The sequence below is a fragment of the Anarrhichthys ocellatus genome, unplaced genomic scaffold (genome assembly GCF_004355925.1).
Source record: "Anarrhichthys ocellatus isolate YVR2014 unplaced genomic scaffold, GSC_Weel_1.0 scaffold16, whole genome shotgun sequence".
NCBI lineage: Eukaryota > Metazoa > Chordata > Actinopteri > Perciformes > Anarhichadidae > Anarrhichthys > Anarrhichthys ocellatus.
In genome coordinates, this window is record NW_022280046.1 from 3,135,779 (window position 1) to 3,207,183 (window position 71,405).

The 71,405-nt window shown below is 42.2% G+C and overlaps 4 protein-coding genes across 8 annotated transcripts; 2 read left to right on the forward strand and 2 right to left on the reverse strand.

Annotated features, from left to right (window-relative positions):
• Positions 1-24,381: 24,381 nt before the first annotated feature.
• On the forward strand, positions 24,382-29,686 carry LOC116388330 (syntaxin-2-like). 5 transcript variants are annotated; one of them, XM_031856061.1, is made up of 9 exons: positions 24,382-24,425; positions 26,266-26,336; positions 26,416-26,515; positions 26,953-27,027; positions 27,433-27,506; positions 27,702-27,810; positions 28,356-28,429; positions 28,601-28,738; positions 28,838-29,686. In XM_031856061.1, the coding sequence occupies exons 2-9, from the start codon at positions 26,283-26,285 to the stop codon at positions 28,994-28,996; spliced, it is 783 nt and encodes a 260-aa protein (XP_031711921.1). In that variant the 5' UTR covers positions 24,382-24,425; positions 26,266-26,282; the 3' UTR covers positions 28,997-29,686. The 5 variants fall into 5 exon arrangements, with proteins under 5 accessions (XP_031711921.1, XP_031711919.1, XP_031711917.1 ...); XM_031856059.1 differs by having other exon boundaries at positions 24,386-24,425; positions 26,263-26,336; XM_031856057.1 differs by lacking the exon at positions 24,382-24,425 and adding an exon at positions 25,709-25,887 and having other exon boundaries at positions 26,263-26,336.
• A 484-nt stretch (positions 29,687-30,170) lies between these two features.
• Positions 30,171-32,211, reverse strand: pgam2 (phosphoglycerate mutase 2 (muscle)). The gene is made up of 3 exons (XM_031856063.1): positions 31,715-32,211; positions 31,350-31,530; positions 30,171-30,666 (listed from the first exon to the last, which is right to left on the reverse strand). The coding sequence occupies exons 1-3, from the start codon at positions 32,129-32,131 to the stop codon at positions 30,497-30,499; spliced, it is 768 nt and encodes a 255-aa protein (XP_031711923.1). The 5' UTR covers positions 32,132-32,211; the 3' UTR covers positions 30,171-30,496.
• A 4,914-nt stretch (positions 32,212-37,125) lies between these two features.
• On the forward strand, positions 37,126-40,110 carry nefla (neurofilament light chain a). Its single transcript, XM_031855713.1, has 4 exons — positions 37,126-38,346; positions 38,495-38,619; positions 38,929-39,389; positions 39,489-40,110. The coding sequence occupies exons 1-4, from the start codon at positions 37,303-37,305 to the stop codon at positions 39,833-39,835; spliced, it is 1,977 nt and encodes a 658-aa protein (XP_031711573.1). The 5' UTR covers positions 37,126-37,302; the 3' UTR covers positions 39,836-40,110.
• A 3,387-nt stretch (positions 40,111-43,497) lies between these two features.
• Positions 43,498-48,716, reverse strand: nefma (neurofilament medium chain a). Its single transcript, XM_031855945.1, has 3 exons — positions 47,467-48,716; positions 46,426-46,550; positions 43,498-46,301 (listed from the first exon to the last, which is right to left on the reverse strand). Exons 1-3 carry the CDS (start codon positions 48,523-48,525, stop codon positions 44,411-44,413), a joined length of 3,075 nt encoding a protein of 1,024 aa, XP_031711805.1. The 5' UTR covers positions 48,526-48,716; the 3' UTR covers positions 43,498-44,410.
• Positions 48,717-71,405: the final 22,689 nt, after the last annotated feature.

Consider the following 71,405-nt stretch of genomic DNA (forward strand, 5'->3'; position numbering starts at 1 on the left):
TGAGACTAAAGAGGGCTTTTAAAAGAGTGCAGTGGCACACAGGGCCCGTGTGTTGCCAGTGTTGCTGATGAGCTCAGGTGTTTCCACTCTGCTGTTGACCCTCTGCCACTCCCACCTCCAATACCTGCGGGGAGAGCAGCCACACAAACAGAGTAACAGGCAGACAGGGCAGAGAGGGTCGTCACATCATACGTAACTAAAAGGATTCTCCGTTTCCCATCACCTCCTAGACCGAGAACAGGATAAATATATACGTGAAACATGATGTGGATCTGTGACTTAAAATTCATTCAGGGAGAACTTTTCCTTTCTGTCACAGGCACAGTTTCAGTTCCATAAATCAGCTTCTAATGTATGGCAGTTCGATCTCTTTCCCTGGTGCATCTATCATTGAGACAAATAACAGCCTTTGCTGATGTTTTCTTTCTTTTTCTTTTCCTACAAACATTCCAATCACCAAGAAAGTGAGAAGAAGACTCCGACTTTAGGCGGAGCAGTAAATAAATGCTACAACAATGATGAATGAGCTTGCCAGTTAGACATCTGACATTTTGCCGTGAAGAAACTAATGGTGTTGGTGGAAGACAAAGTTTTGTGTAACTGTGTCAAAGCTTATATCACATCATATTTCTTCCAGATCATGAGCAGGAGAGTGTGCATACAAATTAGCGCTGCTCGGAGTACTGCAGGACTAACTGATGTTAATTGTGATGAATGGTGTGCATGGGGTCATTAAATAATCCATCCTGAAAGTAAACTCACAGATGGCTTATGGCATGCTTTACGCCCTACGGCCTCCTGAACTTGCTCATTAGTTACTGAGATTGACGCCTGAGATTACCTCAGTGTTGTTATCATGTATTAAATACTATGGCGCATGTCAATGATTAAAGTCAAGTACAGCAAGCAAACAAAAGTTTGCAAGATTGCATCCGAGGTCCAGACCCAGGTGCACATGACAGATGGGCTCGCTCAAGGTGTCCACTTGAACTTGAACGTTTCAAGTGCAAAATTGTCTTTTCTGTGGCTGTATGCCGCCACTTCATGAATGTGATTGAGTTTCCACACACATTTCCACACTCGGCATTCACATGGCTTGTGTTGTTTGGAAGATATAAAAAAAAGTTGTGTGACAGAGATGAGCCTGATCTTTTGAAAGTTGTCCTCTCATTAATCATAGAATCTGTACAAATGTGTATTTTTTTTTCCCCATGCCCATTTCAGTATCCTTCTAATCCTTCTCTAAATTTAACCACGTGTTTAGTTGCCTAACTTTGGAGTTCTAATCTTTACAATTTGTATCATCTTTTAAGGAATTTAGCTTTAATTACCATTGAATATATTTGCTTTCAGTAATAATAATATGTTAATAATTATTATCATTTTTATCATCGCGCTGGATTCAAATTGGCTACTGCACAAGAGATTCCCAGGAAAATGACGCACGGATGGGAACACAGGGTGACTTTTATTTTGATGCAGCTACAAAAGAATTGCAAATTTTTCTCAAAGCAGTTATTAAAAATTGCTTGGCTTTTTTTTGTTTGTTTTTTTGTTAAATGGATAATTTTCAATTTTTGCCAGAAAGTAAAGGAGCCATGGTGAGCTGTTAGATAAAGAGCTGCAGGCGACAAGCTGTGCATCTCCAACCCTCCTAAAAAGGGGACACTTTACACGGTGCTCTGTTATTGTGTGGAAAACTACTCACGTCTTGTGCAAAATGAAATCAGATCTGAGTTGCAATTATTTCTCACAGATTTATTTACCAAAACAACATGAGATTGTCTGGTTGCGCTGTCAACAGACACACAAACTGCTCTTCTCTTGTATCTCTCACAAAGAAGCTGCTGATGTTTTGTTTTGCTGTAGTACCAAACCTCACTTGCTGTTGCCAATATGGCCAAGCAAGCATGGCCAGCTACCTTGTTTCCAAGTTGCAGTTGAAGTGTTGCTCAAGAGCTCACTGACGCAGTTATGTTGCGGAACTGGTTGAAACAGAAACACATGCTTGGGGTCGATGCTTCGCCGCGTCATTGAGACCAGCTCAACTTTGTTTAGCATCGCGCCTGTCATGTAGCTTCATGTCTCCAGCTTCCATTGTAAATGACTTGTGGCCGATGGCTGTGTTCGCTCGTTGAGAGAACGCAGTGTAAGGCATGTGTGGTGAAAGGGTAACTTTTTTAAACTGGTATTAAAGGAGAGAGAGTCAGAGGGCAGCAGTAAAAAAAAAAAAAGTCATCACGGTAGCCTACTGATGCGTAAAGGCTAAATAATGTTTGGCCTCTTGGTACTCTATATTTGTGTGGATTCTTTTTTTTTTTGCTGCAAAGCGTAGCGCTGTTTGGTTCACTTAAAGGCAATTTAAAACAATCCTGCCACTGTCAAGGATGTCAAAGGATAGTAATGGAAATATAACAGCATTTTCCATCTCACTATGTACACACTGTGGGGGATGCTGATAACCGTGATAGTTTGACTAACTGCTTCTCCTTTTTTTCATTCTCTTTCTCGGCGAACAAACAGGTGAATAACGAAGAAAGAGACACATTTTTTCTGTATTTAACCTAAAGATATACTTTTCAAGAGATGCCATATTGAGTCCTCCAGAGTTTTTTTTATTTTTTAAGGGAGCACAGCAAATGAATGAATCTCCATTGCAACTCCTCAGCACACAACAAGCAGACTGAAGTAACAAAAGGTGTCGGCCAGCATTCAGCAAATCCGTCCATGTTAGGGAGAGAGCAGTGGGAGGGATGCAGTCAGTTTGGTCTTTGTCTACCTGCTAGTTATTCTGCTTGTTCACGTATATTCTCACTAATGATGAGGGATGCGTTTGTGTGTGCAGGAATCAGGAATGTCTGGATTTCAACAAGGGCAGTTAAAGACTGAGCCTGGACATGATCCTTTGATTCAATTTGTCACATGTTTTCAGCTAATTGCTGGAGTTTCAAACTTGACATTATTGTTTGTTGTGCATACATTGAATTACAAAGAACAAAGTCTAACAACGCGTGGTGTACGTGTTCCTCCTGGTATATCTCCTTGTATTTATAGTTCAAAGGTGAGGTTTGCAAATCAATATGGAAAGAAACACACAGCAACTTATCGTTGATATTACTTATATCACCGTCAATGTGGGTAAAGCTTCACTACGGCTACTTTGCTAAAGTATTTTTATTTACCTTTTGATGGGAATATGAAAGAATATCTACATTTGTTGTAGAATCACTGGCCAGGTTTCCATCCGAATGTAGGGCATATTTGAACCAAATGTTCCAACAGAAAATGACAAGATAGAGGAACAGTAGGTGGTGCTAATTCTCTAGTCACATGTCGTTAGAAAGGCCATTAAAAGAAGGGGTGAGGTTATTAAATGAGTCATTATTTAATCTTTCATTCATCTTTACACTAATGTTTCATTGCTTCGGTGGTGTGGAAGCTTCAGTGGACGTATAGGTCGCATGTTTCATGTAATTCATGACGCATTCGAGCATTTTTTATTTTAGTGATACACAAACTATTCCAACTCTGCCAAGCACCAAAAAGTTTGTATGAGAATTTTTTGTGCACAAATTGAAAATATGCACAAAAACATGTCGTCTGGAAAACGTCTATTCAGAACCCAAGGCCTAACATTTTGTAATTTTAGCCAGTCCACTTTAACAAAGGTTTGCTCTTGCATATTGCATCATGGCACCAATACTTTGCCCCACAGCAACCTTCCTTTTTTTTTTGTGATTCTGTGATTCAATTTTACTTCATCCTGATCTTGATAAATTATAAAATTAAGTTTTTTCCAGGACTGAAAAAAACCCTGGATTGCAGTAATTTGCAATGCCATGCCCATATAACTATTTTGCATTGTAAAAATATATGTTTTGCAGATCGTATTATGCTGTATTGTTTTGTTTAGTTATTTGCATCATATTTAACTGGGCTCTCATTTTGCATGTCTCAACAAAAGGTGGCCTGCAAATTTTGGTTATTCTTACCCCATCCGATTGTCCCGGCTTCCAAAACGTCAACCTCACACTGTAGGTGAACGTCACACTACTTACTACTAACTGTAGGATATTTGTTACTCATTATTTTCGGAGACAGGTTGCGTAAACAGTCTTTTAATGCTGCTGGGCTTTTGGAAACCATTGTATACAATGTACGACAGAGAGAGAGTAGAATTATCGATATTTACACTGTTTTACTGTTTTCCCCCTAAGCAACAGAGCTGTGCTGCAGTCTGTCTTCATGTGTTGTTTTAGTCATCCTCTCCCCTCTCTGTTTAACTCGATGTTTCTGTGTTTGTTGTTTATCTGCTCATTCTCTCCCTCTGCGCATAATACCGGGTTGTAGGGTCATATGTCTTCATCCACCCCTCCCCTTTCCTCCTTGATAATGTTAATGGTTGTACCTTATTGCATTCTCTGTGGGTCCCAACCAACCAACCCACCCCTTCCTCACCAACAGCTCTCTTGACAAAATGAGAAGATAATGAGATATGCTGTGCCAGGGTTGGACACTGTGTCACCTTCATCTTCCTCTCTACTCAGCGTTCGGTATTACGTGTAATGCTGCCTCCAAGTCCGCTACACGCATACACACGCACACACACACAGTACAAACAATAATCAGTGTAGCTCTTGAAAATGCCATCATATCCTCATATTGACAAGACAAGCGTCAGCAGTGAATGACATTTCTACAGACAAATCGTATCGATTGAGTTTCAGTGAGCAACACAGTATGTGTCTCTCCTGAAAACCCCCAAAAAAGCTCAATACTGAGAATGAAAAGCTGACCTGGCAGAAGCCGGAGTGTTTGTTTGCTGAAAGTACATTCCCCCTGTGTGGGTCTCTGATGTCAACAGTCATGCTCTCATGGGGGTCACTAATGCAATAGTTGGAGCTGCTCTCTTTTCTCACAAGGCAAGTATTTACACAGTGTTTACAACCCTTTCCCACCTTCACTCTCTGTCTCACCCTTTTTTGTTCTCTGTCTTTCACTGTTTCACCAATAATGGAAGAGCCGTCAGGCGCGGTTCGCCTCTCATTATCAGCGTCAGCTCTCCATATTCAAGTGTGGAAATTCCTGTCAACACACTTAGAACAGACACAAACACACAGGAAGAAGATGATAATATCATTTGGAAAGCACCGACTATATACTGCTTCATCTCATAGCTTTCAGCTTATGTGCCTGTCAACTTGAAGCTCGATGAGAATTTCTCCATCTCCTGGGACCCTCCCCTCCTGTTATTCTTTATCTCTGTCTCTATGTCTATTTATCGTATTTATTCCTATCAATTTTCAAATACATCCCCTATTCTCACTCCACTGCTCACCAGTCACAAGGGAACTGGGGAAATCATTTCTTATCCAGGCCAAGAGTACAGAAACAGTCTCTCTCCACTCCTACACACAGCGATGGGATAAGGAGCCTTTCCAAAGGTATTATCATACATTCACACATCGACTGCTGGGCTATAAAGATGAAACTGTTTCACCCCAATGGTCATACATGGAGGGATGGATGGATAGAGATAGAGATATCGTATATAGTTGAATTCGTTTTAGCTTTTTATTTGTGGGTGTTGTTTAAAGTGTAACTCTTTCACTTCATTCAATATCTTGAAATGGGAGGGGAGGGGTGTTTTACTTCCATTTGTCTATAATATGTGTGGTATTAAAGCGTTCCTTATTGATTGAAGCAACAACTCTGTTTGAAACAGCCACTCTATTGATCCCAGCACAGGGCCTTTTGTTTGAGTTCAACTATATCAGGCAGGAAATAAATCAATGAGACCATACTGTATAGCCAAATGCTTTGTCTCTCACATAATCACAAATATTTACTACATTTTTATCGGTATTTAAATCAAATGTGGATTTGAAAGAATACTGCAGTGTATATTGTTTGTTCTAACAATGATCTGTTCACAACATGCTGCCCAGTCAATCATTAAGTGTGATGTATTATAATATATTTTAAACAGTTCAGTGTAGATTATATATATTTCCTTCTCTAAAATCATGATCTAAAAAACTGAAACGAATGGAAAATCGCGAATCAACAAATTTAAAAGGATTCATCTTCTGGGAACCACAAATGTTGGGGGAGATTTTGTGTAAAGCCATCCAGTAGCTGTGAAGATTTTTCACTCTGAACCAAAGTGATGGATAAATTGCGATACCTAGAGACATTATTCAGTTAGCAAGGCTTAAAAGACACTGGTTTGAATCCTATATTTGAAGGAAAGGGATTACTTTGTGTCGATCTGCCATTACACATCTTGGTAAGTTAAGTTGCTAGTTAAGTTCGTTGTGTAACTTAAGTTATGCACCTACCTAAGTTGAAATAAATCGATGTGTTGACTTTTGGTTTCACACAGGACACATATAGTAGCCTCCTGGTTGACTTTCTCTTTTGCTCACATTATAACTACTATGGCCACTAGGGGCTCGCCGCATAACCATTTAGACAATGGATGAGCAAAGGGGGCAAGGGGCTATATTTCTGGGGTTCCTGTGCACTCAGCAGCTTGAGATGCAAGACCGGAGTTGGAGATGAGAGACGACATCTATGACCGGATTGTTTCACTCGTAGCCAGTTTACAAGATCATTTAAAACCAATGAAAAGCGAAATCATCATCAGATAATAGCTGGTGGGTTCTGAGATTGCATTTTGGCCACTGTGTTCCGCCTCTTTTGCTTTCCACACGGACTGTTGCATTCACATGATGTTGTGAACATGATCGGTCAATACTACTCAGACTACAAATGGAAAACACTTCTGATACCAAAATCTTGTTGGATATTATCTCTTGCATGTTTCCCGAAATGCAAAACTCTGCACGTTCACAATAAAGTTTTGTGAAGAGGTATTTCTTAAACACAGTCCTAAAAGTTGCCTGGAAATGACAATGTGTTATCTTGACAGCTCAACGCGACAGTAGTTATGGTAGCCTGTGAACTATGCTCACCAGACACACAAGTTCACACATATACGCACACTTTACATGCACACACCGTTGAGAAGCACATGCACCGAGGTAGTAAATTGGCAGGAATGTGAGGGGTTTGTTCTGATATGATCTATGAGATGAAGCAGTGAAGCTTGTCACTCCATATAATTTAACATGACAGCACCGTTTCTAACCATCTCCGATCCATTAATCACACAAAAACACTGTCACACATACACACATTGGTATACACCCAAACATGCACTTCCACATAATCACACATAAAGTTACCCAAATAACACGTCATATGAATGAAACTTTTGCCATTAACTGATACAATTGTAGCTTTACCTGAAAATAATTTAAATCATTTAATCATAAGGATAGTATAATCAATCTGAACTGTTAATAATTAATAATTGTCACATACAATCTCTGCTCTATCCAAAGGCCATTACCCTACTCACTGATGCCATTGGTTTTGTTCACAGCTCAGTTTAAATACGTATGTATGACATTATTGCGTAATTAATCTCAATCCTTTTACCAGTACAACCCTACAGTTATACTAAATTATGCAAACATCTAACTTCCAATTCCCAATCAGCATTTTTATGCTAAAAGGAACCAGAGGTGTGCTCAGACTGAATGGAAGACATATTGCAAAGGTGGCATGGCTGCATACAAACTCGCACAAAAAGACCCAGATTAACTCCAGAAACTGAGGCGAAGATGCGTCCCTTTTAATCAGAGTGAGCAATAAATGTGAATTCACCCTGAGCCGTGCTCCATTTCATGAAATTGAATAGATAAAATGGGAAGAATGGAGGTAGAACCAGCCTTAAACAGCTCCCGTAAAAAGGGCCAGCACAGGTGAAGATTGATGGCTGTTTGCATCACTCGCCAAACAGATGCAAAAATATGCTTCATAAGCCCTGTCTGGAGCCAGTGCACTATTGACATCACAACCACATCTAAAAATATCTGGCATCTAAGTTTCTCCTTTCAGCTTCCAGACAGAGAGTTGTTGACCCTTGTTTTTTTTACTTTGCTGAAAAGGTGGGACTGTAACTCAGACTCTGTCCTCAATAACACGGTGGCAAGAGACAAGAGAGCTGACGGTACAGAGGTAGCATTTCATTCTGCAGCAATGGAAGAACTGTGACCTGCTGAGTGTAGAGTTTGCACGGTTTTGATCACACACATGGCAGCATATTAAATACAGATTCTGTAAAAGAAATAGGAAGTTTGCTGGTAAGACAACAGTAGTAGGGCTCTTTTGTTAAAGACTCGGCACTCATGTGTGGCGGTCAAATGGGAGATAGGGAAAGAGGTGGAGAGAGGGAACAGTTCTCCACCTTTCCGAAATAAGACGACAGCTTCACCTTCAAAAAAATGCAGGTTTGATAAGGATAGTGCATTTCTATAGAGTCGCTTACCTTTTCAATTACGGCTGGGGTTTGGCAACTCCAATGCTCAACAGAGGAAGCAGCTGGTTAGAAATGTGCACTCAGCTCCATAAAATCATGACTGCGAGCTGGCTATCATCTCTGGCTCCCATGAAACCTCCATTTAACAAAAAGGACATGAAGATACCAGCAGAAATACGGCAAAATCTTCCATCCATTCTCTCTCTCTCTCCCACTTCCAAGGAAAAATCTCAGGGCAATCAAAACAAAAACCTCCAATTTTCACAATAGCATTTACCACATGACATGACTACTAAACAGCTACTCAACAAATGCATCAGCACAACATAATTCAAATGTCAGGAAATCTTCTCATATCAGTTCTTTCAGTATTTAAAGGTGCTGTATACGAGATTGGGAGCATTTCTATTGCCTCTCAACGGCTCTCAACGTGACGACAGCTGAGTCGGTGGCTTGCAGTTAACAGTGCTAACAGTGCAAACTATGGCAAAAGGGCTGACAGAGTTACAGTGTTTACCTGAGGGGGAACCGGAGGGTGGCTAATACGTCATCGGTCGGGATGGCGTTATCAGCTGGATCCATCAGAGCTCCCACAACCCCAAACAGCAACGGCTGAATCCAAATGTGCAAACTCTGGACTGGCAGACTGAGCCCTCATGGACGATGAGGACTACTTTATGCATTCTGATGTTGACTGGAGTGCTCAGAATGGCACTGTGTGAGCTTACGAGGGCACAGGACTGTGAGACTGCATTCAGAATGTGACAGGCTTTTCAACACAATTCCTTCATTGGCAACGGCAACCCAACATATGGGAAAGTGAGTAGTCAGCAAACAGGTGCAGAGTCACCATAAAAACATGAGCATATCTTGTTTTGCATTAATGCAGGAATCAGTCACCATCATGAGGAAATTATGAAGAAATATGTAATGCCTGCTATGTTGATGTATGAGTGTGACATCAATGGCATTATAGAATAAAATATATTTCCATTTATCAGTGATGTGATACTGAAAACCAATTTTTTTTTTCTCACCGGAGAACAGCAGAGTTGGACTCTAAGCTCCGGTATGGAACTTGAACTTTTCAAACTTACTTGGCATACAACATGATTGGGATAGGCTTATCAGTAATTGTGGTCTGACCTGTGAAATATGGTCACGCACAGATAGCATCCCAGCCTTATCTCTGTGGAGCTGTGAACGTGTATGTGTCTGTTTGTCTGGATGCTTCAGCCTCCATTTTCACCACAGCTTAGTCTGGGCTAGTGGATGCTTTTTGGACATTTTGGATTTGGGATGAGAGAAACTGTCCAGTCAATAACTGGAAACACACAGCAATCTGTCCAGTCTTCAACAGCTAACAGAAGTCTCGTAATTCACAGTCTGCAGTGTGTGAGAGAGTGTGGCTCGGAGTGCTACAGTTATTGACATAAATATATAACTACCAGCTGCACAGCTAACAATGGCTGCACCGACTCTGAGTGTGTGTGTGTGGTTTCGATCTCAGAACTCATCAAGAAATCAAGGTTTTTCTGTTCAAGCCTATCTCTCCCTAGTCCTCTCCTCTGTGTACATTTATGAACTTTTTCAACTTGACTTTGCAATAACGACACCTCTGAAAAGTTACTGGTGTTTTATCCAAACACACAATAGTAGTGGGGCTGGGTATTTATTTTGTTTCACCCTTTGGAATCATATTGTGTTGATATGATCATATTGTGTTTATTTTATGAGATTTCCTACAACTCTGTTGTTCAACAGTTGAGCTGATTGTAATTAAAACTAACAATTAGTTATCGAAGATTTGATTTCAACCTTCAACCTTATTGCCCAGTCCTAATAACATGCTACATTATCATTATCATTACCAGGATCAGTCACCCCATTAAGCTGCTAATTAAGGCTTAGCTGCTCTTCAACAGTTAGAGACCCACATAGACTCAACTTTCAATCAGAAATGAAAAATAATTGAATTAGAATAAATGGTGAGTGTTTTTAAATGCTTTGGACATCGTGGGGGAAGTAATGATGGCCAACCCCATGATGTCTCCTAAGGTGTTGCAGCATTTTTTGGGGGTTGATACCATTTGTTACACAGGTTTGGTTCCTGACTCCTGTCCCCGGGCGCCTGTCATTGGCAGCCCACTGCTCCCTATATACAGGGATGGGTCAAATGCAGAGACAAATTTCCCCTTAAAGGGATCAAGATAGTATAACAAAAATTAAATTAAACAAATTAAATATGGCCATTTCAGTTATTTACTCGCCAAAATTCGTGGCGTTATTTTGCCCCCTTCCCGACACGTTTGGTTACCAATGCCGTCTCGTTTCATTTGATATGAATATCTTAACCTCAGCTTTCTATCTGAGCCTGTTACAGCTTCTTAAAGACGCTAATGTCAGCGAGGATCGCTGGCGGTCTCAGTTGATCAGCTGATTATCAGAGCTGTATAAGAGTGGGAACATTCCAAACACAATATTCATTTTGCATCTATCACTGCTTGTTTCTGTTATGTGTCACATCTTCTCTCTTTTTATTTGTTCTATATACAGTATACTGTATCTGTTCTATTTCTTTGTCCCAACCCACCTTTCATTGTTTTCTCATCTCTTACCCTTTGACTGACATGTAAGACTTAAGGCTTAAGGGTTCAGGTCAGTTTACAACCGCCCGTTAGACTAGTCATCCTCTGTTCCACATGACATGATTGATTTCACTTTGCACTTCTTACTGAAGTCAGGAGGTTGGGGGCATATGGCCTCTCATTGTGGTGCCGGGCGAGGTCCTAATGATTGTAGTTGTTCTTCTATTTCTGCAGGCAATGTCAGAAATGACTCTCACGTAAAGAGTGTTACAAAGTTCAAGACGTGACAAGAGAAAAGCCTCCTCAAGCCTCCCCTAAATGGAAGAAAATATTTAGACGTGGAACACAAGTGTGAGTGTCAATTTTGTGTCCAAATTGAAGATGAAGCATGTCACGTGTGTGTGCGGTTGTCTGTTTTACTTTCTGTTGTATCTGGCTTTTATCAGATGGCTGAAAAGAAATCAAGGAAGGCTGTCATCATTGAGGGTGAGTTGCATGTCAATCAAACTGCGCACACGTGGGTCGCCATCTTTGCTACACTACAGCCAGCAGGGAAAGTCCCCTCAGAGTCGGAGTACAACACAACATACAGCGACAAAATACATCTCCCGAGGACTAAGCATCGAGCTAATGGGCTGAATAGAAATGTTGATGTTTTTAAGTTAGATAGACATTAAATCCAACCCGTTCTTATTCCCAACTCATCACATACTGTCAAGACCCCTTGGCGACTCTTTCTATAGGGCACTGGATAGCCCTACGCATCAAACTATGAGGCTGCACTATGGTCGAACCGGTTAGGTTCAGGAAAAGATTGACATTTGGGATAAAATAAGTTATGTAACGTAGCTTAAAATAACTCTACATTGAGGTATTAGTTTTAGATTATTAACTGGATCCCCATTACCTGACGGCTCAGCCGTCGCTCATCTTCCTGGGTGTCCACAGGTCTCCTGAGTATACTGTCCGTCCTGTGTTTGTTTGACCCGTCCATCCTCCCTTCTCACACTTCTCACCCATCTCACACTTGACTCAGCAGAGAGATACTGGCAACCCAGAGAGGCTGATGCTGCCGGAGTATTTGCAGCTCTCTGGTTAAAGAACGTAGAATAAAACTCAAGACCCCATAGCTGCAGGAAATTTCTAATTCTCCCTTTTGATATCTCCAGAGTGTCATGCAATTTGAACAAGTTTGGGTTAGTTATTTTCCAATCAAGTCTTCATTTCCACCTATTAGCAGATTTCTGGAGAGTTAAGAGGCTAAAGATATGCTTGTCAGGATCTATCCTCTTGAGTGATACGGTGTGTGCATGTGTGTGTGTGTGTGTGCAGGCGGTTGTGACTGTACATGTGCATGTGTGTACTCAGGCATACTGTATAATCCTTCAATAAACGTTTTGTGCTTCTGACTGACGTCTCCCCCTCGGTGCTGCAATAATAGCCTCTGCTTGTTTCTCTCCTTGTGCGACCCCTCTTCTGGCTCGCTCTGTTCAGAGGCCGTTGGTTACGGGCAACAGCGTTGGTGCCCATTTCGATTTACTCAAGGGAAATTCAGAACAACGTCTGGGCAACCACAACCACATCGGCAGAACTGAATCGTTGCAGCCATCCGTATAGGTTACAAAGCAGTATTGTAAAAAAACACAGTGCACTCCAAGGGCAGAAATATCATGTGTCATCATGTTGGCTTGTATCTTATTTTTGTAGATGGATCAGACATTCATCTCTGACTGCACATGTGCAAGTGGGATTTATCAAATCTGATCCATTATTCAATCTGCTTATCAAATCCTACATGAATATGTATACTTGACAGTTGAGTAATTAGTAACAGATTTATGTCATACTGTCTTCTGGCACCTAGGGGGTAAAGACTCAGTTACATTCATTTGAGTGCTTGTGCCACATTACTAATATCCTGCTGAGAATTCACACACGCATGCACCGTAGACAGAGTTAACTTTCTCTCCCTTTACCGTCTATATTTGAATTCTGCTGACACTTTCTCTGACTCAGAAAGAGAGACTACAGGCAAATTAGATTGTAAACATGTTCAAAGTCTTGTCACTCCACAGTGCCGCTTTCTCTGAAGTGAGCGAAGAGTCTCGCAGGCTTAGATTCTGCTTTACTCCACCTCCCAATATTACAGGTTTGATGTTTGGCCTTTCCAACAAATACAAAGTTTTAAAACTTAAATCCAGTGTTTCTGCTCACTAAAGCCCCCAATATGCAAGTACAACACAGGCAACGCAGCATTAGCTTCAGAGCACTAGAATAAACATCACTTTTTATGAATAAACATTCTCTGTTGGATGTTAAACCACAATTTGCTGCGCTTGTGTGAACTGTGAGTTACACTCAAAAAGTTTGGAGGTCAAATATAAATGGACTTAGGTGAGAACGTTGTTGATTATAAAGCAAAAACATTTACGTAACATGTTTTTCTTGCAGCTTGCAGATTCTACTTTTTTTGAAATTCCTCTCCCACAACCTCTTGCTGCAGATACACAGTACTGTATGTTAACGTTTTTGTTTTCAAATCAAAATCTTTTGGTTGTGTGTCAATTAAATAAATTAAAATTTATTTGTATATCTCAAATCACAAATTTGCCTCAGAGGGCTTTACAATATGTACAGCATACGACAACGTCTGTCCCGGGACCCTCACATCAAAGGCGTTGATCTATCGGTTTCAAATCTGATGAATTATAATAAGGTCACGGTACTAAGGTAAAAAGAAAATTAGTTTTTAAGTTTTAAATCTAGGCGTGTGTCACTGCTTTCACTCACCTGTGATGTTCCCTCACCAGTTAATTGCTTTTCCGATGCTTTGTGCGCCAATTTGTGGCTCACACAGAGTTGTTTTTAATCTCTGTCACAGTCTGGACAATCTGCATATGCAGGGGTTTTTTTCACATTCAGTCTCACAGACTCCTCTGGGTAAAGTAGATGATGATATAAACCAGAAAAAAAACGTTGGCATTCGTTTCTGCAAACCACATGATAGGCTGAATGTCCATGTTTCTGAATCAAAAATATGTTTCATAAATACATTTCATATCAGCCTCAGATCACCCTTCCGCATTGGCTTCACTTTTCAGAAGCGAAGGTTTCCGCCTGTATGAAATACAAAGAAAAAGAGCATGTGTACTACAAATGTTTATTAGGAACAAATTGCCTGCTCATTTTTAAGTGTGATTTTTCCTTTTTTTCATTTTGTATTGCCTCAAAGCACATATTCAATACACAAATCTTTAAAAACACAAAAAAACATTAGCATGGTCATCTAGAACATGAGTTGATGCAAAGCTAAGTTTAAGCTTCTCTCGACTGCATACTGAGGTTAATAGGATGATGGCATTGTTATGGATTAGAATGTCGTCAGCAGCCAAGGAGTCACCAATTTCAAATTGTGTTTACTCAGTGTTTTAATTTAGAGTGAGGTACATTACTTAATTATCATCTTGTACACATTTTCCTCTGCTCTTGGGCTGGTAACAGCTGCAGGCCATTAGGCATGGACAGTAGTATGGCTCTTTCTGTTAAGTGAGCTAGACTGTTCAAGTTAGTCCTCAGTTATTGATTCTTCCAGTAGTTTAAAACTAAAGTTTAAGCTCTCATAAATAGAAGAGATCCACAGTGACCAATATTTTCCCGTGTTTGCTTTTGTCCTGTTCCAAAGGCCTCAAAGGCTGATATTTTTTTAATTGAATTATTCTTCAAACTTGCCGACATTTCTCTGGTGTTTCAAAGCAACGGCTCCAGTATGCTCCGCTACATACCAAAAGTAAGAGGTTTTTCTTTTTTTTAATTCTCTATAGGAAATGCATTTTTGGATGAATGGAATACAAATGAGTATTGTATGATTTATCTTCACTAACCCTCTTTCCTGCTCATACCACTTATCAAGAGGACATGTGTGGTGAAGAATGACAAATGTAGGAGGACCCGCATCTGCACAAGACCTTGGAGGTGTGCCACAAGTGGGTGGGAGAACAATGACACATTCCAGCGAGATTCTTCTGCATGCCCTCAGCTGTGTTGTGTTAAGGAGATTCATTGAAATACCTTATCTTCTGTCTTGCTATCCCTTCCTCCACTAAATCACTAAATTAATTCCCTTTGTCCATTTTCTATTTATTTCTGCCTTTGCCTCTGTCATTTTGCCAAAGGCAAAATGAATAAAAGATGGGAGACAGGTGAAAGGACGAGCAGAAATGATTTAACAGGCAGGTGATAATGGTGCAGGAATAAGGGGCAATACCAACGAGGAATACATGTGATCAACAGGGTCACTTGGGATCTTGAGAAGAGATCCTATTTCCTTTGAGAAGAAGTATTGTAGGGCAGATATATCATCTAATATTAGCTTGTTGCAGATTTATATTTCCACAACAAGTAATAAGCAATTGTGGTACAGAAATGTATTCTTATGTTTTTATTTATTTCATGTCATTTTGAAATAATGTTGCCATATCTGTAGTTCGTCCAGACTAAAATGTTACAACATCTCCCCCATGGATCGGCAAACATGTTGTACAAACATTTATCATTCCCAGACTCTGTATCCTAAAGACGTTGGTGATGCCCTGACTTTCCCTCAAGCGCCACCATGAGCTTGACAGCTTTGAAATGTTTCAACGACTGTATGGATTGCCATGATATTTGGCGCAGACAGTCACATCCCCTCAAAATGAATCAAAGTAACGCTGGTAATCCCCCGACTTTGTCTTCAGTGTTAATGTGGTGGGAAATGTAGCGTGCTAACATGCTAAAATGAGATGGTGAACATGGTAAATATTATAACAATTTGACGTTAGCAGATTAGCTTGGTCATTATGTGCATGTTAGCATGCTGAGGTTAGCATTTAGCTCAGAGCGTCACTGTGCTTAAGTGCAGCCTCATAGAGTCTTGTTCATCTCTGCTAAGTACATATCAAGGTCACAATTGTATAAAACAACACATTTAGTATTAATGTGTTTTATGTTATGTGAAAATATAAAAAAGTAAGTTTATTTTGTATCAGACTTTTTTTCTCAAATAATCTATTAATAATTAATATCAATATTGTTTGCTTTTTTTTATGTTGGAGTGCTCACAGCTGACAAATACAGACCTGTGATCAGGAGTTATACAGTGACTGGACATTATTTCTTTTTAAAAGCTCCCCAGCCGAAAAGGAAGGGGAGCTAGATATGGATTAGAATCACGAATATTACAGCATAATCCTCGCCAAGGGGTGAAAGCTGAGAGGTTGATGGAAACCGAAATCAGCTTCTCATCCCTCCCAGGTCATTAAAGTATGACTTTGGGTGCACTTTTGTGCCAAGGTTACCACATGTGACACAGACACCTCACCAGGCTGCACTGAGACTGAACTGATCCCGCTTGTTTAACATTCCATAGAAAGCTCAGGGAGTGATTCAGAGCCTGAAGACAATTAAAGCCTGATGGGGTTTCAGAGGGAGGCCACCTCAGTTTCAATCAGCATCACATAACGAAAGTAAACACTTGCAATTGCAGTAATTAGCGTTGGTTAAGCCTCCGCTTTGCTACACTTGAAAAATGTTTGACATCAGAGGAGAGTTTTTATGCAAGACTGCCATCTAGAGTTCAAATCCTCTTTCCCTCTTATGTCAGTCTGTATTTGTGTTCATTGAATGACAGCGTTGAGAAAAAGTGACCCTGTATAGGCCTCCATTTCCAGTCTTTTTTACACCCTTCCCAGCACTGACATGGCCTGGATCAGTGATGCTTCTAGGAGTCGATGAGGTTCAGCTGCTGTGAACCTACCTTGTCAATGTCAGTCAGTCTTGAATACCAGAGAAGCCTTGAGCGGCAGTTCGTGGCTTACTGTAATCATTCGCCTCCCTCAGCTGAAAAGGAAAAATGGTGCTCAAAGCTGCTGGTTTCAACTAGAGCAACCCAAAAAAATAGGATCAGCCATGCTTTATGACTAAGCATACACAAATACAAGGCTCCATTTGGGAGACATGCAGCGGCACCTGTTTGTGGTTGTCAATTATTACAGTATATCTATATTTCATCACTCCTCATTTACTTCATAATTATCCTGCTTCAGGTTCTCTTCCTTTGCTATTCGTCATTTAAAGCCTTATATAATCCATTGTGATAAATTACGTGACCTATTCATGGTGAGCTAAGATGGAAGGGAAGCTATCCTGGAGTGTCCCTTCATCGTCCCTCTGAAACTAAAATGAAAGCACAAAAATGTCTGCATTTTTTTTTGATCAAGATTAAATCATGAGCCGTTTACATAAACGGTGTGGCAGCTTGTTATGAAAGGTAATGAAAGTGGGGGAGCCAGATTGCCTGAGAGAAAACGCTTCAGTCACAAAGCCAATGGAAGCTAACATGCATTTCTGTATACCAATATGGGTTGCTTCTACAATAGAAGCCAAAACATTACATAAAATTAAGAAAACGCCATTGCAACCAGTGAAATAGATGGAGCGAGCAAATGAAATGAAAAGCAGAGAGCCAATAACAGCCTCCATCTTTGTCTGACATCAGGGCTTTTAATATCTGCCCTCCAGCATGGCTGAGAGACTCAGGCCGACGTAACTTTCTACTCATCTATTTATCCGTACACAGCATCACAGGGTAGATTTGATCATTTAACTTGTTGCTGGACTCATTTGACATTCACATCACGTTCTGATAGAGCGAATGCTGAGACCTTGTGAGGTGGCCTTGCTTTTGTAATCTAGAGTGTATGTCTCCCTTAACAAGAAATGAGTAATGACTAGACCTTAGCCTTTGCTCTGCATATTTCTCGGGTTGCTCGTTGGTGCAGAAGGTTATCTAATGTCAGCAACATTTGGAATAAGTAGAAGTAGGGTTGTATTCTGATTTCCTTTTTTAAGCTGAGAAGACTTTGCTGTCTCTGAATACAACTGATCCTAAAATATATCTTGGTTGAAAGAGCAGCAATGATTTATTTTCATCTCCAAGAGGTCTTCAGTTAAGGTGAGAGGAATCGTTAAAAAGAAAAATTGGGAAAGGTAGAGAGAGAATAGCCTCACAGTTGTTGGAGGCAATGTCTGACAGTATGAGATGATGGAACTGGCCTAAAGGAAAGCGATATTAAACTTGAGTTACTGTTATTTAAACTTTTTTAGATCCAAAACCTCACGCCCTCATGTGTGTGTGTCTGCTGGTGTGTCTATACAACCTCAATTTCCCACGTGTCAGTGATTATGTGCCCAGCCGTGCTCACAATTTAATCCACAAAACACACAATTACAAGAGTGACAGAAGTTAATGAACAGTGTTGTGCTCCATTGAAGGACTCCCAAGGGTAGATCTGTTTAGCATTAACAGCAATCAAAGAGGTTTTTTTTTCGTATATCCCATCAAGTGAACGGAGGTGTGGTAAAATGTAGCGATGTTATGATTGTCCAATATAGCATAAAGTGATGAATGGAGTTTCAATCAAACTTATAATACAGTACCTCGCTTTCAGGCAATATTCAGTTTGATGACTGGACTGCAAGGTATGAAGGTATTGACAGTTAAATAACTGACAGCGTTGTACAGCATTACTCAGTAATGCTAATGTTAGCCACTGGTAACCCTAAGAATTGGCTGATTTTTGTTCAGAGTTGGATGGTGTGTGAACCTCGCAGCTTCACTCTGAGGATGCACCTTCCGGAGAGCTGTGTGCAGTCACCATGGCTAACCTTGAGCCGTTGGTGGTCAGTAAATTCCCGCCAAAGTTTAGACAAGCTGCTTGTTAAACCTGCAGTGTTTAATATTTCTAAATGGGCTAAATATTGATGATATGATGTGTGGGTTTTTTGAATGCACCTTTGACAGAGCTGTACTGTGTAATTAAGTAAAATAACTCTTAACATAATTTTGCTGTTGTGTAAATAGTGATCTAATAATATGAGTTATTGAATACACTTGTAAAGTAGCGTGCCCAACGATGGTAACTGAGCATGTGAAAGCAAAAAGGTCCTCTATTGGTTCAGTTAAGTGGATACTGCTGGTAGACTGTTGACTTGTGGACTACAGCCTTGAGTTCTGTCACCATCTTGTTTTTTTGGAACCAGAAGTGAGACAAGAGGGTGGAGCTTAGTATAATAGAACGCCAAATAAGACATTTTTAGGCAACCAAAATGTTACAATTAACTTCAAGAACTGAAAATACATGAAGAAATGGTAAAAGTTCTGAGATGAAAACACAACATAGCAACAAATCTATCACACGGTAGCCATTCATTTCTGATAGACTTCTATACAATTGGACTTCTGTTTTTTACCTCCAAGTATCATGCAACAAATACATTCTCATTTTGATCTATGCAGCAGTCTGCGTTAGCTTTGTGCGGATGCCCAAAAAACGTGATTCATCACAACCACGAGAGGTCCTTGAGCACACAGTCATAAATAAGAACAAAAATTATAAGGGTGATGGGTCCAGCAGTATGCAAGATTAGCTGTGGACAGACAGACAGACAGAGAGATGCACACACACTCACACACTTGACGGAGATAATGAAACAGGAGGGAATAGCATGTTAATTAACTGTATCTTTTTTTAAGTTATATTTTGTTAAGAATACTACATTTATTAATTAATTCTTTGGCAAAATTGACAGAAATAATTCCCTTATTTTCCTGCACTTTGTCTTGCGTCTTATTTTCCTGTTGAGAAGAAGTAACAGTAAAAGCCTTGTTAATTGCCTTTCTTATTTCTTCTCTGACATTTAAGGATCACACTGAGAGAAATCCATCACAAAGGAAACAGATACCTGTATATCCAATTCTGCATCCATAATGCATTGCAGCAGTAAAAGGTCATGTTGAGGAGCATGACATGTTTTATCTCGACTGGAAACTGTCGCTCCTTGGTCTGGGCAAGTTTGCTGTAAAATGCTGGAGGTCTTTTGGGGAAATATAGAAAGTCAATAACTGAGGCAGATTTGGTGGATAAAACATAAACACGGGTATTACGTCACCTTATCACAAGCACTCTGGATTACTCTGGACATCCCTGATTTATGACATTTATTTTATGGACCTAATTACAGTAAAGTCTTGGTGTAGGTTGTGCTATTCGATCCCCATATTACAGAATGGTAATGTGTGGAGCCAGACCTGGTATAGCGCTGTGGAGAACTATAGGACTTCCACTTTTATTATCCCATAAATACTACAGTTTTGCACTTACAATATTTTAATGTCAGATGATAACCCACCTTATGCATGTATTTTATTGCTAGTCATCTATGCTTTGGAAAGATTACACAGAGAGGTGGCCTGAATCATGTCACAGCTGGACTCTCACCCTCCAGCTGCTTCACCAGGGACTCATCATCAGCGATATAGCAAAACTGCTCCCCAGCTGCCTGCCTACTCCTGGGTGTACCAGTCCACGAAATCACTGCTAAGCACTGCTGAGGCTGCCAGCAAGCATGCATTATTGATTTACATTGAAAACTGTTAACAAGAAAGAGTGTGGGCCTGTTCCACCAGTAGATCATGGCATCAAAGTTGTCAGGTTCACAGGTTCAATTTCCTCCGGGGCTACTGCTGGATGTTTTTATTTGTATTATTTATTGATAACATTGCATTTTAAACTCTCTCTTGCAGAAACGCATATAAACACTGATTACATGGTAAATAGTATCTTGTAACAAACTAGAATGTGCTTATACAATTTTTAATTCAAGTGTCCATTCAATGTGTTAAAATTACGTGTCGCCACCATGGTTTTAATTAAGAAAACCAAACCACTTAGGTTTAGGAACAACATCATGGACATAAAATAACTATGTAAACTAAGTACATAAAAACATCACAAACATAACCTCACAATAACACCAGTGTCCTAGTTGAAGTTCTGTGTTTGTTTGACCCCACACCGTTGCAGTCCACCGTAGTTTATCAACTGCGTGCTACAGGGCCGACTGCCTTTGATCTGCCAGAGTTTCCTGCATCCTGTATGCGTCGAGCATAACCCCGGACCACCGGTTGGTGTGGCATGGGGCTTCTCTTCCTCCAGTTGATCGCGAACCCCCAACTTGCTTAGGTGTAAAATTCAATTGGGCCATGTGGAACTTGGCCTATTCTCTGGACTTGGCCATGGCAACGAGGTCGTGGAGATAAAAGAAGACCCTCACACCAATGAGATATTCTCGTTGGAGGGTTTGCGGTGGAGCATTGGTAGCTTGGGCGTGGACCTTGACGGTGTCGAAATTTTGGGCAGAGCTTGGCAGGCCGGGCAGGCTGGTGGCCGCTAGACACCGCTCTCTGCATGGTCTGCGCCGAGCAGTCAGTGGGCAAATCAGGTTCAATGAAGGATGGCGAAAAGTGATGTGTGCTGCCGTATACACTGTGGGGTATGTACGTTTCCGGGTAGGCATAATGATTGACAAACATGCACGCTTGTGATTGGAGGAAAGTATTACCCATAAAGTCCAGTAGAGGGCAGAGCCCGTAGGATTTAGAAGCCTATAGATAAGTTTCACTTACAGTTCCCTGTCAGAAAATAAATGAAATAGCTTAGGCCTACATTTAAATAGATATTGATTCATTTTTAGGTAAGCCTTTCTTCGAGATGGCTAAAATATGTTTTGCTGCTACCCTACAGCAGTGCATCGCATAGCGTCTGTGCTGGTACTTCAGTCTGTTTCTACATACTGGGGGCGTGCTGACCACCGTTTACTGTAGGTAATAGTACTTCACACAGTCCCACTTCATAACACCCAACATATCCCTTTAATGTGTTTTATAAGACAGTTGTGATTATATTTTATATATAATTACACATAAACAAATCTTAAAAAGCATTTATTAATTATTTGTAAAATGAATCAGTTATAAAGGCTTATTAGTAGACTATTACAGGAGTTTTAGTGATTGAGAAATGCATTGATAAGCACTAAATATGTGCTTATATATAACTACATAATAGTGTGTTATAATATGTTGCAATGTTTACAAATGCTATTGTTTACAAATGCTATTTATTGTGCTTGTGCCCTTCATCACTATACTCTACAAAGTACTTGACAATAACAGATGTTTTTTTTGTGCATGCAAATTACCATTTATAATATCAATTATTTTACATTATGCAAAATCATGGTGTTTTGTTGTGACCTCTTTTATGTTAACAATCTAAATCACTTATTTCATCAAATTGGGGGAGATGCAGAGGCCTTGGATTAGTTAATTATTTTCCCTGGGAGTAAGTACGCTTTTTATTTTAGCTTCATCCATCTTGTTGAGAACTTCATCCGCCTTTTCTCAGTCTCTGCTTTCCCAGATGGTAGACAACCAGTCTGCTGACTGAGCTAATTCAGAGTAACACTATAGTGATTGTCTCTGCAAAGGGAGTCCCTTCAAGCCTTGCATTACAATCGCATCTTACAACATCTTAAGCTCCGCCCCTGTTATCCAGCAGAGGCATATTGTCTTGGAAGTAGAGGCTGGAACAAGAATGCTGGCAGTGAGACCTGGCTGGTACATCTGTTTTTTGGACTGGACAGACTGTTAATTAGTAATTACCAGCTCATTGTTGCCTGGAGGACTCTAGCCAAAAACAGCAGAATTAGCTATGTGGAGCAGTGCAGGTGTAGCCTGTCAAGGGACTGTATGGTATGTATAGTGGCCAACCATGTAAAACTCACTTTTGAGCCTCCCCTATTTAGCAAATGTTCCTCTTAAAACTTTTATAAAGAGTAAAAGAACCTTGTAATATGTGTTGTTATACAGCATCCGCATCACAAAAAAATCTATATGATTTCCATTGCTGACTCATGGAGTAAACCACCCCCTGATTTTCAGCCAGTGGCTGCTGTAAGATATACTTCCTCTGCCTGTTGAAATTGCACAACATATGTCTGTTGCCAAGTAAATGTTAGTTATTTGTCATTAAATGTGGATCTCTCAGAAAACCTAACTCCAACTAAATTGAATTAAGATGAGGTGCTGATTCAGGTATCGATTATCACATTATTACTTTAAATCCAGAGAGAAAAGAGAAAAGGTGCTCTCTGTCTCCAGACTATAATCTTGAAGCTACATCTAGTGGTGAGAAGGAAGACATGCAACAAACAATGAAATTAGATTAAGATTTACTTCATGTCAAATTAAATCTAAGAGATGCAGGGTGGTTATACCGTGTCCAAAAATACATGTTTCCGGGTCTGTCCTTAATAAATAATACATTTATAAAAGTGCAAGGTTGTTTGATGAATTCCTGTGTTCAGTTCAAGCCCCTTCTAAAGTGTCCAAAAGACAGAATTCTGCTGCACTCTGACCTCCCCCTCACTGTATATGAAAATGAAAGTTCAGAATTTCCATATCTTTTCTAGTAGATGCATTTAGCTAGGGCCTGATTTGTGTTGAAATACAAAATTGGGTTCTACATCCTAAAATTGTAATATTTTAAATGCTTTCAAAAACATGATTCCATCAAACTAATATAATAATATAACAAACGTTTGTTTCCAGGTATGTTTAGGACTAAAGGACTGGCTGTGGACAGGTGTTTTAAAGCCAGATTATCTAATGTCAGTTTGTGAGCAAACACATTGCCACACCTTGATAACTGTAACCATCAGGCCTTCAGGAGACACATCTTTCAACATTTGCACAGTATAGCATTCACTGAGTTAAAAACAAGATTGTGGCTTTTGTTTTCAAAAAGAAACTTCACAAAAACCCATCATGTTTGTCTGTAAAATGTGTCTATAGCCAAGGCCCACTTTGCTCATGGCCCCTGGTAAAATGATGGAAGATAGTATTGTACCGCACACCAAGAAACCAAGAAGCTGTTTAGTACCCGCAAGCACTCAGTGCATTATTTATGAAAACTAGCACTTTGGTTTGGAGTCGAAAGCTCCTTCGCTGTGCGTGCCACTCATGTGAAAAGGCCAGACTGTGGTTCTCTGACGCATCGGTTATTCATTTCTCTGCAGAATCTTCATCTGATGTGGCAGATGCTGTGATCCTTTTACGTCTCCGTGCACATTTTCACCTCTGCGAGGAGACAGAGGAAGACTCGGGCGGTTCACAGTGCCGGTTTTAAACCATTTGATCATAGAAATAGACCCATTCATAGCTGAGCATTTCAAAACTAAATTGTGATCATCAGATTTAAATATCTTGTAGTTTGTCTTGTTATTTATATATAATGTATTAACCTTTATTAAAGGCTATGATATTTGATTTGGACAGCCATTGATTTATAGATAAAGCATTTACAATAGTCAATTATTATTACCAATGCTTGCTAATTTGCACACCAGAATCTAATTAATTCCATTGGCCACAGCTGTGTCCACCTTGCAGTGATAAAGGGTCTGCCCGATGTAGAAGTGTTGGTGTTAGTATTAGTAAGTAAGCATATAGTCAACAAAGCTCCTTGCTTTCATTTTTACAGTCGTGATGGATTTCTTTCTAAATGCAGGTGAGCTTTTAGTGAACTGTAAAGATTTTGAATTGGACCTGGAAAAAGCAACCAATCTCTTGACTGAAGTTGGGATCCGCATGAGAATGCAGTGTGTGTCAGCCTCTCCATATGCTTCCCCTTCCCTTCATTATTCAGCTATAACAAGCACTACCTCCCATACATTACAATATAGCCCACATCATTTGTCAGAAGACGCAGACATCCATGGTGCAATTAAGCTGCACCTGTGCAAACTGTGCAACAGCAGGTTTGTAAGGACCATTGACTTAGAGGCTTACCATTATGTAAACAGTAGAAATAGGCCTATAGGGCTGGCAGAGATCCTGCATCTTGGTTTGGCACCGGTGCATGCTGTCATGTAGCCTACTTAAGGGAGAGGCCATTGTTGTTTATAGACTAAGACACTGAGGGCATAAACGTAATACAATGTGTTGAGTAAAGTTGTCAAAAAAATAGCACACAACCCTTTGAGATTTCCATTTAGTTTAATTATATATTTCTTTGTCAGGGACATCCAGCCCAGAGTTGAAGGCTGGAAGACACATTACATCTGTTAGGCAGATGTTTTTAAAGTCACCCAGTAATGCTCATCCCAAAGCTGGTGTTATATTGATAAATGAACCCACGGACACTGCATTTTGTCTTTTCGTATGAAGAAAAAGCTCATACGAACACCCGTTGCATTCTTCCTCGCCATGATCGTAAGCCGGCATGCGTAACAGTAGTACCCTGAAAACATATGGGGTATTGTTGTTGCATTACAATTTGATGGAAACCATGAGCAGACCAAGTACCATATTTGATGCCACTACGGTGGATAAAGCATGATAAAGTCCCTTCTAGAGTACCGTTCCAGGGGTGAAAATGTAATGCAGTGCACTAACGGGAGCCTAAATGGAGAAATCGTGATGCGGTTCACTAATGGGAACCCTTAAATTGAAAAACGTTATGCAGTGCACTAATGGGAGCCCTTAAATGGAGAAAAAGTTAAGCAGTGTACTAATGGGAGCCTTTAAATGGATAAAACGTCATGCAGTGCACTAATGGGAGACCTTAAATGGAGAAAGTATGATGCAGTGGATTGTACATGCTAAAAAAAACTCCATGCATGCCAGTGTCCCACCACATGCGGCTGATGCCCTTTATATTTTTCGCCCCTGGCCCTCAGGCAGCCTGAGTCCGCCACTGAGGTAGGCGTACCGTCGCCCTCTGGTGAGCTACACTATTCTCATTACACGCTCGACCCACATTTACATGTGCAATGTCTTTCAAACACAGCAACGCCTCCCCCGCTTAATATCTAATCCAACGAAGAGAGGTCTCAGTTGTTGTAGTGTCTTCGTGCACACGATGGTGGAGAGGTTCTTTGTTTGCTGGCTTTGACGGTAACGCGCCTGCGTGCTCGCGCTCTTTCATTATTTCACAGGTGCGCTCAGCAGCTCAGGAGGACACACTGCAGGTAGAGGTCGAGCCTCCGCCTTATCGTGAATAATGTTACCGAAAGTAGAACAAATGTCGAGAATGTCTTGCTCTTTGTCGCTACATTAATGACGGGCAGCTTTGAGTATTTACCGCAAAGTATCTAACAACAGTTTTTGGGGAGTTTAATAAAGACTTCGTTTGCGCGGAAAAAAATGGCCAATACATCCAACCTGTGTTGTTTATGAAAGCAGCGTTAAAGCAGATTCTTATTTAATTACTCCATATAAATGTAGAAGGTGCCTGCAGCGTCCAAACTGCTATCTATCCAACGTTATCGGGAGCAACAGGTGGCGGTTTCTTTGTTCGTTTTTTAAAGTAACGTGAGCTTCATTAATTCCCTCTCTTTGAACAGCAGCAGCAGTAGGATGATATATGGCAGATGCTACAGCAGAGAGCACAATCAACATGGAGGACTTTTTCAAAACGGTAAACTTCACACATGTTTTGTCTGTTGGCTGTCTCGTCATATCCAGTAGCTTAATGTGTTGTATGTGTATATTTGTAGGTGGGGGAGGTGACGAGCCTCATTGAAAAAATCTCCTGCCAAGCAGAAGAGGTGGAGGGACGACACGGAGCTATTGTTTGCACTGCAAGCCAAGACAAGAGTAAGTAGAGAGCACCGTCATGGCGCTGATGCGCTCTCGGAGATCTACCCTTCCTCCAGGGCGCACAGCACTAAACAGACAAACAGAGCAACACACACACACACACACACACACAAATGGTGTAGAAAAAGATAAATGTATCATGTTTTGGTCAAGACATAGATATATATATAGCTACACCATGATAATAATGTTACATTAACAACAGGCCAGACCGAATGACTGAAAGTAAAAACATATCCAACATGTGGCTGCAGGTGCTCTAGTCACCATTGCATGTTAATAATTAATGATTGCATACAAAACCCAACCATTCTTGAATGGTAATGCTCTTTGACAATGTACGTCTTAAAGTTAAGGGATCACCAAAGCTGCTGCATTAAAATGAGCCACCTTAAAATGATGCCTTTAATGAAGTGAACGTATTCTGTTCTTAGGAAAACAAGACAACCTGGAGCTGCTCAACCATGAGACCAAGAAGAACGCCAACTTGGTCCGAGCCAAGTTAATATGTAAGGGGTGCTGTATTTTTATTTTTTTGTCTTTGCAAAATGTGCTTTTGTACAGTAGATATTAGTTTGTCTCATGCTGTAGTAACGCGTAACGCAACTAGAGCAAAGTTATTATGGATGCGTGGTTGTGTAGGCTGTCGTTGGTGTTTGATACAATGAGGAAGAGCTGTGTAGCTGTAGCACATCACTCTTCCTCAAATTCTGGAACTGCATTGTTCACAACATGGCATTTGACTTGCAAATGGTTAGAAAAGGAAGGCTGCTATAGTCAACTCTAATCTGTGAGTTAACCAACATGTTTTCTACGATTGCATGCGCAGAGTGGTGGAACAGTGGGGCAGAGTTTGAATTTCACCTTTAAATCGGTACTGTGCTTGTTTGCGTATTTGATCTGCGTACTTTCAGCAATGCAGCAGAACTTTCCGGTGGAGGAGAACGGTGAAAGAGCCTCAGCAATTCAGCGTATTCAGAAGAACCAGGTCTGGCATCACTTTTATCTCCTGTAACAAGCCAGGTGCATAAAGACGGCCAGCTCATTCATTACAAAGAAGCCTCGATCTTTAGGCACCTGTCAAAAAAAATCACACCTGTGATAATGGTCTTTCATTTTCATGAATCAATAATCCCTTTTTTTTTTTTTTTTTTTAATTTTTCTCTGGACTGCCTTTCACCAGCACTCCCACCTGACTCGGTGCTTTGCTGAAGCCATGAGGGGCTACCATAAGGCACAGATCTCCTTCAGAGAGAAATGCAAAGCACAGATCCAGAGACAGCTGGAGATTGGTGAGCTGCCAAAAAACAAATGACACTAGAACATGAGCCCATGCGCCCCCCCCCCCCCCGCTCTGCTCAGTGTGTAAATGGTCTTCGTTTCATACACCAGGATCATGCCAGTGCAGTTGATGTGAGGGTTTTTATACTAATAGCTCCTCAGATAGTCAGAGATGTTATGATGTAGGACGGTAATGTTATTTCTTCTTCCCAATTAAATCATTACTATAAGTAAGAAGCTCAGCATTCAATTTTAATTATCTTTCAAACTACATTTTTCTCTTCAGTTTACACACAGGTTGCGGTTTACATCTACAGTAGACTTATTTGAGTTAGGAGAAGGTGGTGTCGCAGTAGAGAAGAGTAGAGGTGTAATAGCGCCATCCTGTGGTGAACACCTAAAAATACACTTCTTGTTAGCTCACAACACTAAAAAGTGTAGAGTGATTGTGATTCATTTAAGATTTAAGCATGCACTTTTGTTTTAGAATTATTATTATGATGATACAACAGCATGTTAAGCTAACCTGGACTCATCAGCTTTGTCACTATTTCAGTGGATAAAGTGACAACGGATGAAGAGTTGGAGGAGATGCTGCACCGTGACCATCTTACCATCTTCATATCTGATGTTAGTGGAATTTCCTTCGATTCTGGCCGACAAAAATGGCAACGCAATAGTTACTAATATCTACCGTAGCTTTATTTTTGCTGTGGATCACTTCGATATGCAGTTAGAATGTAATGTGAAGCTACTCGGATGATTATTATATAAACAACAGGTGTACTTTTCCTGTTACAGATCAACTCTGACGCTCTGATTTCCAGCCAGGCTCTGAGTGAGATCGAGTCTCGTCATCAGGACATCATCTGCCTCGAGTCCAGCATCAAAGAGCTGCACGAGATATTTGCCGACACCGCCATGCTGTTGGAGATTCAGGTAAGATGGCTGCCTTGTGTTGAAACATTCATGACTAATATAAAGGAATGTACCAATGTCACAACCTGACTGGTGTTGATTGTGCTTTTCTTCCATCAGGGAGACTTGATCAACAATATAGAAAAGAACGTGACGAGTGCAGCAGAGTATGTAGATGTGTCCAAAGCACAAACCTACGATGCAGTCGCATATAAGAAAAACCCGTACAAGTTAGCATCTCTCCCGAGCTTCTTCAAGTCTTTCAAGAGGAAAACCTAAAACTGCTACTGATCAAAACGCCTCCGATTCAAACCACGACTGAGCTCCCGAACCTGTCTGAACATTGACTGCACCAAACATCCTGATCTACATCAAAGCCTGCGCTCGATGGAGCATGCTTTTCATCAGATTTTTCGGTACAGTGCCTGTCTGCCAACTCGAAGGATAATGAGGTCGTCGTTAATTTAAATTTGCACTGCTATGATAATGATGCGACAACATGCTGAGCCAGTTTCTGATGCTACCTGTGGACTGTCAAAAGGACAAATGCAGCATAAAACCTTAAAAAAATCACTCACTCACAGTTAGCCAGTGTTGCCCTTAGTGGCCAGCAGGTGGCAGGACAACATCAGATAGAACTCTGAACCAAGATCACTTAACTTCCCTCCTCTCTGCAGTCCTGCTGAACTTCTGTGTTTTTGTCTGATACTGTGTTTTACCAATGTAGTGTTTAATATTCTGAAAGAAATGTCTAATCCCTTGCTGTGGGACTATGCCTGCCAATCCTGAAATAAACCTATGTGGTGAATGCTACAGTACGTAATGTGCTACTGGTGCTTTATTGTAACATGTGAAAGAGGGGAAGGAAATGCTGTGACTACACATACAAGAATCCATCATAATGTGGGATAGACAAACTATAGTCGGAGGTCTAAAAGTCCCTCTATCCCATACGGATGGGTAAGAAAAACATGAATTGTCCAAGTTTCAAGCCAAAAGAGCTGCTTCAGTTCTCAATGGCATATATATATTATTGAAGCATATGTATTCCTTATGATTCTCCACTTGTTTAGTGTTTTTTTTATATTGTAATTTGTCACCTGCAGTTTATGTATGATGGATAATTGCTTACAGTTATCATTTGCCTGCGTGGGCCTCAGTGTGATCTGACTGTAGGAGGGGACGAGGGCAGGCAAAAACTCTCAGACAAGCTGCATCATGGGAATGCTGCCAGGATGAACCCAATGACTTGTCTCGTGTGTCTCTCTCTATCTCTCCTTTTCCCCTCCTCCTGGATAAGGTTTCACAGCACCTCTGCTCCTTGCTGAAACCACTGATTTCCAAATTGGAAACAGAAAAAGGAATAATAGATAAGGATGACAATGTAATTTAAAGAAAGAAAGGGGAGACCGTGATAAGATTAGGAGTGAAATCAAACAGACCCAGGCCTCCATAAAAATATGGCTTCTTTATTGTTTGTGCCAGAGTGGTGAGGTCTTAACATAGGCCTTGACCACAATTTAAAAGGGCCGAGTGATGTGTGGCTGCATAAAATGTGGGGCCGGGGCTGTCTGCTTTGATTGACAGGTCATCTTTCTGTCTGTCATTTAAACAAACGGGGCTAATGTGCTGAAAATGGCCCGTCTCTAAAAGAACCTTCAAACGTTTCCCCAGTTGGAATGGACTACAACGATAGACAAATGCACGGTCGCAAAGGGCTGAAGCACGAAGGGGGAACAGTCTCTTTTTCTGCCTCCTCACAGAGCCTCCAGCGCAGGCTCACTTCTTGGCTTTGCCCTGGGCGGCCACGGCCTCCATGGCCTTCTTTACGGTTTCCTCATCACCAAGGAAAGCCATGGGCTTTATAGGCTTCAGGTTTGCATCCAGCTCGTACACAATTGGGATTCCTGTTGGCAGGTTCAGCTCCATGATGGCCGCGTCGGACATACCTGGAAAGACGGGCAGATGGATTAGACGGGTAGACATGCAGATCAGCAGACAGAACACAGAGGGAATGTAATTGATACAGCAAAAGGCTGCGCAGACAGGAAGGACACTAGTCTGGCATAATAAAAGGAATCAGCACTGCAGGTTTTCTTTACATCTGATTGTATTTTAATTAATTTTGATCACAGCAATCTGTAATTTATAATCTAAGAAATGTGATATACTTGTCCCTCTCATCCTTGACACCTACAGTACCATTCCTATCTGACATTTAGGCCCTCTGGCTGTATAACTCCCTTATCCATGTCTGGCCACTCCTTGAAAAAGTACAACCTTTATACATAAAGGTCATGACTGTAATGGGAACCAAGCTCATGACCCTCTGCCCTGTCCCTCAGCTGAGTCCCTGCATGCTATTTTTATGCTCTGTAATCCACAACTGTGTGTGTGTGTGTGTGTGTGTGTGTGTGTGTGTGTGTGTGTGTGTGTGCATAGACAAGTGTCTGTGATCATTTAGGCCTTGGCCTTTGCAATGAAAGCTGAAAGCTATTTTCAAACCAAAACATTCGGTTAATTTGCAATTTGCCATTTTGTGATGTTGGATTTTATAATGTCAACATTCACCTCTACCTTTCACTGCAGAACCTTTTGTAAGCCTTGTCCTCCTACAAACCGTAGTACTCACCCTCCAGGTGCTTGACGATGCCACGGAGGCTGTTGCCGTGTGCAGCGATAATAACGTTCTTCCCCAACTTGATTTCTGGCGCGATGACGTCATTCCAGAAAGGCAGGGCGCGGGCGATAGTGTCCTTCAGTGACTCACACGTGGGGAGCTCACCGGGCTTCAGATTCTTGTAGCGCCGGGACTGGAGTTAGTAAGAGCAGTGAAAGGTAGTTTACTCCCACGACAGTTGACAAAGGTTACAGAACTTACTGATAAGACAAACATGGTGGTGCTTTGTGACATTCTTCTGATTAGTGAGAAAAAAAATCCTACAAATAGATTACTGACTCCAAATTAGCCCACACCCTTAGCTTCAGTTGTCTCACCTCACTGATGACTTTGTTGTAAGCGTGATCCTTTTCCATGGGCGGAGGTGGGGTGTCAAAGGAGCGGCGCCAGATCTTCACCTGCTCCTCGCCGTGCTTTTCCGCCGTCTCGGCCTTGTTGAGGCCAGTGAGGCCTCCGTAGTGACGCTCGTTCAGGCGCCAGGTACGAATCACGGGCAGCCACATCTGGTCTGTGCCCTCCATGATGGTCCACAGGGTCTTGACGGCACGTTTCAGCACGGAGGTGTAGCACACATCAAACTTGAGGCCCGCATCCTTGATAGCCAGGGCTCCACGCTTGGCCTCCTCCATCCCCTTCTCACTGAGGTCAGCGTCGAACCAGCCGCAGAAGCGGTTCTCTTGGTTCCAGGCGCTCTCGCCGTGGCGGACAATAACCAAACGGTGGGCAGCAGCCATGTCTACAACGTGTCTCCTGAGTTTGACTTAAACCACACACAGTTCCCTCAGCCCTTCTAACTTGTGGACACACACACAACGTCTGACCAACAGTGAGCCCAAGCCTGCATACCACACTCCTTTTTATAGCAGCCTGGATGGTGGCAGTGCATAGCAGACAGGCCTCCTTCACTTTCCACCCGTGAGAGGCCTTCACGCTCTGACTGACATACATGGCCAGCCAATACAACGAGACCTCTGCCGGGCTGGTGGGACATGTGGCGGGTGGGAAGGCCAGAGTTCAGATATTTAGCCAAAATAGCAACATGACTTTTAAACAGATCTTTGGCACAAAAGTGTAAAAGATCAGAGTTGGCTGCAGAGAGGCACCTCATTCTGAAATGAACAGTTTTAATAACTGAAAGAGAAACTGTAGCTCATTGCACTTTGAAGATTTCATATGTTTAGTAAATATTACATTTGTTCACAGGGCATAACAGGCTCAGCACTGTGGTAGGGGGAGATCCATGAGCAACATGTTGCCAAAACACAGCTGAATTAGAAGCTGCATACAGCGTGCACTTGTCACGACCTGGCTCTGACAGCCATGACCTAATCAGGGAGACGCAGACAGTTGACCAAAAGTAAAGAGTTTATTAGACCTAACAAGGTATCTAACTGGCAATGGTGGTTGCGAACGAGCCGTCCTCGTTCCTCCACGGGGTGATAGGAGAGTGCATGTTGCCAGGAAGGCGGAGCTTTATTCTGGAGCACCGGGCCCAGGTGTCTCCAGTTTGTAATCTCCGGGAACCTGCCATTAAAGGGACACACACACACAAACAAGTAACATGGCAGGGAACCGTCACAGCACTCATGTGCTTTGTCTTACTTTACATGTGGCAGCCAATGCCCCACAACTTACTGGCCACCACAATGTGGCTCTAAATGAATAATAATCATTGTTAATACAATTGAGGTACAATTCAAGAACAGGCGAAACATGCAAGAAACAGCAAAACAATTAGTGTTCAAACATGTTACAGACAGTTAAAAGGGAAAAGGCTCCTCAAAGAACTTGAACTACATCTTGATCTTTAAGGGTTCGACCTGGTCCAACCTGAGGAAGCATATCTTAGCAAATGATCATTAAGTCTCTTAAATCTAAAACAGACAGAGGGATTTATAAAGTGTTCTTACTGTCCATGACCTCTAGGCGTTGCTCTCGTATCAGTTTTACATGCAACATGTCACACTGTGTGGTGCAACAATGAAGCCTGGCTTTTTTTTTCTTCTCAAAAGAGTTACATTTTAGTAAGGCACTGTTAGATGTACATATACAGCTGCTACAACTTATACAGTGGTACATATGCTGTGCAAGGGCTCCCCTGTCTCAGCATCACCACAACATATTTTAAGTATACTCAATGTTTCAAGTTTTTTCTGAGTCTGGAGTTGAGAAATGTTGAGTGTTCCACCCTACTGGAAACATTATACACCGCTGAGACAAATAATCGAAGCCAAATATTCTGCAGTATCCTTCATGAAATTGAATGTCGGGAAGCACTCAGACGTACAGGGTTAGGATCCGCAGTGCTGATGAAGCTTGGAAACTATAAGCCACAGAGCCAACGCTGTCAGGCAAAGTCAATGTCTCCTGACACGGCCAATCAAATTATGTTCCATATATATAGAAAAAAAAGAGAGAAATACAATCGTCCAAAAATATGATATTGATGGAGTTCCAGGCGTGATGCCAGACTGCCTGATGTGAGCCTGATAAGGAGGTAGGTTTTTGTATTGCACAAAGTAGGAACTAACAAGGATGATGCTGCAGGAAAAACACTGGATGTGCCTTTTTGCAGCTGGGTCACTCTGGTTCTCTGGTGAATTGACGTTTACAAAATTAATATGAAAACAGAGTTTTCAATGCTAGAATGACAGATAATTAATATCAAGCTCTGCTGCTAGGTTTTGGTTCTATGGCACATTTACTGTTCAACCCCTGCAGCAACCATATTGCAGCAACAAAGAGCTGATAAACCTAGTTGTAGGCTACCAGCAAAGCAACCCGCTGACAGATGAAGCTGTTGTGTAGAAGAAGTGGCTGTTGAACATACTGCGCTCAAACATCTAGCAGTATGATATTCATATATTTTCTTTAAGAGTCGTTGGAGACCAGATAGGTGGAGTACAGAGAAGGAGAGTTAACATTTGACTTGTATTTGCAGGAATAAATCATAATATGAGCTCACTCTGTCAAACTGTTGATGCAGAGTTTGGGTTCTCAGAAGGCCAGGCCTATCACGTTACACTGGATTCTGGTGAAATGTATCAAGCTGAGGAACTTCCCCCTTTACGACATGTACACCAGGCTAAGCACTGAAGGCAAGCCATGAAACGGATTGCACTGAACGGCTTCGGGCCAAAATACATCTCTGATCTGCTGCCACCTTATGAACCATCCCGACCCCTGAGGTCGTCTGGGACCGGTCTACTTTCTGTTCCCAGAGTCAGAACTAAACATGGAGAAGCAGCGTTCAGTTTTTCTGCTCCACATATCTGGAACAAAGTCCCAGAAAGCTGCAGGTGTGCTGAGACCCTCAGCTCCCTTAAATCAAGATTGAAGATTTGTCTGTTTGCTGCTGCCTTTAATTGAACCAGATTCAAGGATATTAATCAATTCCCTGCATTTCTGTATTTTACTATTGTATTTTATTTCTTACACTGCTTTTTAGTGTTTTAATGACTGTTTTTAATGTTTCAATCAATGCTCTTCATTGTTTTTAAATCTCATTTTCTTTTGCCTTATGTTTTGATGCTTTTAATGGTTTTAATGTGAAGCACTTTGAATTGCCTTGTTGTTGAAATGTGCTGTACAAATAAACTTGCCTTGCCACTGCAGCTGCAAAATAAATTGAATTAAAGCAAATTTGGCTGACAGACAGTGTCGTTAATGATGGTGGCTGTGTATGTCAGCTTGTTATACAAAGCACCCCTAGTGGTCATAAGGGGATAAATAATGTGCCTATGAAGTGTCGATAAATACTATTTAAAAATAAATATAAAGCTATTCAACTTCACCACTATTGCCACCAAGCATGTGACAAACCCAGTGAATCAGTGACCCTCAACAACTGCAGTGCATGTAACTGCCACCGTGTAACTTAACAGTAACACAGGTTGCTGAAATATGTGATGCTGTCACCATGTATAGATGCCTGGAGTTACTGGGAATTTTAAATCTAATAATTTGATACTTAGACTAAGGCTGGGCTTTTATGTTAATTTGCTTCACCGGCAGATCAATCTAGAAATATTAAGTTTTAGAAACTTAGTTCGGGAACAAGCACCACACCCCGAACATAACTAAGTTCCTCCGCACAAATGATTTAATCACAACTGACCCGTTGACTTCCTTCCCCTCCCCTACATCCCTTCATCCCACAACTCTCATCCCTTCCTCCCTCAACCACTTTTCGCTCCCGAAGTCCATCCCTCTGACTTCGACATGCAATACACCATTTGAAACTCCTTATCGTTATCAGTGTGGTCTTAGTTACTGAACACACACTCTAGGTGAGTTACTTTGTTTGGGAAGAGAAGTTAATGGTCTACTTTCTCTCTTTCATTTCCCCAGGTCCTGTAAGTGTCTTGTCTGCCAAAGAAATGGCCCTGGTGCAGATTGTCAGGCTGCTGTTTGGGTGGGAGAGAGTGTACACAGGGGAGTTTGTGTGATCACAACTGTTACGATGACTCAGCCTGCAGCAGAGTCCATGCAGCTCCCACTGAAGTCCCAAACCTCTCACTGCCTGTGAGGCACAGCACTAGGTGCTGGGGGGCTTTGCTGCATAGGCAAATTACTGGAGCGTTCACACTACGGAACATGCACACATGCACACACAACACACACACACACACAGATACACACACACACACACACACACACACACACACACACACAGACAGGCACAAAAACACACATACACAGTTATTGCTGAAAAAGCACTGCAATACACTTCATTTATGCATGGAGCTAGAAAGCAAGATGAATTTCCCAACATATACTATTTAACTGAGCCCCTGCACACATACACACTCACGCACACACACACACACACACTCGAAAAGAAAATGCATGTCAGCAGCTGGGTGTAATTGACCTGCCAGGGTATCTGTGCTGCAGATGACTGTTAGTCTTTTATAGAATTGAAACAACAACCTGACAAAAGGCAAAGAAGACTTTTCTTTCACTGATTAAAAACATTGCTTTACAACTAACAAACTATTAAGACTATCTCTATAACATTGTATAACTTATTCAATATATACTATAGCATACCTTGCGACACTGGCACATAAAATCATTACATTTGAGTCAGGAAAGGACAAAAGAAAAGCTGAGAATATATAGTAAATAGTATTAACATGAAGGAAAAAACTGACGCAGCATGTGTGTACTACTAATTAACTAATCTCCTAGCAAACCGCCAAGCTTATTGATGGACCAAGACGTTTGAAAATATTTCTTTTCACATGTTACCTTCTGTTTGGGTGGGATTTTATCATTGCAGGTCTTTTGAGGTTATGGCTGTAGTTCTGCTCTACACCAGAAGGAGAGATGCTGTGTCACGGTTGTAAATAAGGACCCCCCCCCCCCCCCCCTCCCCTATCTCCTGCAGTGACGATAGCACAACAAGTCGGTTTAACCATGCTTTTTATTCTATATAGAAAATGGAACTCCTAACAAAATATATGACCGTTTTTTGCAGTAAGTCCACATAACCACAAAGATTATTTTTTTTAGAAACGTAGCTCTGATGAACGTCACTGTAATGAAAAGACAAACGTAAGTATGGATCCATGTAAAGTGTATTTTTGCGACCTCTTTCCTCCTGTCTTTTCTTCTGTCTGCCTTTAACTCATTTCCCCTCCCACGCTCATCCGCACGGATCCTCTTTCTTGCCGCTGCAGTGTAAGCCCATCGAACCTGCATTGTCAGAGTTTGGGGAAAGCGCTTGCGTCAGAGCTCAGTCTCCTGCTATAAAAGCACAGGCTGCTGCAGCAGCAAGCATTCGAGGCTTGAACCTGAGCCCGTTGTACACCTCCACACATACATACACACACACACACACACACACACACACACACACACAGAGGAGAGGGATAGCAGCCTGTCCTCCTACCACTCAGCCATGAGTAGCATCGGATATGACCCCTTCTACTCCGCCTCGCCATACAAACGCTGGTATGTCGAGGCCCCCCCTCGTGTCGCGGTGACCAGAGGGAGGACCCTCTCCGTCTACTCCTCTCATGCTTCCCCGCTGTCCTCCTCCCGTCTGCAGTACTCCTCCCCTGGCCGGGTGCTGCTCTCCTCCTCCTCACAAGCCGCTTCTCTGGAGCTGGAGCTGAGCCAGGCCGCCCAGATCAGCTCCGATTTCCGCACCGTGCGCACCCAAGAGCGCGGCCAGCTGCAGGACCTCAACGACCGCTTCGCTGGCTTCATCGAGAGGGTGCGTGAGCTGGAGCAGCAGAACCGCGCTTTGGAGGCAGAGCTGCTGCTGCTGAGGCAGAGGTACACGGAGCCGTCCCGCCTGAGAGCGCTGTACGAGCAGGAGGCCCGGTCCCTGAGAGCTGCTGTGGATGAGGCCAGGGCAGAGCAACAGGCTGTCCTGGGACAGAGAGAGCGGCTGGAGCAAACCCTGAGCGCCTTGCAGGGTCGATATGAGGAGGAAGTGCTGGCGCGTGAAGAGGCCGAGGGCAGGCTGATGGACACCCGCCGCGAGGCCGACGAGGCTGCCTTAGGCAAGGCTGAGCTGGAGAAGAGTGTCGAAACTCTGCTGGAGGAGCTGGCCTTCCTCAAGAGGATTCACGAAGGCGAGGTGGTTGAGCTCCAGGCCCAGGTCCAGATGGGTGTCCAGGTGGCAGTGGAGTCTGAGGCCGCAGCTCCGGACCTCTCCGGGGCTCTCAGGGACATACGGTCCCAGTATGAAAGGCTGGCAGCAAGAAACATGCAGGCAGCAGAGGAGTGGTTCAGGGGGAAGGTGGGCTCCATGACCGAAACTGTGGCCCAGCACAGTAACGCCGTGAGAAGCAACAAGGACGAAGCGGGAGAGTACCGACGCCAGCTCCAGGCCCGCCTGCTGGACATCGATGCATGCAGAGGCCTCAATGAATCCCTGGAGAAACAGCTGCATGAGATGGAGGACAAGCAGAACGCTGAGATAGATGCTATGCATGTCAGTAGTGTATTCTATTGTGATCCCTTCATTATTATCCAGCTCTTTAGATTTTTGCTTGTTACTCTTTAAAAGTATTACTTAAGGGTTTTATTTGATTTAACGTTGTTTGTCCTTGTATCCTGACTTGACATTGTCTTGTATTTAGGACACCATTGCAGAGTTGGAGAGTGAGCTGAGGGGCACCAAACACGAAATGGCACGCTACCTGAAAGATTACCAGGACCTTCTGAATGTCAAGATGGCTCTGGACATTGAGATTGCTGCATACAGGTGAGAAGCAGCAACGGTGCGACTGAGGTGAAAATATAATGTTGAAACTAAGCTGGAGTATTTCTAATGTTTATTTTTATGTAGATAGATCTGCAATGTGTATGGCCTTACTGAATGTATAATTTATGTACAACGTTTTTACGAGTTTAGCGTAGGATAGAAAAGTCAAAAAGAGCAGGAAAATTTTTATTCTGGTAAACACATTCTGGGATGAAGCAACACTGAAGTGTTGAGTGTTAATAAATGGCCACTCACTGAGTTGCCATGGCCTGCTGTACTCATCACCTTTCTTTTCACCGACCTCTACAGGAAGCTTCTAGAAGGGGAGGAGTCTCGTTTCAGTGTAGGAGTGCCTGTGAGTGTGTCCTCTATGTACAGCCACAGTTTCGCAGCGCCCTCCATCGCCCGGCCCTTCCTCTCCAGCATGAGCTCTGGCACCTCCTACCTGATGACATCACACCTCCTCAGCTCCAGCTTCAGCACCACCGAGGGGCTCTTCTCTGCCAGCCACGCCCAGCAAGCAGAGGCCAGCCCACCTGAGGAAGAGGAGGAGGAGGAAGAGGAGGCAGAGGAGGAGGTAAAAGAGGAAGAGGAGGAGGAGAAGGCAGAAGAGGCAGGAGAAGAAACAGAGGAGACAAAGGAGGAAGAGGAGAAGGAGGATAAAGAGGGAGCAGAGGAGGAGGGAGATAAAGAGCAAGAAGATGAAGAAGAGGCTAAGGGAGATGAAGATGCTGAGGGAGGAGATGAGGAGGCCAAGGATGGAGAAAAGGGTTAGTGCATTGTTTTTACATTCTGTAATTTCTCAATTAAACCTCAATTATTAAAATCTGGATGACAAAAAATAATACAATTCTCATCTATTGATGCAGGTGGTGAGGAGGAGCAAAAGGAAGAGGTGACAGAGGCTGCCGAAGATGACGGGGAGAAAGGGGACGAAGGAGAGGAGACTGAGGTTAAAGAGGAAGCCCAAGAGGAGGTAAAAACGGAAGGAGGCGATGACAAAGATGAGGATGCAAAAGAAACAGAAAAGGCGGAGAAAGATGAGGCAAAAAAAAGTGAAGAGAAAGAAGATAAAGCGAATGCCAAGAAAGATGACAAAGATGACAAAGTTCCTTCGAAAACAGATGTCAAAGCTGAAGCCAAAAAGGAGAAAGAGGAAGGAAAAGCAGCCAAACCGGAAGCTGCAGAGGAAACGATCACAAAGGGTAAAAAGTAAGCCAGTAGCTTCAGAAAACTTCAATCACGACTGTCCATTAGCTCGATAACCAGTAGAGGCATCTACGCTATCCTCTCAAATCTGCTTGTTAACATGGTGCTCAATAAAACCGTCCAATAGCCATTCACAGCAGCAAATCAAGGTAAACTGCTTGCCAATATGAATCCATAAAGGGTCTGGTTGCACACTTCCCGATGAGTGTAATATGTGTAATTGCTGAGTGCAAAAATGGGTGTGTGAGATGTTGGTGGTTTAATAAACACCTCTTAAAGCCACGTGTGTCATTGATTTTGTGCCTTGTGAACCATAAACAAGTCCTAAAGTATAACTTTTAACATCAAAAGCCTCTGAAAACGCAGCTGTTTTGTAGTCACCTCGCTCACCGCGATGTGGTTGGTGAGACATGTGAGCACGTGTCATTCACTAATTCCTCGATTCACAGTCACTCACAGGCCATTAGAAACACTGTCAGTGACGGATTGTAAATAAAATTCAATAGCAAAGCGGATCCCCACACAATCCCTCCTAAACTATTTTGATGGGGCATTCAGACACTTAGTAATGCAAAAATAATAATAATAATAATAATAACATAGATAAACATATATATGTGCATGAAGAAATGTAATATACATTTTGTCCCACCACTTTTAATCTTGGCCTTCCTTAATCCTGGAATTGCAGCTCCCATAAGGCTTTGGTGGATGAAAACAGGAAGCTGTACAGCCAACATGTGTAGGCTACTTGAGCCCCTGTTTTAAAAAACGTTATTTGTTTACATTTTGGAAGAATTAACTATTACCAGTTCCTGTTTGCAATGTAACGTTACCCATGGATGCACAGAAATAGAACACTGCATAACTCGATTGTCAAGTGAGCTCTGCAATTACATAAGGGCAATTTGGGGACATTTATTCGTAATGAAAAATCAATCTATTAACTCGCGTGTGTCACGTCTGTGTTCAGGTTTGAGTCATGGCTCCGAGAAAAGAGTGCCATTTTTTTCTTAAATTGCTGGATTCAGCGTTAAGGGGGTTTCGAAGTACCTCAATTTCAGTGGTGGCTGGCGGAAAATGTTCCAGGAGGGCTGTACCACATCCAATCAATTTCAGCAAACATCCCAGAATGATTTAATGCAAAAGAAATTAAGGTATCAAACACGCATTACTACTTTGCAGTTAAATATTCAACATTTATTCCAACATGAAAAAAAGCAGTAAATAAACACGTCAGGACATCTTATTTGTGTCACCCTCACAAGCAATTCAGTATAATATAATAATATATATCACATATAATAATATTCACTACAATACAAAAACACACACATATATATATATAATTATTTATTTATAACTATATATCCATTTCTCAGACAGGTGCTTCATATTCCTCACTCCCCAACTGTCCGTGCTGGATCTGTCCCCTTTGTTTTAAAAAGCTGAATAAGTTATTAGCATGACTGCATCCAGCTAGCCAAACCTGTCTGGTGTACAGCTACTAGAGTAGCTTCGCATGTACAGCTTCCCTTTCCTGCTAGTCTGCTGTCTGATTGTGAGGTCAGGCTGATCTGGGATCAGCTCTTTCACTGCAGTTTCTCCGCAAAAGTTCTCCTCTGAAACGGGTCTTGGAGGAGCAGTGCGCGCTGGCGCTGGCGCTCGCCTGTAGAGACTACTCCTGACGAGAACGCGCAGCTTGGGGCAGAATCGATTCTGCCCCAAGCTGCGCGTTATTGAATCTATTTGAGGACGCTAATTGGCTAAATTGTATGTCACACATTTATATCTTTAGAGGACGTGGAGGAAAAACATATATTATGCGCATATATATCATATTTTACAAATATTACTGGGTGCATTCCATATTTCAAAAACACAAATATTGACAATTTGTATAATTTATTTTTTATTTGTTGTGGCTCAAGGGGGGCCCTCTATTGGCCAGCCGCCACTGCTCAATCGCTTCTTTGAGGTGAGCTGCTGCTGCAACTGCTGCCTGTGTTGGTAAGTCAGCCAAACTACAATTAAACCCTCCATTATTACATGTATTACACCCTGGGGGTTTTACTTAACTGCTGCGCAACTGCCTTTACAACTCTTATATACTTGTGTTCCTGTTCCATTGCATTGCAGCATGTTAATGGTTTTATCACAAATGCAACAAAACAGGAAGTAAACACAGTACGCCATACATCTGTGTGAGTTTGTTTCTCCTGCTCGTGACCTATGCTCGTGAACCGCCATTTCCAGTTGTGGTGATGTCTTTACAGAAACTATACAGTCCATACAGTGCATCCACTTTCTATACAGAAAGTGGATGCAAATGATTTGCGTTATTATCCTGTTATTTTCATAAATGACCACAGGGGGCGCTGTTTAGCGAACGCTGCACAGCTCCTTGATTGGTTACCTGAGCATGAACAGCGGGCACTGTGGCCACAAGTGGTGATTACAGGACGATGGTAAATGCTGAAACATGGCGCGACAGTTCACAGAAGAGTGAAATGAAATGACTTCAACTTTAGTTTGCTAAATTGAGCTACTATTAGCTATCATTAAGGCTAGCAGCAGAGGCTAAATCCCATTGAGTAGTGCTGAATTGAGCATGTCTCTATTTTAACTTTTTATAATAATTTGAATGTGTTTTCGCTGGGACAAAGTGACTGATTGCCAGTTGAAGGCACACATACACACACAGTAGCTAAAAGCACGCCATTATTTACGGTAATTGGATGCTTTTTGCAGACCAACTAAGAGAAATGATGATGATAACGATGACTCTGAAGTCAAAGTCTTGCTCTATTTTATTACTCCATTTACATGTGAAATACGAAATAGGCACTCATTGAAACTGATCATGTCTGGATACAAGATGACCCATAAGCTTGTTTTTGCAATTACTACTTTTACAAAAGACTGGTAGTAAAAGCTTGCAATCTGTTTTCACAAGCACATCTATAATCTTCTCTAGTGTGATGAAAGCAAACACCCACTGATGCACATTATCCTCTGACACCTGACACCACCCAGCAGCTGCTCTGTTTATTTTACTCCCTTGGGTAGATATTAAGTTTAGACAGTCTGCAGCAGCAAGCAAGCTCTCTGCATCAGGTATGGTGCAAACAGCCCCGGGTGTGGGTATATTTTGCTGTTGACGAAAAATAAATAAAACTAAGCCGCATATTTAAAACCTTTCGGCAAACTAGTTCAGCAGCACATCAATTCAATTTAAATCTGAATAAATATCTTTGAGCAATAACCATGAGCCAAGAAATAAATCTTGCCCTTTCAACATGGTCAGATGAACCTTATGGCACTCTGACTTTTTTAAAGTACATGAGATCAATTACATTCTTGGTTGATGTATATTGTTGGTTGATATATATAAATATGTGTGTGTGTGTGTGTGTGTGTGTGTGTGTGTGTGTGTGTTGTAGAATGACAGTGAATGAAGCTTGAATCTCGATATCATAACTTTTTTGACCTTAAAGCCGTTCATTTCATAACGAAACACTTATTATAAAGCTATTTTCTGACAAGTCGTAATACTTTCAACCACTTACAAACTACTTATTGTAACTACTCTAATGTAATAAGAAATGTTTGATGCATGTATACACAAAGCAACAATATGAATACATTAATATAAATGACAAGAAACAGTTTTTTTTACTTCGTTATGACATTTATTGAGCAAATGCTGCTGGGAAATTGTACATGATGAGTAAAGTCATGGGATTGCAAACAGTAGCACCTCATTTATTTCTGTATTTAAATTCAAGTCCCTCCTATGCATACAAGAATGCGTGAATCTGCGCATTTACAGTTGGTTCATTTTTCAGTTGCACTCAGGTGAACATAACAGACACTGATGAAAAGCATGTTTAAGGCTAAGAGTTTCTTCAGGTTTGTTAAGCTTTAACTGGATGTACATGGTCGTGTGTGTGTGTGTGTGTGTGTGTGTGTCATATCGCTGCCCGTCTCTTTCTTCTCTGTATGTGGTGCATTTGCTGTTAGTTTCTTTTTGGCTCAGTTGATATCTTCACATGTCAAGTAAGGCTTCTTCAGTAGAGCACGTGTCTTCGTAGACTTCCCTCACCCCCTTTACTTAAACTCTGAACAACCTCTCAACTTTAATATTTCTCTCACTCTCCCATCCACAATATACAGTATATATATATATGTATTCCTTTTACATATGTACTCTTTTTACAGTGTATTTCTACCATACATACAGATGAGAGGAAAGTTCTCCCCTCTCCTGAGCTATCATGCAGAGACCCCCCGTCCCTCCCTCCCTCCCTCCAGTGAGCTCACCCGTGAACTGCAGAAAGAAAGAAAAAGAGGATAAAATGTCTTAGTCGCTAGCTCCTCCCGACGTCCGCAGCAAAGCCTGCTTAAAGCTGTCACTCAACATGCATTTTTGAAATTTGTAGCATTTACGTTTTGGCTTCTCTCTATGATTTGTGAGTGGCTATCTTTATTACATCGCTCTAGCTGTATAATTTTCTTGTTTTAAATGTTAGTTCTGGGTTGATTGCTTATCTCTGTATCCTCTCCTCCGGTCCACCTCCGCTCATTCGGCCTCTGTCACCAGCTTGATGGACTGGGTGGAGTGCTTCTCCGTCTTCTTGGTGGAGACCAGCTTCTCCTCCTTCTCCTCCTCCACCTCTTCCTTCATCGTCTCGGTCACGGTGACCGATTTGGTGACGCGCTTGGAGCCGTCTTCTCCGGTGGTGATCGTCTCCACAGTTTTGGTGATCACCACTTTCTGGCTTCCGTCTTCCTTGACGGGACTTTCGTCCACGCCGTTAGAGATCACGTCGTCTTCCTTTCCCTCGTCCTTCTTCTCCTTCTCTTCAGGGCTGCTCTTGTCTACGTCGCCATTCATGGCAACTTCTTTCTTTTCTGCACTCTTGTCGCTTGTTGGGTCGCTCTTTTTCTCTGATTTCTCTTCAGCAGCTTTAGGGGCCTCGGGTTTGGCGGTCTTTGGGGATTCAGCTTTTGGTGATTCGGGTTTTGGGGAGTCTGACTTGGGGGACTCAGTTTTTGGGGAGCTGGGTTTTGGGGATCCAGCCTTCGGTGAGCTTTCTTTGGGGGTCTCAGACTTAGGGGATGCAGGCTTAAGGGACTCAGGTCTAGGTAATTCAGATTTAGGGGACTCAGACTTAGGGGATGCAGGCTTAAGGGACTCAGGTCTAGGTAGTTCAGATTTAGGGGACTCAGACTTAGGGGATGCAGGCTTAGGGGACTCAGGTCTAGGTAATTCAGATTTAGGGGACTCAGGTTTAGGGGATTCAGATTTAGGGGACTCAGGTTTAGGGGATTCAGATTTAGGAGACTCAGGTTTAGGGGATTCAGACTTAGGGGACTCAGGTTTAGGGGATTCAGACTTAGGAGACTCAGGTTTAGGGGATTCAGACTTAGGGGACTCAGGCTTAGGGGATTCAGACTTAGGAGACTCAGGTTTAGGGGATTCAGACTTAGGGGACTCAGGCTTAGGGGATTCAGACTTAGGGGACTCAGGTTTTGGGGATTCAGACTTAGGTGATCCAGGTCTGGGGGATTCAGACTTGGGGGATTGAGGTTTTGGGGATTCAGCCTTTGGAGAATCTGGTTTTGATGCCTCGGTTTTGGCAGCTTCTTCTTTCTTGACCTCTGGCTTTGCAGCTTCTGTTTTTGGAGCTTCTGTCTTGGCTACATCTTCTTCTGCTTTCTCATCTTTTAACTTCTTCTCGTCTTTTTCGCTTTTTTTGTCTTTGTCCCCGTCCTCTTTTTCCTCTTTCTCATCACCGCTTTTGGATGCTTTGTCACTAGCTGCATCTTCATCCTGATCGCCTTCCTCCTCTTCAGCACCAGCTTCCTCTTCACCTCCGCTGCCTTCTTTGTCTCCGGCCTTCTCTTTGTCAGGAGAGGCTTTAGACTCTGGAGCTTTGGAGCACAGGACTGTCTCCTCAACTTCCTCCTCTCCCTCTTCTCCGTCTTCTTCGTCGCCTCCCTCTGCATCCTCCCCCTTTTCTCCCTCATCCTCTTCTTCCTTCTCTCCTTCATCACCCCCTTCTCCTTCCCCCTCTTCTTCCTCATCGTCACCTTTTCCATCCTCTTCTTCCTCCTTAGCAGGTTCGCTAGAGCTAACCTTGGCTTCAGTGGCGGCTACAAGTTCCTCCTCGCCCTCTTCCCCCTCAGCCTCTGCTTCCTCCCCCTCTCCTTCCTCTTCTCCATCCTCTTCCTCACCCTCATCTCCCCCTCCTCCGAGTGTGGCAGACAGCTCTTGTGCTATTTCCGCCAGGGCCTCGTCGATGTCTAACTTCTCATCCTCAACCGTTGTCTCTTCGGTGATCTCCTCCACAAACTTGTGGTGCACCTTGAGCTTGGGAGGGTCTGATTTAGGCTTAGAGATTTTGGTGGGGGTGGCCTGACGATAAGGGAAAGTGTTGAAGTGGGTCTCCTCACCCTCTAGGAGTTTCCTGAGGACAGCAAATGTCATGTATTTAGTAATCCCTTTAGGTACAGAGAAGGTTACCGTTTTTATGAAATGACTGCAAATATTATTTTGTGCTAAAGATGTCAATTGCATGTCAGATAGGCTACCTGTATGCAGCGATCTCAATGTCCAAGGCCATCTTGACATTGAGCAGGTCCTGGTACTCACGCAGGTGACGAGCCATCTCCCATTTGGTGCTCTTGAGCTCATTATCCAGCTGGTGAATTGTCTCCTGAGAAAAAAACAGAGCAGTACATGATACAAGGTTGATTAAGTACAACAAGATGACATGAAGAGCAAAGCCACATCCTCTTTTGCAGATTAATTTATGCAGCTTTGAATATCACCTTCATGGATTACCAAGATTTGTGGGAACAGCTTTAGAAAGAATTCCAAAACATTTTTTTTTACGGATTTACCTTTTAAATTAAACTGAACCTGTGTCAATTTGTCGCTCTTTTATTTGCCGTGTACATTTTGTATAAACTCTGTGGACTATGTGCACCAAACCCTGTTGCTTTAATATAATCTGACGCAACACAGTATTCATTCATGTCGAAGGCCACTCTCTCTCTCTCAAGGACAGCCTCCACTCTTTTCAATGCACCCCCACACCCACCCCAAAATCTCAGTGGTGTGATGTAAGGACTCAGCATCGACCCGTGCCTCTGACTCAGCAATACGTGAAGGGGGGGAGGAGGGAGGGGGGGAGTCTGCTGCTGCTGCTGCAGTGTCTCCCTTTAACCATTTCCTGACACTTGGGAGAGTGATTTGTAAAGGAAGTCAGCGCTCCTAACTTTGGGAGCGCAATGATGCCCCCATAGCGGTCATGACGCAGCAGAAGATGTTTCAACACAGGAAGTTAACTGTGATTTAGGACAGAAGATATGATCACTTTTGCTTTTATTAAATCAGTTTGCTGTTTTTATGTCCCTCAAATAAAAACTGCGTCACACTAAGATATACGAAAAATTAAATATCCAGTACATTAACAATCTATCCATCGCCATCATAGCAACTCAAACCCCAATTCATAATTTTTAAACACACAAAAATATTAACTTAACAACATCTCACAGCAACAATTTAAAAGTGTATTCAAACGATGTTTTCGGCTCTTTACGCACGGCTCTGGGGCTGTTTCCTACCTGCAGGCTGGACAGGTCGCTGTTGTGGCGGTCCTCGATGTCATTCAGCTGCCTCTCCAGCGATTCTCTTGTCCCGCGGATGGACTCCAACTCCACCGTCTTGGACTGCAACTGGCGGCGGTAGTCGGATATCTCATCACGGGCGGACTTGATGGCGTCCTTGTTCTGCTCCGCCGCATCGGTGAGCTTGGAGAAGCGGCACATGAACCAGTTCTCCACCTGCTGCAGGTTCTGGTTGGAGTGGCCCTCCAGCTCGCAGCGGATCTCCCGCAGAGCCTCGGTGATGTCCGTCTTCTGGAGGTCTCTCCTCTCCACGGTCACCTGAGACTCCTGGATCTGGGCGAAGAGGTCGCTCACCTCTTCCTCGTGGTTGTTGCGGATGAATGCGATCTCGTCCTGCAGCGACTGAACTTTCTTATCCAGCTCGGACTTCACCAACTCGGAGTCGCTCGTGTCCTTCTTCAGGAGGCGGATTATGGCCTCCGTCTCCTCCCGGATGCGAGCCTCCTCGTCGAAGCGGTCCCTGAGCCGCTGGATGTCCTCCTCCGTGTGGTCGGTGTCGAGCTGGATCTGCGTCTTGTCGTGGTGGATCTGCTCCAGCATGGAGCGCAGCTCCTGCAGCTCCTGGTCGTAGTGGTCGCCCAGCTGGGAGCGCGACACCTGCTTCTGCCGCAGTGCCTGGATCTCATCCTCGATCTGCTTGTTCTGCTGCTCCAGATAGTGCACCTTGTCGATGTAAACCACAAACCGGTCGTTGAGCCCCTGGAGTTGCTCTTTCTCATTGGAGCGCTTGTAGTCTCCGTTCAGCATGGAGCTTTGACTGTAATCAACGCTGTCGGCGGAGCCGTGCACCGCCGAGCTGTAAACTCGGGACACCGGCATGTTCACGTTCCTCTTGTAAGACGAGGTCATGGTGGAGCCGGGGCTTGCCCGGGACCAAGACTGGGAGCGAAAGCCGCTGGACGGGGTGCCGCTGGAGCGGCTGTAGCCGTAGCCGGTCGTTCTGGTATCCATAATTCTCCTGAAGGGGCTCCCTACCGTGTCCACCGGGTAACTCATCCGGTCAGACTATATGATGTGCGCCGGAATGAAGGAGGGGGGGATGACGGTGCAGGGGACGAAGGCTAGTTTTGTATGTGGGTGTGTGTATGAGTGTGTGTTATGTGTGTGTGCAGGTGAGGGGTGTATGGCTTGCAGAGCGAATGAGACCTCCTCTGCCTGCACCTTATATATCTGAGGCTCTGTCGCCAACAAGGCAAGTCCAAGCAGTTTTATTTCGTCCACTGGTGGAAGGGAGTGCGCGCGCACCCCCCCCCCCCCCCCCGCCAGGCTGCCTGCTGATGGTCCGGGGTCCCGTTCCGTCTGAACCACGTGGGCTGCAGGCGCTACGTGGGTGTCCGATTGAGATAGATAGATGAAAAGATAGCGAGATAGTTAGTTAGCATCATTAAGTTTATAATGAAAATTTTAAATAACGACTGATCTCATGAAAACAATCTTTGCTGAATTGGTCTCGTCGTTTCAGCACCACGGACAGCGACCAGCAAAACATCAGCCAGTTGTTTCCCTCGAAATGACAGCAGTATTTTCTTACAGCTTAATGCAGTGAACTATGAATGCATGAACTTCAACTACCTCAAGATGACTGTTTGTTTGTTTGTTTCTTGTATCAAGTCTAAGGACTGTGAAGACTTTGCCTTGTCACTGTAATTTCTCACAACCAGGAGGTTACACCAAGTGATCCAGAGAAAGTGGTGGCAGGAGTAAGCATGTTATATTAATAGATATACCTATTAATATAGTTACTCATTTGTGCTTTAACATTTAAAGTGACAAAAGACTAACGCTGGCAAGGAGAATATTATTCCAATTTCTGACTGGTAGTATAGAGATCATTTAAAACTTCAATGTTGAATGTATTTCTCTTTCATAGAACTCAGATCCATTCATTGATTCATGAATTGCATCGTTAATGTCTTGAAACTAAATTGAATTTCGTCATTTATTCATTTTGGATGAACCTCGGTGAAACAAAAACTAACAAATGTTCATCAACACTTTTAATAGAATCATTTGTACAGCCTACACGTGGATTTTCGTTTACCTGCAGGGCGTGGGACATTTACTATTCTCTTGTATGGGGGATGTACTTATCTTACATTCCCGCATAGCTTTACTGCATAGTGTTTGTACACCATACAGGCACATGCGCACACACTTTTCCTCCAGCTCTCTGTGGGATCCTCACTATCGGAGGTGCAAAGCCACGTGGGATTCGTGGCTTTTCCATCTATTTGCTGAGACATCTCCCCTCTGAGGGGCTGCCCAACTGGTGGCTCAGCCTCACCTGCAGGCTATTGATCTCCCGTCAATCTTGATGCTTCGCGCTAATCTCGGGTCACTCCGGTCAATGCGGAAACGATTACCAATTGTTGGAAGGCTTGCAGCAAAAACGGCTGCATTAGTGCTTTTTCAGGATCCGTGGGTTCATGACATGCTTAATCCTGTCAAAATGAAAACAGGTGCGGCCGCACTATGAGTCATGCAAACGGTGATCGACACGCAAAATGTTGCATTTCTGGTGATTGTTCATTAAGTGGCAATTCTTCCACTTCTTAAATGTAACACCTGACAACAACAAATAAAGTGTACCTTTACAGGGCTGCTTGTTATGGATGTAGCATGTGAGTGGAGAATTTATTGTGCTTTTTAACACTGAATTCGACATTGGCCGTCAACGACCTCGCTACATTTTCTTGTCCACTCTTTGGCTTTCCACTGCAAGCTTTAGTCAAGCAGAGCTAATACATCAAGCATGGCCCATTTTAGATTGCTCCTGAGACAGAAAGGCAGAGAGAGAGAGAGAGAGAGAGAGAGAGAGAGGAAAATAGAAAGGGAGCTAGACAGAGAGGGAGGAAGAGACGATCACAATGACTTGCTCCTCCTGATATGTATTATAAATGCTTATACTCCAGCAGCCCCACCCACAATTTCCTGGCATGCTGCACGTTACAGTGTCCTTGACCACTGCTCCATGAGTTTCTCTGTGCAGGCCGTCCTGCTGGTTGCAGGGTTTTTGGACGCGTATATTTAATTCGCTCAGAAATTTAGACGTGCTTTTGGATGCCCTACGAGGGGCCGAGGCGGTGGTTTGATGTACACAGTGGCGTGAGGGATGTGTGGGTTGGGCAAAAACAGGGGAGTCATTCAACATCAGTTCTGGGCTCCAGCGCACTGCAGAAGGGTTTGGAGTGTTTTCAAATGGCACTGCAGCAGAAAGCAGACGAGCCCATCCCAGTCGGTCCCAGCTTCTAACCTTCAGAGACCAGTCCAGCCGGGAGTGCACTCCCCTTGGAATGAGGTCAGGGAGCATCTTTAGGTGACATGGTGCAGGGATATGTTGTTATATATGCTGCTACAGAGAATACAAGGACAGCGTGACCTTTTGTTCAGCTGAGTGGCACATAGAAGTGGCAGCATTGCAATGTTTGTTAATAGCAGTATAATAAAGCATATGACAGATGAGGAACAGTCAGGGTCAGAGCCGTAGCCTGGATTTCAGAAATACTAAGGTCATGAGTACCTACAACAAGTTTTTTAAATCTTTTAGATATATCATTCTGGTTGAGAAATACTGACATTCTTAGTTCCCAGAAAAAAAAAGTATGGAATCCATGACCTCAGTGTCCTCAATAGCTTTGGACCTAAAGCGAGACTTTGTAACTTTTGCTCAGCAGCAGCCCCAGTGACCACAAGTGATAACTATGTGATGCTAAATATAGTAGCACACGTAGAAACGCTAAATAAAGTCAGACTGACTCATTAATGTTTCTTCTTACATGGTGATGTTACTTAGTGTAAGCACATTTTGTTGTATTGCATTTAATCAAGTCAAGTTTTGAACACAGAACTTTTATTTGCATTTTGAGTATACTGTATTGCAACTTATCTGACTTAAGGATCTGAATACACCCGTTTTGTTCCAGTTCATCTCAAAATGATTGGATGGAGACGAGAGAAAACCATTCCTTCATAAACATTACTTTGTGCACCGGTGGCTTTGTCACCATGTTTGCTGCAGGCGCTACGTGGGAGTCTGATTTAAATAGACGTGACATGACTGATCTTCCAAAACAATCCTCGCTGAATTAGGCCCGTCATTTCAGCACCACGGACAGCGACCAGCAAAACATCTGTCAGTTGTTTCCTCGGCTGAAAAACTTCCCCTGATGAAATGACAGCAGCTTTTCTTTGTGTGTGTGTGTGTGTTTTTTTTACAGTTCATTGAAGTGAGCTGTGAATGTAGGAACTTGACCGACCACACACTGAATACTGCTGACACAAAGTCTAAGGACTGTGAAGACTTTGCCATGCTTGCCTTGTCACTTGAACGTCTCACAGCAAGGAAGTTACACCAATTGATCCTCAGCTTGTTTATGTGTGTACACAGTATGCTCCATTACATGAGTGTGGGGTGATACGAATAGTAGAAATACAGTATGTATTAATATATTTCCTCATTTGTGCAGGCTCTACATTTTCTATGAGCTACCTCTCTACAAAGGCCCTTCTCTCTTGGTGTGTGTGTGTGTGTGTGTGTGTGTGTGTGTGTGTGTGTGTGTGTGTGTGTGTGTGCGCGTGTGTGTAGCTGCCAACATCACAGCTTCAGTAAGATGTAGAGAACAGTTTTGGGGCGAATGCAGATAGCCAGACTGAATGACTTGACACACACGCAGCCATAAATACCCAAGTGTCTACCTTTCCCTCTTCATCTCTGTCGCTGTTGTTATCTGTCGGGTTATCTTCCTCTTTATCACTGTTGCTCTTCTCTTCTTTTTCTGCTTCCCTTTTTCTTTCACTGATTACTTTTCACTCTGGGTTGTTCACTCATTTTATTTATACATTTCATTTCTTTCTTTCTACTAAGTCCTTATCTTTTTTTGCCATCATGTCCTATTTCTATCGGTTCCCAGCTCTCCTCTGTCTTCCTCCCTCCCGCTGTCTCCTTCCTCCATCCCTCTGTCTCCATCCTCCCTCCCTCTGTCTCCTTCCTCCCTCCCTCTGTCTCCATCCTCCCTCCCTCTGTCTCCTTCCTGCCTCCTCTGTGTCTCTCCATACATCTCTGTCTGGCTCCCAGTCAACATAACGGTTGTTCGTTCTTGTTGGCTGTAATAACATTATCGCTTTTCCGCCCTCCACAATGCTAGCCTCCATCTGCTGCACCTAACATCACATACCTTCAGTTAATCACAAGCAGTTGCCATGGAGACGTCCTTCACAGGACACGGTACATAAAACATGTTGGGCACCAAGGTCGTTACTGTGTCCTGATGCACCAATACACCTCAGGCAGTATGTGCTATAGTTTCTCTTACAATGCTGTAGAATAATAGCATGAAGCTGACATTGCATTTAACATAACTTTGTATATGTTTCTATTAAGATGTGTTTGGAAGGTTTTACTTCATCACATACTTTTATTTCCCCGTTGCGTCATTTTGCACGTGTTTGTGCACGTGTGCACCTCAGGATTTAGATTATTGCGTGTTCAGCTTCCACTTGAGGTCCGTTGTAAATTGATTAACATTTCTTTCCCTAGAGGTCTTCACAGCTCTGCTGATGCACATGTTGTCGGAGAAAATCTATGCGCGGGTTGTCTTTCGTGTGTCGAGGAATATATTTAGTAAAACCCATAACACTGAACCTGCAGAAACTAAAGAGTATATTGTGTGTGTGTATATAAATGTTGCCCATGAGTATGTAAATCGGGATTGACTCCGTTCACAGTTTAAACCTCACTGACCTGCTTGTGAGTCATTACAAACGTATGTGTAGCCAAACATTGTTAGACTTCTAATCCTAGTTGAGAACCTAACATTTCCAAAGATAAAGATAGTTTTGCATAAATAGCGCTTTTACCTTTGATATTGTAAGTGCATTTTGTGATATTGATACTCTTACTTAAGTAAATGTCTGTCAAACTTCCTCCACCACTGACTCTGCCTTTATGGTACAAGCTTGGGTTCAAATAGAATCTGTGCAAACGAAGTAAAACAGATTGCTCATGATAAATTAATGATTTAATAGCATTTTGTCATGGATTTCGTAGCCAGGCAGTGTAAACAATTCCCATTTTAGGTAAAAAACAAACAAAAAACAACAACAAACATCGATCATGTGTCCAAATGTACATAACAACAGAGATTTTTGTCAGAAGTATGTAAAGGTGTAAAGGTCAAAGCTGTGTTGGCTCCTGAGAGGTGTAAGGAGAAGAGGATCAGATGGGGAGGTACAGTGAGCAGGGTGTGACGGGCTGTAGACAGCTGTGTGGGGTGATGTTAGCGGGTGGGGTGGAAGGCTGTGATGATGTCATGAGTAGTGGCAGGCCAAAAAAGAGCAACAAGAATGGAGGAGGGAGGGAGGGGGGTGGGGGTGGGAGAGAAAGGGAGGGGTTACACTAGGATCTGCAGTTTATCTGCAATGCATCAGTAGCTTTCTCTCTGCGTGTGTAGATCGGGTTCAGATGCAGCATCTTCTCTCGTAGGTGATTCTCTGTGGATGGCTAAGTAGCCACAGAAATGATGCTGTTCCACCTTCTCCTCGCACAGGGAGTATGGCTGGCAAAAAGCCAAGAAATAGTTAGGTCACACACACACGCACACACAGAGAAGCTGTCAGATTAGACTTCTGTGGAGCCCGGCAGGTAAGGAGTTAGTCATTTGAACACTCGCGTATAATTCATGTGCGCAAATGAGTAATGGGAATACCTGGGTAAACAAGACCTATATAGAAATCATTTGCTCCTCTGTTAAGTTTTGAAAGGCAACCTGAAAAATATATATACGTTTTGACTTTCAGTAGGAACCTCCTCAGCTGGACAGACTTCGAACGCTCATTAAAATATCGTTGGATCAAAGGTTGGATCTTGGCCTTGGTGGTTAGGATGGTTACTAAGTGCCCTTTACATTAACATTAACTTCAATCTCACCTTTTAATGAATTTACGCAACAAAATATATGACAAAAACAAGTGGAGACCATGGTATAAATCTGTTCAGCTCCCTGAGTGAACGCAAAACCAATTTATAGCACACACACAAACACACACACACTGGAGTCCAGCCTGGTAATCAGACTGCTTATTCATGTTATGTATTATGCTAATATTTGTTCTCACCTTGTCACATGGCCATCAGTTACCCTGATAGCTTTCTACCGTGTTCCTGTTCTCTATGATCACACAGCAGCTGGCAGTACGGTTATCATGGCCTTGAATTGAATCTGTGAGCCCCGAAACACTCTCTTAGTACGTATAGCTGATTACTTATTGTTTCCTAATACTGTACATGTCGCTCGAATATTTTTGCCAGTATCATTGCACTGCACGAGGGTCTCATTGTCTGTCTTTATAGTCAAGATGAAATAACAAAATGAATAATTTTGTTACCCTCTTAAGATCACATTCCCGGTCATATGTTTTCTCCATGTAAAACAGCCCCCCCCCACACACACACACGCACGCACAGACACAGACACACTTTTAAGCTGTCCAATCAATTGCGGAGTGGGTGGAGAAGGTCGTCCCTTAATGGCTCCCTTAACGACGAGGTTGCCGGTTACATCCTTGGCTCCTACATGTGGACAGCATGGACTGTATAAGTGTTCTTGAGCAAGACACTGAACACCAAGTTGCTCCCTGGGCGCTTTGCAGCAGCAGAGGTCAAATTCCATGCGTGTACCAGTAATTCGGTTCAAATGTTTACTTTTACGTATAAGCAACAATGCTTTGCTATATTCAGAGCATATGTTAACTGTGAACTGTGTACTGTGTTTGCAAAGCACCTTCTGACACCTCCGGCATGTTTGCGGCGTCGTCTTCCTCGCTGCGTGAGCCGGTGTTGTCCCTGAACCGTGCGTGTCAGCATGTATCGTTAAGTCAATACGTCCCGCGCCAATGCCATCCAGACAAATTGGTTTACACATGTTGTGCTTTGCAAATAAAGCCACCTGGGGGGGGGGGGGGGTGGTCCTGCATTGTGATGCAACAGGAAGGATCTTGTAGCGTGTTGAACATGCAAATGCTGTCATAAAAACGCATAGTACTTATCAAATCAATGTGTTTTAATCTCTCTCTCTCTCTCTCTCTCTTTCTCTCTCTCTCTCTCTCTCTCTCTCTCTCTCTCTCTCTCACACACACACACACCGTGCTGACAAGGTCTTGCTTCACGATGAGCCTTAACATATTTAATGCTGAAGTCAGCAGCTGTTCTGGTCTGGGGGAGGAAGTGAACGATCAGCGGAAGCCAAACAGATCTAACTGTATTATCCCTGTGAGGGTGGGCAATGTGAGACTAATTCGTTATTTCATCAGTGTCTGTTTTTTTTTTTCCTCTCTGTTCACAAAATCATCATGTTTTTTTTCATGACCAGACAGTTTTTTTTTATGGAAAGAGAGAAACAATCCAGTCATCAGGTGGGTCGGCCTCAAATAAATACTTTGCCCACAGAATGACCATTTGTATATCAATTACTCCATGTTACCTTGAATTCTTAAATAATTATTGTTTTTCTGGCAAGCCTCCACGGCAAACAAAGAATAAAACCGAGACCGAAGAAAACCGAGACGTGTTTAATTAACAACAGAAAATCGATATCTAAATATCCGTTTACAAACTCTCACACAACTCAAGCAGTTTAATCCAAGTCTCATTTATCCAATCACATCCTCAGTACTTCCCAAACACATGCATCTTCTTTAAAACCTTGCTATTTAATGACTTCTTGTACGCAGGTACAAGTAGCGCGCCTGCGCGAGCGGCAACGTTGTGCATTTTAGTTACCAATGTAACAGTTTATTTCCAGATTTTGTTTATCTATCTATCTTCAATATCCTGGACCATCTTCAGTGGTCTCACATCATGTTTTTAATCTGCAGCGTGTCTCATCATCCTCCTCTGCAACCCTCCTCCCCTCCTCTGCTGTCTCCACCTACACAGACACACATTCACCGTCTCTCTTTTTATGTCTCCATCCTCCTCTATCATTTTTTTGACATTTTAACGCTCCGTGAAGCGTCTTTTTCGTGAAATTACCTCAATGCGTATTTTCTGATGTGCAAGACAAAAGTGCGGAGGAACAAGAAAAATAATTAAAAGAAACTGAAATGACATTTGTCGTCATCGTCTGTCTGACTGTGTGAGAATCCAAATGACTTGGAAGAATACAAGACAGAGGGACGCATTACATGAAACAATCTGCTGCATTCAACACTTGTCATTATGCTGAATCATGTTTTTTAAAGTGCTTGTTGAATCACATTTGACATCACTTATTGTAGTAAACTAATTGTATTGTTTTGTAGAATACTGTCAGCAACTAGTTAAATGAATCCTTCTGAGGGTAAACACAATATTATTGGGTTGATATTATTGCGAGGTAGAAAGAAACTTCAAACTGCTCAGGTGGACTTGGATGACTCATCTGAATCCTACTGATATGAGTCAGCAGTTGTACAATACCGTTGTTTGTTCCTCTATGTGCAAAACACACAAAACAAACTGTAGTATCTGTAGTGTTTTAGGTGATGCTATGATTAATAGCAATAAAGGTAAAATATCAAAGATTCATCAGCATCTCTTGTAAGAAGGAGATTGTTTGTGACTCGATGTGGTGCTATGAACTCAGACTAGATGCTAGCGGCACAGCTCAAGGGATGGCAATGTCAACTGGTCAGTCCATCACTTTGGTCGTTTTGGACCACTTTGGACTCTGGGCTGAAATACTATTAAATTGAACGCCATGAAATTTTGTTGGTCCCCATGATGAGCGAGTTGTTGAGTGAGTTGACTCCTGGCTTTTCCTCTAGCACCGCCAGCAGGTCACATTTGTATTACTCATCAATCTACTAGATGGATTGGCACGGACTTTGTTGCAAACATTTATCATTCCCAGACCATTAAAGCTAATGACGCTGTGACACCCTGACATTTCGTCCAGCTCCGCCATGAGGTTGACATTTGCAATTTTGTTCAGACATTCATGTTCTCCCCAGCATGACTTCAGTTGTCCCCTGACTTCTCATCATCTTTTTATCACCCCTTCAATTTTTTCCGCCTGCAGAGCTAATGGCATTCACATCAGCCTCAGCAGTTCTTTGTGTTTAGTGCTAAATGTTAGCATGCTAACAAGCTAAACCAAGATAGTGGATATGGTTAAAAGTATGCCTGCTAAACATCAACGTGTTCAAATTCTCAATGTGAGCATGTTAGCATTCTGACATTAGCATCTAGTTTAAAGCACAGCCGGGCCTAAGTACAGCCTTACAAAGCTGCTATTCATGTTGACTCTAGTCTTGTTTTCTTCTAAAAGGGCCCAATGTAATGCTGATATTACAGTAAGGTGTAACTTCTTTTAAACCTTTGAAATTAAGAGTGGGCTACAGGCAGAAAACAACATCTGGACCCCAAGATGAGAAGTGTGATAGCAAGTGTCCTTGAAGAAATCTGGCTCGAGGAATAAAGAATGGACTTGATTTGTTGCTTATAATTCATGGGAGGGGAATGCTGTATCTGGACAGTGTTCAAAACGATCAGTGAAGCGCAGACAATTTGATTCAAGATGTTAAACAAAAATCTCAAGGTTGTGGTCGTTGGTAGTCAGTGAAATGATTGCCCTGGTGTCTTTATTTCATGAACTCTTTTGTGCTTGTTTGCTCCATATCAGTGGAGTTTTTTTCCCTTCCTTCCTTTTCCTTTGAGTCGTGACAGGCTGCTCCGATATGAAGCACAGAAACAGAGGGAGGTAACAATTTTATGGAGGCTGCGTAAAAATGTCGTTTATATGGTGCTGTGGGACATTAACTGGTCTCAACAGATGTATGTGGTGTATGCTATATCTGTCTGATTTATACAAGGGCATCTCAAAGCTCTAATGGCTGCAGCAAGGAACAATTAAACTGTCTGTGCTACTAGAAATACCACTTAATGTAAAAGTGCGGTGTGTTTTTTGTGTGAGGTAAAACACACCATGGTAAGTCTTATACTGTAGGTCTGCCTCCAGTTATTTTAAGCCAGTCCAGTATTTCTAAGTGGACCTGTCAGCGAGCTGCTAGAGAGGCAGACTGAGGCGCAGAGAGGAAAGTGGAGTCATGCTGCAGAGGTTGAGCTGCCATGATACAGCTGAATGAGGGAGGGAGAGAGGCGAGGGGAGGGGAGAGCAATGAAAAAGAGAGACAACGATGGGGGTGAGAGAGAGAGAAGGAGAAAGGGAGTGAGAACAGAGGCTCTGAGGTTAAGAAAGGTGGGTGTTGGTTGGTGTGTGTGCACTGTGGGGATGCTGACTATTCATTCGAAACTCATCACATAACTGTATCTGTTGCTGCATTATGAATAAAACCTTGTTACAGTGAAGGGGATGGTCTCTGTTTATACTGTCAAACTGTTGCCCTCGACAAGTCCTCATATCTAAACGACAAAATTTGTCGCAACTTCCTGAATGACTCATAGACCGTCATTTTCACCTTTGTTGGACAGAAGACAGTGTAAAGGCGGACTGGGAAGGGGGGGACAGAGAGAGGGCTATGACATAAACAAAGATCTCACGGCTTGAATCAAACCCTAAGTGTTGTGCTTACTTTGTATTTACTGTAACCATTGGGCTACCAATGCGCACTGTACGTTCTGACGTCGGTTCGGATGTCGGTCTCCACGAACCAAAACATCGATTCTTTAGCTGCTAAATGCTCCGCCACGTTCACCAGCTAGTTGCTAACTTTGTCCGTCTGTCGTTGATGCTGGGCAGGTAGAGAGCGGTGGGTTTTTAGAGCTTTTTTTTGTGTGTCTGAAAACAACGCTAATGAGAGACTTGAAAGTGAACCAGTAAGTTTGCTGGCCACAAAACCCAAAATAGCACAAAGACGCTTGAGAGCTCGGTAGAGTCGCATGAACGTGTTAAATCAACATGGGAGAATAAATCTTCTATTTCTCGTGCAAATCCCGAAAAGAAAGAACTGGAATTTCTGTCTGTACAACGAAGAGCTAAATAACTTGAGCCATAGTATTTTATTCATAGTTTACTTGTCTTACATTGAGTGTGTACTTTGTGTATTAAGGTCCTTCTAAATGTTTGAGAGACCCTCTAAGTTGTCAGTGCTTCTCTGCACCTCGGAATCATCAAGAGAATTTCAATGACAGTTTTCGGATTGTGGGATTAAAGTTGTCATTAAATTGTGATTCAGAGAATGGCTGGAGGTGAATGACGGTACATGTATTTACAGACAGTAATGGGTTCACTAACACAGCATCATTGTGGGGAGCCTGTAGCCAATCCTGCTAAGTACTATTTTGTATTCTGAGAAAGTATGTAATCCCTCAAGTTAGTGTGTCTGCCTACAGGAAGATATGCGTGTGTGCACTTGTGTGTCAGCTCTGCTGTTGCCTATGAGATAAATACTGTGATATATTATCAAATACCATATTGGACAATACCACTAGTGCCATAACATCATACCTTTCTCTGCCTTTAAATATTTTTTCATGTTAAGGACATTTAGGATACTTGTCGACCTCTTCAAATAAGTGTTGGAGTGAAAGAAATGGCTTTAGGGTTATGGTTAATGGTTGAGGTTGAGGAAATGGAACGTGTTAAAGCACTGAGCATCCTGACAAGTACGCATGCACAAAGGTCTGTGTGGGTGTTTTTTATTTTATTTAATGCCAGTGACTGACAGCATGGTGACTGCGCTAAAAGCAGGAGATGAAGGTTGAAGTACAAAAGTTCCTCCGAGTTTTCCTTTGTCACTATTTCTTAAATTCTTTCAGTGCTCTTTATCTCTGTTTTACTTTTCCCTGCTTTCCTTCTTGTCATTTTAACATCGTCATATTTCTTTGATATTTGCATATAGGTTAATACAGTCTTTCTTTCTGTATTTGTACTACTAATGGCGGCTCAGAAAATTACAAACTCACACTTTGGCTATTAAATATTTTGTATTAAATATACAGGGTTTGGCAAATGAATAAGCTATGCTGCTTCAAAGGAATGCAAATCAAATACAATCTTTTTTTAAAGTTTTTTATATGGCATACACATTTCTCTTCTTATTATTCTTCATATACCCGCAGCCTGAGCAACTTCCTGAGGTCTGCTCTTGGAGCTATATGTGACACTGCATTATAGATGAATATTTCTTTGCTCGGTAATGCAGAACTAACTATAGCTACTCTCAATCTAAGAAAAGCTATCATCAGATACGGTGTGGAGACACATTAAAGGAGAGGAGGAATGGTGGATGGATAGAAGAAGGGAGGGAGGGAGGGTGCTTCCCTAATGGAGATGAGTCATGGTTGTTGGACCCTTACATCAGCTTTGTTGCCTCAGCTCTAACATTGAAATCCTTGAAGTTAGTGCTTCCCATTTTGTATTAAGAATTTAAGCAAACTGCTGCAGTCGCCCCCGCCTTTGCCCAATCACACAAGCAGTCCTCTCTCCATTGTGATTTGTACCTTGAAATGGCTGATACAAACTACATTTTTTATGATAATTCAAACTGCTCTCTGCTTTGTCGTTAGCAAGATTTCCCTTCAGGAACAACAAAGGCTGAAATATAATTATAGACACTGCACTTGAATTAATAATAACTGTAAATTGGAAACAGGGCCGATAAGAATCCCTTTATATGAGCGAGATAATGGAAAGAAGTTTGTTTCCACTAATCTCACCTTGTTTTTCCAAAGTAGGGCTTTTAGAGTTTGTACTTTAATGTCTTGTTACATTCAATACATTAAACCCATGGCAGATCAAGGTATGGTACATAATGAAACCCTAAACACAAGTTCATGTACAGTAGGTTAATGGGCATCGTCTGGCATACAACAGTAGGGATGAATCCTTCAGAGTTTACCCATGCAGAAATGTCTGCATTCACACAAGGTCCTATTGGTGTCACTCAAAGGAATTCAAAGCATGACTGTTTTTTTTCTCTCTCTATAATCCACTGACCTCCCTCTTCATACTACAAACTGTGCTGCAAGGCAGTCAGGCTGAACAGAGGCAGAGTGAATGGCAATGACTGAGCTTGACTCTGCATATTTACTGAAACTGGAAAAACTGCAAACTGCTGCACACCGGGGCGGGGGGGGAAGGAAATAGGGTGTAAGGCAAGAGTGTACACACTTGTACGGTCCTCCATCCTGTTTACGAGACAACTGGAACTACCTGGAGAAGAAAAAAAATCTTTAACAGAATAAAACAATTCAAACTTTCAGTAAAATTTGCATGAAATATTGCTTGTTAGAAACTTCATTACTGACCAAATAAATCAAATATTTAATACAGAAAGAGAATTCAGTCCAGGAAGATTTTTATTTTACATCATACTTACAAGTTGTTTAATCTATTTCTGATTCATTTAGATATTTATTTCCCCCCCATCCATTTATTACCTTCTTTTTTATTATTTAACATGTTTTGTCTCTCAGCAGTGCAGCCGATAGCAGTCATGTCTGCCGTATAGAGACAGTTTAAGTAAAAGTAAAACCTGAAAGCACTCAGACAGCAGATTTTTTGCAAAGAATTCAGAAGGTTTGCTCATTACGCCTATACTTATTCAATTAACAACACTTCAGAAGTAGCATTCCAAGAAGCTCTGACAAGCACAAAAATAACTCCAACATTGGCTCAACAAACCCTTAGAGAAAAGAGTGGGATGCAGTATCGGAGGCACAAGAGTTGGACGAACCTGACAGAGACACAGCACACGTTTTTTGAGATTATACTCTCTGAGAAAGAGCAAAGCAAGCGCAGTTTTAAACACCAAAGACTGACAGAGATGGAATATCACAGGCTTCCCCCCTCGGGTTGTCTGACTCACTCTGATACCTCAGAAGCGCCAAAAATGATTCTTCTTCAGCCACTAGAGTCCTGCCAGCTTCATCAGCATTTCAAATTTTTTTCCTGAAGAGGGAGTAGGAGATGAGGGGGTGCTAGTGTTTCGCATTTTGGGTGTGGCAAATGTTCCCCTGTGCAGGACGGGCGTGGAGTCTCAAAACTCTTTCTTCTTTGCTGCAGCTTTGTTATTTTTGTCCCCGCAACATGATGTTGTTGTTTTTTTCAGAATGAGTTCTTCAAAGTCAAAGAGAAGTTTGAACTAAAATGAAACACGGTAATAAATAGTTAGAAATGTCGAAATATAAACGTTTCCAGTCATGACTAAGTATATTTGAGCCTCCAGGAAATACAATGCTAGTCAATATAATGTATATGTTTGTGCACTAAGTGTGTGTGCTTATCTACAGTACAGTATACCTGCTGTGATATTCAATAGTAGTTGCCTATATACCTTCATGGGTCTTATATTTCCAGTTCTAACCTGAGGCCACAGTCCGCCCGGGTTCAGCCCGAGACACCTCATCAATATTTAAGAAGCACATTCAGAGGTGAAGCAGGTCTGACGCAGTCGGGCACCAGCGCTGGAAACCCAGAATTGTAATCGACTGCATCAGCAACAGCTCACACGGAAAATATGAATTGAATCTTTTTTGTTTCAGCGTCGTATTTTCCTTGCAGCTGAAGTTTGTCAGAAAAATAGAGCTTTCCCTTTTTCTGAGGCAAGTTATTTTTGAAATAACAGACAAGATAAACAAGTAAAAACAATGTGCTTTTGCCTTGTTTAATAGTGTCATATGCCATATATTAGATTTCCAATGTCTGGCATCACTGCTGTGTGGTGTCTGCGTTGTTCCGGTCCTGCAATACGCTGACGGTACTAAAAAAACACATTTTGTTATTGTTTTATTGTTATACATTTTTTTACTTTGAGTTAGTGCCACTTTGCTTTGCAAGGACTTGCAATTTAGGTCCGCAAAACATTATAAAGCCAATCATAAGCATGTACAGAGTGAGAAATTAATTTTATGGAAGTATATAGTGCATTTGCAAAAGTGTACTTATTTTTGATGCATTTCATTAAACTGCTCAAATAATCATTGTGTTTTTATTAATGCCTGAGTTGGTGTTCAAGTCCAAACTAAGTAGTCAGGGGATGAACACCATTTGGTGTAATTTATTAGTGATTAGATAGCGTCCCCTCTCATCTCCCCATAAATAACCTACTGACTTCGCGTAAGCAACGTAGCCTGGTCATAACAGTAAATATGACCACAAAAAAAAGGCACCTTTTATGTCTTCCTTCGTCATTGCATTTCTCTGTTTGCCACCTCTTTATCCCTCTCACTGGCAATCCCGCGTGTTTCTGTTTCTTTCTCGTTTCTTTCAAAAGCAAACACAGCTCTCCTGATAGCAAACAGGCCGCGCCGTTATCAATAACTCGCCGTCTCCTGCACCAAATCACCTCTCTGCTGACACAGCACATTTCCCTGGCCTAGAGAGAGGAAGAGAGGGAGGAAGAAAGGAAAGAGGAGGAATGGATCAAGAACGATTGAGAGCCTAGAAGGCAGCTATATGAGGGGGTTACCCCAATAAATATTATATTGCCGTTTTTAAGGCGGGTTGGATGATGAGGGAGCTGCCTGCACATTATAGCTCTATAGACATTATTACAACGGGGCAGCCAAACTGAGATGGCCTGCCGTGTGTGTGCTATCGGACTGTGTCCTCATTTGACTGAGCAAATACACTCTTAAGCACAGCGTGTAATAGGAAAGGAGATTCAGGAAGCACTGGTGATGATCATTAATGGGACATCGTCAGAAAAAAAAAATGAACATCTGAAGTGTGATGTTATTTATTGAACACAGAAATACAGGACATACAGGTGAGATGCTGCAACAGGTGAAAATGGGAAACAATGACACAGCAGTGCATGAATTGAAGTAATTTACTATTTCAATTTTCACCGCAAAGTATAAAAGTATGTTTTAGATGTTTGACCATTAATGACGCACTTACTAATTATATGGATGTAGAACCCAAACTAACATGAAAATGATCAGCTAAGTGAACATAAAGTAAAAGGACTGAAGTATTAAATACCCCCTTGCTTTCACAGTGTTATATTGTTATTACTGATATTTGTATACTTTTGCGTGGTTTTATTAATAATATGTGTATCATGTTTTTTGTTAGTGATCCTATGTTTGGCATGGAAAATCTGAATCAGCAGAGTAACTAGTCATTTTAGCTCTCAAATCTGTATGTAAATCTACAGTTTCAATATACTTCATTACTTTCCATTTGACTCATAACCCCACATGTAACCTTAACTCTATAGCACAGTGCCAGCCCTAAACCAGAATTCACTCAAATCATTCTGTCAGCTTGTTGGAGGACATTTTCTCTATAAAAAGGATGTGTGTTCATTTGTGTCTAATTCTCCTCACAACACATTTAGTAGACTTCCCCTGGACCTCTCATTCTGTTTCCCTCTCTCCTCTGCCTTCTCTCTGCCTCCTTTCCTGGGCTGAGCCAACGCCCAGTTGCTGCAGTGCAGCTCACTGCCCCGTTTCCAAACGACTCTGCCCCCTCCCTCTCTCGTTCCCAACACCCTTGCCTCTCTGTGTCTCGCTACCCGGTTTACCTCTGTCTCTCTGCAGTGAGACAGAGAGGGGAACGCGACGGTGAAGCGCCCCTCACCAGCTCAGAAGTGCCCTGAAAACAGAAGAAAACCAGTGCATACCTCCAGTTTGTAGCAAACGTTCAGTCGTTAATATGCCGTAGGACTCCTGCTGACTCACCCTCTGCTGTAACTGGTATTTATTAGTTTGTAAAATTCATATGAAACACAAGATGAAAAAGAAACACTGCAGCATCTATATTACCACTGCCTCCCTCCCACTCCGCTGTCTAATGACCCCCAAACAGACTCACGCAGATCATCTAAATGAGTTTAATTAGTTTTTCTGTGAGACTTTAATGACTTTAATAACTTTAATGACGCACAATTAAAGTGCAGGTATTGAGTGCTGTTATTCCTGAAGAAGTGTCGACGTGGTGCAAGGCAGTGCTGGGCCTTTGGGACCAATTGAAAAGTGAGGAGACACAAGGTTTTGATTGCATCTTCTGAGATGGATGAGACCATCTCAAAGAGTGAGGAATGGTTTAGCAGATGTAACTGGATTTACTATAGGAAGAGATATTCCTTCAAAATACAGGAGGCCTTAATCTAGGACTCGTAGAGGATACCCCAGACTCCATTACTTTTTGCTTTGCACATTTGGCTGATGGTAGAAAGAAGAGGATAATTAGTCATTGAAGGCCATAAGATTTCTTTTTTGTTTTATCTTTTGATTTAAGTTTTGTTTTTAAACTAGGGGGGTTAGTGTATATTTAGAAACATGTATCTGCTTAATTTGCAAGATTTTAATCTGGCTGTCGCAGGACTGTGATCAGCCATAAGCCAAACATTTAATATGGTTACTAGAGATGGAAGTTTTGATTCTTTCATACGTCCTCGATTTTGTACGAGTCACTCACCAAAGAGAGTCGGGTTTTCAAAGTCACTTGAGTCACCAAGTCAGTCAGCAGAGCACAGCAGCGGACTCCAGCAGTAACACACGAGACACACACTGCAGCATTAAACAACTTAAACCAACTCTGAGATAAAGTAAATAACCCAAATTAAATCAGTCAATCGAGAAGTAGTGGCCAAGGACATTCCTGGACTTTTAATGACTGTGGCAAGAAACTTGTGGGTGGGTGAGTGATTCCTGCTGCCCGAGCAGGGAGAGCGAGTCGGCTATACAGGTGAAAATAAGCTCCAACGTGATTGCTTTTTTCTCACAGCAGGAGCAGTAGTAGCAGGTAGAAGGGGTGAGTCAGTGATCGAGTTATCGGTGATGAGGACCTGTGACTTCCGAGTCAGGTAAAAACGATGGAACGAGTCACTATTGGTGCTGCCTGCCCACCTGCCTGCCTGCCCGTCATATGAGTCTTCCACAGGCCGCTAGCTTGACACCTGTGAGTAACAGCCGTGTTCCTTGTTTATGTTCATAGTGATAATTTAGGGGAGTGGCTTCGGAGGGAGGCCGACTTTCTCGCTAGATTTAGCGACTTTAGGAGCTAGTGCTGCTAGCTTCTTTCCTTGAAAGAAAGTTGGGCTTTATTAAAAAAAAGAATTGTTGGATAATTTTTAGAATATAGCATTCTCTCGCTTAATTGCGTCCTCAAGGTTTCACATGTACATACCAACAAGAAGCACATGGGTGATGAATAGTGTTGAAGTATAACTGTCCCATGTTAGGGGTTTTGCTTTGCTATCAATTAAACTGCACTGAATATGCTTCACCAGCTCTGCTAGAGTTAGTGGCCCCATTGCTTCTGCAGTTTAGTGGGTATGGTGATGGAGTAGTGTCATGTGACCTCCTGTTAGATCATGACATACCGCGTGCCCTGTCTCCTCATATCCATCTCATACCACTATGTCCCATCACATTCCATCACGCCCTGTCCCGTAACCCATGGCATTATGGCCCGTCGCATCACGCCGCAGCATGACGTGAACCGCTGATTACAGCTGCAATAAACAAAAGGCACTTGCTTTGTCATAGTCCGGGCAGCCAATTTATTAAGAAGGATCAGGCCTCTACATCTCAGCTGCACCTCCTAATCTATGGAACAAGGCGTTTGCCCGTTGCAGTTTGCAGAACCACTGCAAAGCAAACACATTTACTGTAATGTAACTCTTGTAGAAAGGGCGCAGTCGATGAGTATTGATCTGGAGCAGCGTGGGTCTTGTCCTCGAGTGCTCTTGAGCTGCTCTCTCAGGCCCTGCCAGGTAATCCAATCCTCAGAGGTTGCAGAATTTCCCGGCAGGATGAGGGAGGCCAGGCTGCAGCTCCAGAGTGGAAAGAGACACCTGGCGCTGGATGATGTTTAAGAGTTAATCAACACCTTTCAATGCGCTTCGTTGAAACGTGGATGCTGCATTGGGAGATATTAAGAGAAATCCAGTAACTGTGTTTTAAAACACGGTAAATATGCAAGCTGCAGCATCATCAGCTGCTTCCGGAAAGGGGCTTAGACTATGAAAAAGGAGACCGTATTATAAGCAATGCAGAATTCCCGTGCGCACTAGTCTCCTCATCAGCATTTCAGATGGAAACAGGAAGTTTGCATTACTCTTCTCCTTGACAGGAAGCCGGTCTGCAGCATTGTGGCGTCTTGGTTTCCACAGGGGTGACTCTGAGATAATTTCTGGACACCTTCCAAGAGCTTTTCACCCTCGAGCACTTTGAGTCTCACAGAGTGGGTCCAGCATGCCCAGCTCCAAGGATCAATGGATGCTAATGGAGGAGTGGTCACGCACAGCATGAGATTCAAAAAACGGATACAGAGATTCTGAGCCTTTTGCTCTGTGGCAGCATAAATCCATTGCCTCAGTCTAATTGTTGTAATCCTTACAAACGTGCAGTCATCCCAAGAATACGTTAAAATGTTTTTTTTTAGGTTTAACTGGTGCAGGAGCTGGAGTGCTGAGCAAACTCATTGCCTTTCTTTGTTTCATGGTTTATCTGCATTGGTGTCCTTACATAACAATATATTACTTCTACCCTGCAGAGCTGATGGTACAGTTCTTTAAAAGGTTCATACAATGGCTCATTGTTATGCTGAGGTTGCTTAATTAGATGTTATGCTACACAAACGTCACAATATTTCTGCGTAGCTATACGTACATTACCGTTTTAACACACCCCGGAGCACATAAAACAAGGAACAGAAATAAGAAGAAAATGTGGAAAACAAAAGCAGAGGTATTCTTCCTTACATTTTTGGTCCCGGCCGGCAGCAATTTTGTAGGAGATACTTCAGAGTGTGTGCTCCTATATCAACTTAACGCTTTCTCCACAATGGCCAGTGTGCTAGATTCATATGTTGGAACTTTGCTGACACCCAGAGTTTCAAGAGTGTAAGTGCATTAAGTTGTGTATCGGTTCTGGTACGACGGCAGTGATGGTGACAGTAGTAGAGGCATTAGTTGCTTTGGTAATTGTCGAAGTAGTAAAGAAACAGAAAGGAAAGAAACTCCCTCTCATGGAATATCACCACAGAAAACAATGAAAAGCTGACATTTACATATCATGAAGGTTAATATAATGACTATATGTTAGAGTTGCAAATGCAATCTTATATTTCTTGGATACTTTAAAACATTTTTTTTTTTATCGAGGTCCCAAAAGTTCAATCAAATATATCCACCACTCTACACTTACACTACACACAGAAGAACACCTAATTAATGAGTAAATCAATGAGCTGGAACATGTAGCTGATGCAGCCCACTCAAGGACGACATGTAGGATAAACATCAAGGTGAAGAGAAAGACCTGTCCTTTGTTTATGGCGCTCACAACCTCTCTTCTTATTTCAGAGATGGCTATATAGGCTTTATGTTGGACACAGCAGTATACTGGCTGAGTCCCAGAATATTTTCATTTTTTTTTTTTTTTTTTTTTTGCTGAGGGAAGTGCAAGTCATCGTCAAGGGCACAGACCAGTGGATACCGAGTCTGCTTTGGAGTTGGGCCAGATGGCAGGTAACACAACTAGAAAGACACTGCAAAACGCTATAGGGCATTTCAGGGACATTTAGAGAACATAACTATGCCTAACTTATATTAATATGTGTGCATATACAATGAGCAACATCTAACAACATGAGAGATCATTATTAAAAAAAGCCAAAAATGTTCACTTTGTCATCATTTATGATGAGAAGCAGAGTAGATCTAATAAAGAAAAACAGCGTGTTAAAATCACAGAGTACAGAATGAGATCACCACTTCATCCAGACACACATCTCTATGTTCAGATACAATCACACCAAAAACATTTGTTGATGCAGAACATTTTAATTGAGAAATAATATTGTAAAACAAATCATCATCATCATAAATATGACATGAACACTCACATATATGCCCGCACATCGGCCTGATTTTTTTTTTTTTATCATCTCATAAAAAGCATGTGAATGAATTTACTGTGAAATCAAAAGTAGTTTCATTTTTTTTGTTTTTTTATCTTGTGAAGGCCAGATTTCCATGACTCAATAGCGGGACTGAAAACTGCCTGTAAGAACTCACACAGCAGTCTATTTGTCTCCCACATTTGTAAAGACTTAAAGTTGCAATAAAGGAGATACAGAAAAAAAGAAAAAAGTCCACCAGTAGTACTAACAACCAGCTACCACCTGATGGCAGTATAACACAGCGGACATGAGGCAAAGGCGTTGCAGTGCAGTTTGAGGCTTTAAATAGCAGTGGGGTACTTGTAAATCTGAGCACTCTGTAGAATCATGAATCACCATCCGAGAGTTTAATCTACTCAGGAATGTAGAGCGTGACATGCTGGCAATAAATATTGCACTCTCATGCTACACCACATATCGGTAATGAACCAAGACTTTACTGTGGCAACAACAAAAAAGACACTACATTTAATTCACTCCAGCAGCCACTGCTTTACTTGCGTTTAGATTGTATTTTGTACTCGTGCTAAAATTGTTTAGTCATGGCCATGCAACATCCATGGACATCCACTACACAGCAAGCGGAATATTCCCAGAAGCAAATTGGAAGTGCCTGTATCTGTTTTGCTTATAAAATATGTAAAACCCTGCCCAATGATATTAGAGTGGCTGACACAGCAGAATTAAAAAGAAAAAAAAAAAAAATATATATATATATATATATATATATATATATATATATATATTCCCAGCAGTCAATGTATTGCTCTGTATTTCCTTATTGTTTGGTGATTGTTATGGAGTAAAGTACTGATGTGGTTATATTGATAACATATATATTCCATTTCAAATGTGAGTCTCAAGCTGAAGTCCTACAGTCTTTTCCCAAAAAAAATTCACTACTCAGCCCATTCAAATGGTTCTGCTTCAGGTAACAGAAAATGAACATATTTGCTTCATCATTTTCCATATTAATCAGGTCACAGTTTGGCTGGTGGAATCAATCCCCGACCCAGAATCAGTATCACGTTTTCATCAATGATAGATCCCAGCACCATCTGCTCCAAGTCATCAGTTATTCATATATATATATATATATACAGTATTTATTCATGTTTTTATGTATGTGATGTCACCACTCAAATCCTCACTACTGTTTGCAGATTTATAGTGTAGATTTATGTCTTAGAATTATCCGTTTGCCAGCCAATTATATGCATGTCCACCCATTATGATAGCTACCATACTGGTCTGTTATGGAGTGCAGAGGCATCATGACCGCCATTAACTTTCTCAGAGTTGAGCACAGGCCGAGACCAAAGTGCTACAGTTTTAGCACCGGTTTCTGATGAACACAGATCATTTTGGCTCAACGCATAACCTACATTCACAAGTTCACAAGTATGCTCGGATATTATGGTTAGCAAGTTATTCCTGTTTTGTTTTTTTCATTGCCCATCCATTGTAAACTCGGTTAGCTAGTTATCAAAATGTTCGATCAAAACCTTTGGCTTGTGTTAATATTATAGAATGTGGGTCCAAATACATGCAGACCTCACTCCTGAAAAGGCTTCCATACTAGGCTACCAATACATATTTTCATAACAATTATACAGCATGAAGCAAACACCAGGGATACATGCCCTTCCTTCTTGCAACCAGTCAGTCGATGACTTACTGAACCGATCCTTTCATTATGGTTTATTCACTCAAGTGTCTAAGTGACTGGCCATATAGAAAAATGTGGCCCGCCAAAGACCAGCTGACACATTACTGAATAGACCATTATGGGAGAGTAAATCTTGTGGATTGAAACCCTTTTGCCTATTTAATCTTTATGATGTGCACATAACCTTGAATGTGCACATGCGTCACCTTGAGGGTCATTTCTATGTGGAATTCTGAGAATCAGTCTGGGTACATTGACAGCTCTTCCATCAGACCTTTTCAGCTGAGGGAAATCTGGAGTGTAGCCGAGGCTATGGCATCGTTTGTGTTACACATGCCTTCCATCTTAAT

Coding starts and splice junctions, on each gene's coding strand:
- LOC116388330 (XM_031856061.1), top strand. CDS start 26,283: ATGGCAGATGCTACAGCAGAGAGCACAATCAACATGGAGGACTTTTTC. Junction 27,028..27,432: donor GGTCCGAGCCAAGTTAATAT/GTAAGGGGTGCT, acceptor GCGTACTTTCAG/CAATGCAGCAGAACTTTCCG. Junction 28,430..28,600: donor TTACCATCTTCATATCTGAT/GTTAGTGGAATT, acceptor TTCCTGTTACAG/ATCAACTCTGACGCTCTGAT.
- pgam2 (XM_031856063.1), bottom strand. CDS start 32,131: ATGGCTGCTGCCCACCGTTTGGTTATTGTCCGCCACGGCGAGAGCGCC. Junction 31,531..31,714: donor ACAACAAAGTCATCAGTGAG/GTGAGACAACTG, acceptor TACTAACTCCAG/TCCCGGCGCTACAAGAATCT. Junction 30,667..31,349: donor CATCGTCAAGCACCTGGAGG/GTGAGTACTACG, acceptor CCGTCTTTCCAG/GTATGTCCGACGCGGCCATC.
- nefla (XM_031855713.1), top strand. CDS start 37,303: ATGAGTAGCATCGGATATGACCCCTTCTACTCCGCCTCGCCATACAAA. Junction 38,347..38,494: donor CTGAGATAGATGCTATGCAT/GTCAGTAGTGTA, acceptor TCTTGTATTTAG/GACACCATTGCAGAGTTGGA. Junction 39,390..39,488: donor GGCCAAGGATGGAGAAAAGG/GTTAGTGCATTG, acceptor CTATTGATGCAG/GTGGTGAGGAGGAGCAAAAG.
- nefma (XM_031855945.1), bottom strand. CDS start 48,525: ATGAGTTACCCGGTGGACACGGTAGGGAGCCCCTTCAGGAGAATTATG. Junction 46,551..47,466: donor GCGACCTGTCCAGCCTGCAG/GTAGGAAACAGC, acceptor TTTTTTTCTCAG/GAGACAATTCACCAGCTGGA. Junction 46,302..46,425: donor ATTGAGATCGCTGCATACAG/GTAGCCTATCTG, acceptor TGCTGTCCTCAG/GAAACTCCTAGAGGGTGAGG.